We start from the raw sequence: 72,089 nt of genomic DNA on the forward strand, positions 1-72,089 counted from the left end.
GAGACACAGTTAAAGAATGTTCTGGTGAACATATTGCAGATTTTGCAGCCGCAGGGACACATGTTTCCCTCTGGAGTTTGTGGAGACCAAAAACAGAGCTAAACTGTTTTTTAAAGTTAACTGCGGCTTTTTAGGCACTAAACTGTTTGTTAGATTACAATGTTATCTTTAAAAAAGTATTGCAATTTTTACTTAATGCCAATTTTGTGGGAATGTTCCCTTCTAGCTGGGTATACCCTCGCATCTAGTGTTTACGAGTGCACAGTTCTTTGCACTCAGCTTAATATTTCTGTATGACAGTGTTGTGGAAAAGTTGTTAAGTTTGAGTATTTTAATGTGATCAAGTCAATGTAAATTTTCCACTCTTAATCATGGCTTTAAAGGGCCGTCCATGCGCTCATAACTCATAAATACTGTAAATACAATATCACAGAGGAGCATGTGAAGGCAACATTACACTCTTGTTTGACATGTAAAATACTCTATATGAGACTAAATCATTAATCTGACAATTGTGTCTTTATCGGATTGTATTTATGGTGTTTATTTTATATATTCATGTACAATGAGCTGTGGCTCATTGAGTTCATTTCATTATTCTTCAGAGTAAAGACTGACTAAGAGTACAAGATTTTTCCACATTAGACGATGTCAAGAGAAGTAGCGCTAACACCTGGAAATGTTCCAGAACCACCGTGAAGCTGGAGTCATCGTGTAAGAGTGAGGTCAGAGTCGTGGGGCGGATTGAGAGAGGGGAAGGACATGTGAATAATGTGGCAAAACACTTTGTCACAAGTGTATTTTGTCAGCATGGTTTTGTGACTTGTGCTCGTGTGCCAACTTTGACTTTGGTTCAGAGTGACACGGAAGTTTTAATGAGTGTGCGGAATGGGAGTTAACCCTTTGAAACCTGGAATGAAATCACTTTTCTTGTGTTGCGTTCTGACATCTGCAAAGGTTTAAATGTTTGAAACATAAGCCGATTGGTTTGCTTTCTTTTGAAAACTAACTAAATAGGCGAGGAGTGTCTTGGCAGGTCACAAGTTGCAGGAAATCAGTAAGTGTGGAAAAAAAATCTTTTTTAAAGCAAGTGGGAAAAAAATGTCCAAAAACTAAATTTAGAATTATTATAATGTTATGTTTCAAATTGTTTTACTGAATGATTCTTATTATTTTAAAGAACTTTTTAAGTCATCTCCTTGTTTGTTTGTTTGTTGTTTTCATTTATTTTTCTTTGTTTTTTTGTTTTATTTTCTAATTTTTAGGTAATTATCTCCTACTATATACTTTTTGGGGTCGTTTCTTATTGTATTTTCCACCTTTTTTGTTAATAGGCCAATTTCCTCAGGTTTCAAGGGGTTAAAGAAAATAATGTATAGGATTTCTTCCCAAAATTCAAGAGAAAGTCAACACTCACCTGGCTGTCAATGTCTCATTCCATATTTTGGATCTGACTCTTCCCCCCTCACGAGATCTCTTTTGTCACAGGCCTTGACACTGCCCTCTTCACCGCAGTGTTTGTGGGTTCGATTTCAGCCTCGGCTCTTTGATGCATGTCATCCCCTCTCTCGCCTTCATGCTTAAGCTGTCCTATCTTCAGGCAAAAAACAAAAAATAAAAAATCTTAAAAAAATAAAACAAAATAAACACAAAAGGCGAAGTGACAATATGTGACGACTTGGGAAGAGAACATGTAGTCTGTTTTGTACGTATAGCCTCCACTGCAGGAGTTCTCAAAGTTTAGATGGTAGAGGGCCAATTTGGGGAGCTAGCATATAGGGCCATCCATACTGGAAATTCAGCTCAGAACACGAGCATTCATGACAGAACGTAATTCCTTAGTATAGTGGCAGACTCGCAATATGCTATTGTCCTTCTACTGGTTTTTCATTCCTAACCTGACAGACTCTTGGTAGGGGCACGCAGTTTGACGTAGTCGCTGTGTGAAAGTGACATTAGTGACACTGACCATGATTAAAATATAATGTCTGCATTTCATGTTCATGTTCAGGCCATTGGCCTGTGGGCTGCGCTTTGAGCAATAAACATGTAGTAATAATAATAATAATATAATAATAATAATAATAATAATTATTTATAAAGTGTCTTTAAAAACAGTTGTTTACAAAGTGCTTTGACAGACAAAGCAAAGGCAGGAACTAAAAAAAATAAACATCAACAATCAAGCCAAAAAGAGAAAGGTGTATGTATTTTGTTCAGTCAAAAAGGCCAGAACAAAATACATATACAAAGGTCAACAAGAATAAAGCACATTTTTAGAAGTTTTTAGAAAATATAAAAATAAATGCAATAAAAGACAATAGAAATAAATAAAAGAGGTAATCTAACAAGATGACAAGTTGACACGACATCACATCAGTGGGGTTAAAATAAAGATAGGATGATAAAAACAGATGAATAAGAGATAGATGAACAAGTAGATGACAAGATGGTAAAAGCAGGCCATAAGAATGATGGGGTACAAATACTGTAAATAGAGTAAGAGCAGTTAAATGAATAGAGAAAGAGATTTCAAAATAGAATAAAATAAAATTAAATGAAATGAAAAGTAAATAAAGGTGACATCAAATAAAAGCAAGTCTGTAAAAGGTAGTTTTAAGAAGTGACCTAAAAGATGACGGATGCTGCACACCTAATCTCCTCAGGCAGTGTTGCTTGTCTTGTCTTGACATCGGAATGTGGCACTATACTTCCTGTTTACAGTCCCCAAAGCATCATGGCAACTGTAGTTCTTTGTTATCAAGTTCCTGAAAACCTTAATAATCATCGAGTGTGATTATCATCCAAATAGAGGTAAAACAGAAACAGTAAGAGTGACAAAACTTTCAATATAAACTTTTTTCATGTTGCACTATCAGTATGTCCCATCAATGTGTCTCTCACATGGAGCTCCAAAACTCTCCTCCATCCATTCAGACATTTACATCAAAAGCTTTCACCTCTGCCAACAACTTTGTTTCCAAAAATTCATTTGAACTGATACAAGATTGCACTTGCATGGAAAAATACAGTTTGTGTTTTTCTCACGGATGAGATACTGCTGTGGTGCACAGTGAAAAGTTGTGGCTCTCGTATCTCCATGCCACCAGCTTGGTGTGTGTGTGTCATGTGTCAAATAATGAAGTGATCGATAAGCTCCATGCTCCTTTCACCAAATATGGTGAACATCATTCAGTCTTTCAACAGCACAACTGTGGGAAAAAAAGACACATCCTGCTCCACTCTCCGAAGCACTGCACTACTGCTAATAATACTTTCTGTATATTTTGAATGCAGGACTTTTACATGTAATGGTATATTTTTAGACTGTGGTACACTGCGGAATGTCTCATCTAGTCACCGGATTGAACATACTTCCACTTCAACTTCTGCACTGCTGTTTTAAAGGTAAACTTCAGTATTTTCCAACCTGGACCACGTTTTTGGTTAGACCCACATCACCCTCTCCAAGCAGAGTTTGGATTTCTGCCATGAGGGAGGAGATATAACTTTATACTTACATTTTCTTAAACAAATATCTCAGAACATTCGTGCCATCAGCTATTGGGTTTTTAAATAAGCTTTAGGCCCTGATATCCCGTATAATCATTGATGAACCTTCAGTGTTTTATATTCATTATAATCAACTATGATGACATCTACTGCACATGTTATGTTAGATGTATTTATGCCTTTATTTATTTGTTGTATGTATTTATTATGGTGTGAATTGGTTGTGTTGGCTACTGTTGCAAAACAAGTTGCCCCTCGGGGACAATAAAGACTTTCTAATCTAATCTAAGTGACTAATCGAAACATCATTTTTGATATTGGTGCTGTATTGAGCGAACCCGCTGCAGCAAGCAGCAGCAAAAACCTGTAACCTGGACAGCGTGGCCACTGGAATCAAACACCTGCAGCTCATCTCCTCCTCATCAGCCTCAGTATAAGATGCTTCACCTTCACTTTCGGCAAAATTATTCCAGTGGTGGTTACCGTCGGCCACTCTAAACTATTTATAGTTGGAATATTTGTTAAGTGTTATCACGTATATTTTCTAAGATGGCTTTGTCCTTGAGATCAGATTTTGCCAGTGTCTACTCCTCATGTCTGCGCTCATCTACAAGCAGTTCAGAGAGGATGCAGAAAGCAGAAACTACTCTGCCTGCCCACAGTCTCCATTAACCATTTTGTCTTATGCCAGCTGCCAGATCTAGAATTAAACTCACTGAACTTTTATCACGTCTTTTGAGCCTGCTTTTGGCCTCCAAATATTACCACAAACCAGCTGGATCAGCGAAAGATAAAGAAAAACATTTAACTTCTCTGTAAGGTCCAGTGATATCAGACTATTAGAATAACAATCTGAGCCTGTCAGAGGCAAAAACAAACTTTTTGTGTGGACCTAAGCTGACAGTGCACAATTGCCCTTAGGGATTACGCCTCAGCATGTTTTGCAGTCCCTCACAGTACTGTCTCACTTACACTGCACCATTTTCAGAAATTGTTGTCCCTCAGGCCACATTTAGACTAGAAAAAGGGAAAAGTCTTTCCTTTGTGTGTTTTTATGACGTTGTGAAAAAGTATACACAGATCTGCAAAAACAACTGAAAACTCTGTAGTACATACTGTAGTATGCATGCCAGGTCAGTAGTCGACTGTGTAACTTTTTAGAAGAACACCACACGCCTGCACATGAAGTAGTTCAAGTAGTTCAAGTAGTTCATATAAACAAGAAGACGATGGTGAATGTACGCACAAGATCACAATAGTGGTGCAATAAATCTACACTTTGCTGGTGGAGTTTTAATCTCAGTAAAATCAGAGGCTTAAACACACTTCATATTCCACAATTGTTGTTAATGTTGCACATGGATGTTTGACTGAAATGTAATGCGCATGTGCTAAGTGCAGCTATGATGTCATTGTTATCACAGGATCTGCAAATCACCAGTTAACACAGCGACAGAAAGGTCTACGTTTTCAAAAGATTACACTCTGGAACCCAGTTTGCATTTTAAGGCTCCTGAAACACTGTTGTCGTTTGAAGGAAAGGCCAAACTACAGCAAAAGTTTAACGTTTCATGCAAAAACCATAACTGTGTAACAGCTCCTTCAACATAAAATATGGGAATATAGAGTTCAGGTTAAAAAATCCTAAAGTTTCCCTTTAACCTCTCTAAAGAACCCAGAATTTAAATTCTGAAGGTCCCTTAAATTTTAATCTGTGCATGCTGAGACATGCTGTTAAAGAAGTGGCTTTAAAGAATGTTGCTTTCTTTAATAGATTATTTAACATCAGACACTTTCCTCTCTCTGATGGAAGAAAAACCCTCCTTCAGAAGATTTTTCTTCCACACACACACACACACACACACACGCACGCACGCACGCACGCACACACACACACACACACACACATGCACACTGATGCATCCTATACCTACTGCTGACTGTGGTTTTCATATTTTCACACATATAATATTTTCATATTAGAGGTGAGGTATTTTGAATTCGCACCACAAACATAACTGTTTCTTTATTACTGCAGGGAGGAAACTGCTGTATCACGTACATATCATCAAACAGTGCTGAGCAAACTCTGCCGTCATTAATTAGTTTTAACCCATTGAATCTAGAGCAAATCAGTTTGATTTCTTTCAAAAACATGGGGAAAAGATAACAATAAATTTAACGAGACACAGTCCAAAAATGAGTGAGAAATTAGTCAAAAAGCTGAAAAAACAACAACAAACAAAACAAACAAGAACATGACCTAAAAACTGTGTGTGTGTGTGTGTGTATATATATATTATTTTAACATGACTATAATCATATGGTTTTCTGAACTTTTTTTCTTAAATAATTTTGCCTTTCCTCCCCCTTTTTGAAAAACTAATTCTTAGGTAATTTTCTTGTCACATTTTCCACTGAGCTGTAGATTTGCTGGTTTACTGTTGTTGATCCAGGACCATTACTGCCATGTTGATCCTGGATCATTCGTTAATGTTGATCAAAGTCCATCAGTGCCATGTTGATCTTGGATCCTACACTGTAAAAAATAAAAAAAAACTTGTGATGATTCAGCTTGTTTTAGATAAATTTAAGGCAGCCCAGATACTGACTTTTTAAAGTTAAAACAAATACTTTCATATTGTAGTGTAAAGCACACTGCAAGTGTTTAGAATTTTCACATCTTCAGTGCATACATGAAAGTAAGACTGCCACAAAATCAGATATTCACTTCGTGTTTATCATGGCCGGCAGAGTTCATGATACTATAATAATATCTATAAAACGTTTAAAAATAAATACATTAAAATGGGATATTGCCGCTGTAGTGAGATGGTCTGGTTCATATTTGCTCTCAGCATTATCAATTGTAATTTTCTTGTTTGCAGTCTCACCGGTTTTCAGCAGAATCACAATAATAAAACAGAACTTTGTTTTCCCAATTACCTGTTCCTGTTATGGTGCATTTAGAGCTCAAAACATTAAAGTTTTGCTTGAATTTTGCTGCTGTGTGACGGGAAAAGTGACATCAGAGCGCAGGAATGTCTCCGCGTGCAGGCTGCAGTGGATTAGTGGACGGGGGCGTTCCGGACCCTCCGGACTGTGGGCGGAAACTCAACTCTATGATACACTCACCGGACGGTGACCAGCAACAGAAACAAGCGGAGGAGGCACGAGACGCACGGAGAGCCTCAACGCGGATTATCCAAAGATATTTTCGGCGGCAACATGTTTTCGGTGTGTGTCAAAATTTTGCTGTTGGTTTTGGTGTGTGCGCGTGCTGCCTCGGCTGCAACGAGGAGCAACGGTAAGAAGATTTCAAGTTTCTGTGTAAAACAACGTTTTAAACAAGATTTTTACAAGTTTCTTAAGAAAGATGTGTAACTTTGTACAGTAAAATATTATAGAACAATTCTAATGCTGTAGCCTATTGGCTACAGTATGATAACCCTGAAAATAGAAAATTATTAAGCAAATCAATTTGATGATAGATATAAAATCGTTTAAAGTATTTGTAAAATAGATTATAATGTAAAGTAAAATATAAAGTTAACATAAAGCGCAACATTGTCAAGTAAACAGTCAGGTCCAAACCTCTCAAATATGATGATTTTGTGTGTGTGTGTGTGTGTGTGTGTGTGTGTGTGTTGCTGTTGTTGTAATAATAATAATAGTAGTAAATTGAACATCTTTAGTTTATTTGACATTTTGTTCAAACAAAAAACGCAGTAGATGACGTCACCTTTTACAGTAAATCTTTTTTAAAAACCGTTAATTGTAGCTCTATTATAAAGAATTATAGACTGAAAACAGATTAATAAAAGAGAGATCTAAAAAAAGTTACTTTTATTATGGACTGAAGTTCATTGTTTGATTAATGTTGTGTAAAAAAAATGCCTATCATTACCTCCCATAGCCCAAGGTGACATCATCAAACGTCTTGTTTTGTCCAACCAAAACTTCACATTAAAAATGTATTCAGTTAGCAAAAACACAAAGCTTCGAATAACATATATTTTTTTTAAGAAGCTATGATAGGTGAATACTGTACTTTTCCCCCACGATTTTTGCTGACAAAATGACTGAAAAACTTGATTTGATTATTATTATTAAACTAGTCCATCGTTTTTTGTTTACATGTAAGTCCACTCATTAATTTAAGGATGTAATGTTTTCAATGTGTGTTCAAACCATTTTTATTATTAATTAGGCTGCTACTATTCTGATATATTATTATTATGATTATTTTAATTTTTTTATTGTTAATTTATGTATTTATTTTCCAACCCAGCATAGTTTTATATGGCTCAAGTTGACACGTGCAAATTATTTTTTTTTGTCTTATACTGAGATAAGAAATTAAATTTAATAAAATGTTTTTGTTTTTTTTAAGCAAATATTCATATTTGAGAATCTGGCAACGCTAAGTTATTGGCATGTTTGTTTAAAAAAAACAAAAATCTTATAAGATTAATCGATTATCAAAAACAATCATTTTATTTTCTGTCGATTTATCAACAGGTTTTTTTCTGCTCTATAATAAAAATCTCTACATAGATAATAAATCTATCTTGGAATACCCCGATTAAACATTCTTTCACCCTGACACATTTCTTTTCTCTCTCCAGACAGTGCAATAGGGAGGACCTTTGCCGCTTCAGACCGCTCAGTCACGGTTGAACCGATACCAGACCCTGATGACCCTGATTATGATTACACACTGAACAAAACTGGTCGGGTGCGGAATGAAACAACAGTCATCAGGACGCACATCTCTGAGGAGGCGCTGCTGTTTCTAACGGGCCCCGTGTCCACTGTCCTCATCCCTTCCTTCTACACGCTGGTCTGCCTCATTAGCGTTCCCATCAACATCTGTGCCGTGCTGGCCTTCGCTCGGAGGATCCGTCCAAAGAAGCCGGCCGCCATCTACATGCTGAACCTGGCCTGCGCTGACCTCCTCTTTGCCACGCTGCTCCCCTTCAAGATCTCCTACCACTTTGCTGGCAACAACTGGATGTTCGGCCCTGTCATGTGCCGCGTGGTCACTGCAGCTTTTTACTGGAACATGTACTGTTCTGTTCTTCTCATAGCGTGCATCAGCGTGGACCGGCTTCTAGCTGTCGTCTATCCCATCGACTCTCTGGCTTGGAGAAGGCCGAGGAATGCAACCATTGCCTGCATAGCAATGTGGGTTCTCTCCTGTGCTAGTTCAGTGCCCCTTGTCCTCTCTGACCAAACATTTCACCTGGAAGAACTGGGCATCACCACCTGCCATGACATCCAGCGCACGCACGATCTAATTGGGCACTACAAGATCTACTTCATCACCCTGTGCTGCGCCCTCTTCTTCCTGCCTCTGATCGTCATTGTGGTGTCCTACACTCGGGTGATCTGGTCGCTGAGCAGGGTCCCACGCGGGGTTCCAGGTCGCTCACGCAGAAGAACAAGAGCTGTGGTGATGGCTCTGACTGTGCTGGTGATGTTCTTGCTGTGTTTTACACCCACAAACTGTCTGCTCCTGGCACACTACCTGCAGTTCAACAAGGGCGTCGAGATGAGCCAGGACAACCCCGACGGCTCCTACGCAGTCTATCTGGTCTTTATGTGTTTGGGAAGTCTTAACTGCCTCCTGGACCCTCTGGTGTACTACTTTGGATCATCACAGTGCCAGAGACAGCTGTCCAGTGCACTTAGGTGTAAGAAGATTGTAAGGGGGAGCAGCAGCAGCCATTCGTCCTCTAATTCATGCCGATCCAGCAGCAGAACAATTCTGAAATCTGGCCGTACAGAGAACTCCACAATAAACTCTTCAGTCACCAAAACAGACTCTTTTCAAGCAAACCTCAACAGCCAGTACAAGAAGCTTCTGGTCTGATAGACTCACATGAAGCAGACATTAAGGCTTGTCCATTTTGGTTAATTTAGCTTTTGATAGGCCGACACCCATTAACTAGTAACTAAGTGGTTATTTTTTAAGAAACAAAGGAAGTCTATTACAAGTGGCATTTTGTTTGCGGTGCTCCATTGCCTCAGTGAGCTTTAGCACCACATTCCAAAGCGCTATCCATTTAAAGGTGGTGATATTTGAATGTTTGTGACATAAATGTCTTAACTTTTATGTTCTGTTTGCTTTGTTGACACGTTAACATGTGAAAACATGCCCATTAGGCTTGGGCAGTATCTAATTTTCCATATCCTCATACCAATCTTGAAAATTATACGGTATATAAATATATGTCATATATATATATATAAGTCTTATACCATAAATGGCCCAAAAATAAACTACTACTACCGTAGTCTATTCTGGTATACCCTCACTCATATACTCTGGTATATCCTGGTATACCTCAACACTGTGATAGCAACTAAGTGTAATACCCATCGCCCAATCTTTGAGGTGAAGCTCATTAGGCAATCAGCTGGTAAAGCTGCCGAGGTGCCGGAGCACATTGCTACAGGAAATAATGCCCATTCCAGCTTGACCCAATCAGTATACACCTTCATTTTGACCACAAAATCCCTATAGCATTGTTGACTATGTTAGCATCACAAGACATGCTGACAGTGCTAACAGTGGCGACCATGGTAACAGTGAGAGCACAGTAAACAAATGGGCTTTGCAGCTCAAAACTGAACTGCTTGCTCAATGTGGTGAGCTTGGGGATAACTGGAGGATGGGCACAATATTTCCAAAGCAACGTTGTTGGGTGAGAATGGCATTATTAGCTGTAAATTGCAGAATTTGCAACACTAGTTAACTAACTTTAGCTCCTACTTAGCCCGGTTCAGATTTACTGCAGTTAACCAAGGAGTAAAAATGAACCTGTAGACTGACGTGTAAATGGTTAGAAATCTTCCGGCAGTTAATTGACATTTAAAAGTTAACCGTTCAAAGTGACTTAACTGACTCCTACCTGTGATTTTAAGAAATATTTTATTATGAAGGCCAAGTAAAAGGAGCTAAAGAACACAGAGTTAATCTGCAGAGTTTATCTATCTGTATATTATTTCCTGATTAAAATAAGGGGAGGATAATTCAACCTATCATGCCAAAAGAAATACTTAAAACTCTTGGTTTCATAACAATGTGCCATGGCAGACGCACATGCCTTTGGACTTATAAATAAAGTAAAAAACGGACAGAAGGAAGGAAGAAAGTGAGATTAGATAAGAATGTGTTTTCTAGAACAATGTCGCTGAACATTTGATACTATGAAATGCTTTTATTTTTGCACTGTATATATGTAAGAGCTTATAAACTGCAAGATAACATGTTGGTATTACATTTAATGGAAGCAAATTGCTTTCTATTTTGTCTTTTTGTGTATTTTTCAATATGTATTTTTTGCTAAAAAGCGTATTTCAAAGCACTTATGTTTCACCTTTGCAAAGCTGTCATTCGTGTTTTACTTTGTACTCAGAAATATATTTTTACTACCTTTTTTGTTACCACTTTTGGTCTCTGAATATAATATTGTAATAGTGTTTTAAAGGTAACCAATGCATATTTGTTTCATGCTGCTCTCTGCTGGTCGGAATTGTGAAGTACTTAAAGTGTATCATATATGAGGCTGTTGCACCATTGTTCAGGTTCTTTTCTCCTCCAGCAGATAGCGCCACTGTTCTGTTAATTAAAGGTAACCTGAAGGATAGAATCTGACCTCAACTACCGCTTTCTCACTGTGTACTATTCACATAATCAGAAATCTTGTCATAGTGTAAAGGAACTACTGACTGAATAAATAGCATTGAATATCAATCCCAGCCAACACAGCTGGCTATTCTGTAGTTTATTTCACTTCTTTGAAGCAGTCTTATTTTTCTTTCAATATTCTTATGATACTGTCAAATCACAAAATTAAAAAATAAAAAATTGCCAATCACAATTTTTCAGGGGTCATTATCAAATTCTGATCAAGAACATAAAACAGAGGGTCACACTGGGACAGTCTGCATGATGGATGACAACGCACGTTTTTCATCATTAGGAAACAGTGAACAAAGACGCGTCTATTTGGGCAACCACACAGTAACCAAACTCTAACACTGCACTTAATAATAGCACGCCGCATCACACAGGCTGCACACACTCACCCTTGTGCATATTTTCACATATAAAGGCATGAAGTAGCTTCTGTTCTGCATTCTTCATAAGGTCACAGGTAATGAAGGAGAAAACAGAAGTGGGCCCAGCCGTGATCTTAATTATATCATATTTAAGGAAATGCTCCTGTTGGTCCTATTATGCTTGTTATTTTATAAATGACATGTATTCTGAAGTCAGTGTGGAAGATGTATCTTTTTAGTAACAGCAGCAGTACTGTGTAAAAAATACTTTGTTGCAAGTAAAAGTTCCAAATTCATACTGTACTGACGTAAAAGTACAAAAGAAAAAGCAAATACAGAAAGAAAAATGTAGAATGGCCAATTTCAGAGCAGCATATATACAGTATATATTGCTAGATTATTATTATTGATGCATTATATTTGTTAATCACTTAAATGGGCTAATTTAAACTACTGTGTATTAGCCTGAGTAATTCAATCCGTCATAATATATCATAAATCATTAACTGATATATATTTTGAATAAATAATCTCTGTAAAGTAATAAAATGTGTCAAATTATTGTTGCAGAGTAAAAAGTACAATATTAGCCTTTGAAATGTAGTGTGATGTAGCATGAAATGAAAACAGGTAAAGTACTAATACCTCAAGTCAATCATTGCAGAGGGCACTTGTCTCATTTGAAACCTGCTGCAACTTGTTCCTGCTGCAGCCCGTCCAACAAAAACATTCGCTTCATTTGCATGTGGGAAATGTTTTTTCAATTTTGTCAGAAAAATATCAACCCCTTAGGGCCTGCTTTAATATTACACACACTCATATCACTCTGCACACAAAATGTGCTTTTCATAATCAAGCTTGGAAAAAATATTATACATTAATATGAATTTCTACTTTAATTGGGTTCTTTTTTTAACCAATATCAGTACTAATCATAAATATCAAATATTCATTAATTTTCAGAATTGTAACCGTTTAAATGCCAGGTTTAGTCATGATGCCACTATGTTTTTAGATTAAAAAAAAACCCCACAAAAAATGAGTTATTTTCAATATGCAGCAAACTAAGTAGATTTTTTTGTATTACAGCCAAGGGTATGTCAATGACCAGCAGCAACACTGATTTTTATACATTATTATTTTTTGTGTGGTGTCAAATACTCACATTCATACCCCTCTGCACACAAAATGCGAGCCTCAAAATCAGTTTTTTTTTAAACTAACATCAGTACTTTTTTTCATGATGCCACTGTGTTTCTTTCTTTTCACCAAGCCTGGGATATGTCAGTGATAAGCAGCAACACTGATTGTGACAGTGCACCTAGTGGAAAATAGCATGTATTTTCTCCATATGCCAAATACACTGAAAATCGTAAAAATGACAAATTGCTAAGCAAAAGCCCAGGATGACAACCAGAAATTAAAAAAAAAAAAAAAAAAAAAAAAAAAAAAAAAAAAAAGGATATTTTAATGCTTCGGTGGCTATGGGATCAAAATTTGCACTTTGAATGGGTTTAAGTGGAGCATCTTTTGCACTAGATGTAACAATTTAGTGTCCGCTGTGTATTTTAGATTTACTGTTGGAGCTGAGCTGGAAATTCTAAGATTAAACAAAAATACACAATCCTGCCAAAAATGTATGCCATATGCATGAACGTATCCAAAATTATACCCAAAAAATGAAAAAAGGGAAAGCGCGTAAAATGCACCAAATAGTCCCTTAGGGCTAATTTTACCCCCCAAAACCTCAACCTAGAATTGCCTTTGTGACAAAAAGGCATCTTTAATACCTCCCAACAGCACGTGAACCTGCCCTGCGTAGGCGCGGTCATGTGACTCGGACACGGTGACATCACGCAGGTGTGTAAAACGTCTGGGTGAAGAAGACATGCCAGTTTAAACACCGACATAGAGCGGAGCAGACACACCCGGCACATACTGCATATTACTCTCTGCGGTCATGGCCGTGAGGACGCCATGGCTTCACCTGTTCCTGTTTTTATGTTGCGTGCACAGCTGCCTGTCCACAGGTAACGTTTCAGTTCTTTTTTTTTCATATCTGTTGGTTGTAATTGTCTGAACATTCAGATAACATATGATAAGGATCCACAGAGCGCTTTATTGTAGAGCATATGTCGAATGTATGCCCTGCGTGTTTGGTTTTTGGGTTCCTATAGGTTGGATTAGTTTGTCAGAGGTAGTTTGATCACACTATAACAAAGTTTTTATGTAAAGCGGATAGTTATAATGCAGATGAGTCATGTTCACAAGACGAAATGGAAGTAGAGAGAAGGTCAAAGTGATCACAGCTGAAAGAGTCCAGTGGTACAATGAAGTATCACAAAGCAGAAAACACTGACTCTACTACTGCACCCTAATTTAGTACAAATTCAAGGTACTTGTACTTACATTTTATGCTGTTTTATACCTCTACTAGCCTACATTTCAGAGGGAAATTTATTTTTTACTCCATAAATAGTATTTTTTTTTTAGCTCCACTACATTGATCTGATAACTTTAGTTACTTTACACATGACTGTTTTTATTCTTTTTTTTTTTTTTTTTTATCCCCTTCCTGTAAGTGAAATTATTTACATCTAGGTGAGGGAACAACTGATTATCAGCCTGGCTGATTATTTGGGATGATATCTGGCATTTTTAAGATTATCTGTGTTGGCATTTTATTTTAATGATTGCTGATAAAACTAAATAATTAAAAAGTGCAAATAAAGTGTCAGCATGGAAGGAACTCTTACTAAAACCTCAGGGAGCTATTTTTATTTCTTTTTTTATTTACATTTTCACTTGACTTTATTACAAAATAAATGCTGGGAACATGCTGTGTATGATGTTGAAAGGTTCAGTTTTGATTAAATGTTTGCTAAAGGCATTTAAATAAAGTTTTGTGTTGGAGTTTGTTATATTCCAAATTCTTTTCATTTTTATTGTAAATGCATATTGGTTCCAAATATCAGTTATTGTTTAACTACTAATAATCTGTATTGTTATCAGCCCCCAAAAAACAATAGTGGTCGACCCCTATTCCAGATGTGTTGATTTTGAATGTAATGTATGAAACTGGAGGATTAAATGTTCCTTTATGTATGGAGAAAATTCTACACCTTCTTAATCTAAATAAACTCAGTAAGTCGGTCAAATCATCAGTCAGTAAAATATTCATATGTTTTATTCCTATGGTGCAAGACAGTCCAAAAATCTTAGTAAAAATGAACAAAACAATCAACAGAATAAATGCTGCACAAGTTTTTGCAAAACCACAAACATTTGCACATTATGTGGCGGATACATTGAAACGTTACATTTCAACAATGCTTTGGTTAACCCTTTGAAACTTTTGCAAATTAGCTCAATTTCTTTCAAAACATGAGAAGACAGCAGCGAGCAACTAAAGAAAGAAATTAGTAAGAAGTACAAGAAAATTACCTTAAAAAAAAAAAAAAAGTCAGTTTAAAAAAACAACAACAACAACAAGGTAATGACCTGGAAAACTACTTTAAAATCATAACAATTTGTAACATAATTTCAAACGTGCAATTTTGATCATTATAAATATATATAAAATATATATCCAGTTTCAAAGTGTTAAAGGGATAGTCCCTTATTTTTCCTTTTTTTTTTTATTGTAGGGTTGAAATTTGTCCATAGACAGTATATTATTAACAGTAAATGTCAGTTGGCACGCCCCCAGTTTGGAGAAAGAGGCCTGAGTGCAACATGAATGCAATGTACTGCTGTGAATGCAGTCCAGCAATAAAATGTATTTTAGCCACATAAAAAAAATCCCACCTAGAAATCTCAATGTCAGTTTTAGTGAGCACTATATTAATAGTATTTTCACTATCTCACTCTCTTCAAAGCGAGACTTCATTGAGAAAAACAGTGATTTGAGCTTGTTGAACACAGGGGCTGCTCGTCTACTGCTGCCTTTGAACAGTTCATGTGATTGTGTTCTTGTTTGACTTTGCTGTTTAAAAGGTTTAGTTCATATTTCGCCAAAATCACACAACAACACAAAAACTAACAAATTGTTTGAAGCAGCTTATGCAGCTTATATATTTAGCTAAAATTACTGTTGTTCTTAATGCAGTCTGGCAGCTTTGACGAGAGCATAGTTCGGGTTGTTAATGGTGCGTCATAAACACTTTAACAGAGAAAATACTGTTATTACACTGAAAGCTAGTATTTTGTTATAATTTATTTTTTTATTGGGATAGAAAACATTTATTTTATAAAATTTTGTTATAATATATATAGATAGATATATATATATATTATATATATATATTATATTTTTTTTTTTTTTTTTTTTTTTTTTTTTTTTGCTGTCCCCCACCCCTCACCAGCAGTACATTGCTTAGTTTCCATGTCAGACTCCAGCCTGCCTCTCCAAACTTGGGGTATGCTGACTGACCTCTGCAGTAATACATTAACTTTGGATAAGTACTTTATATAACCCCACTTTAAAAAAAATCCAAACTACCCCTTTAAAGGTCTGAAAACTTAATTCACCACTGATTGAGTATATCTGAGCTTCACTTGAGGGCAAATTTAGTCAGTCTGACCATGATCTCTCTTGTGAATTCTCTTTGATCCCCTCTGGATCTTGCCCCTCTAAGGAAAACTAACAGATATTCGAATTATTTTATTCCTTCCGCCATCAGACTTTTAAATGCTGCTGACAGCAGTAACTTATGGTCATAAGGGTCAGTGCAGTAAATCTTGGGAGCAGCATGTTTTATGTATTTATTTATTTTATTCTTGTCACGGTATGTGTTGGGTAGCTTTATGGCTGAGTCTTTTGCCCATGCAGTGATCTACAGTATGTGTTGTTGCTGCTATGCTCAGGTTCTCCATCTGTCAGTCTATCGCGCCGACATGGCTATGTTTGAATGCTGCTGTTGACTGTGTGTGTTTTATACTGTCTTTACTGTTTTATGCGACTGGTCGACTGTAAACAGAATTGCCCATTTGGGATAAATAAAGCTGTCTCTGTCTCTCTATCTAAATTTGTAAAATGTTCCTGTATTTATTTCAAACTTGTTGCACTTCTGCTTTTCATATGAAACAGATAATAGAGGCTTCCCCTCTACAGAGACCAGCGATGGCGTGTTGGTCAGCTCCCAGGCCAAACACTTCCTGAGCAGTCGCCTCACAAGCATCTTCCTCCCAATCATCTACATCATTGTATTTGTTGTGGGACTTCCCTCCAATGCCTTGGCCATCTGGGTATTCTTGTTCCGGACCAAGAAAAAGCACCCATCTTCTATCTACATGGCCAACCTGGCTCTGGCTGACCTGCTCTTCGTCATTTGGGTCCCCTTAAAGATAGCATACCACTTAAACGGCAACGACTGGATCTACGGACAGGGGTTGTGCAAAGTGCTGGTGGCGTTTTTCTACAGCAACATGTACTGCTCCATCGCTTTCATCGCCTGCATAAGCGTCCAGCGTTACTGGGCCGTGATCCAGCCGTTCTCTCAGCAGCACAGGAGCAACAAAGTGGCTGTCGCCCTCTCCGTAACAATCTGGGTGGTGGTTTGGCTTCTCACCATCCCGCTCTACCTGTACGACCAGGAGGTCCGTGTTAGAGAACTCAACATCCTCACCTGCCATGATGTCACCAAGCCCAGCCAGAAGAAAATAGCAGCGGGCTACTTCCTGACGATGGGGACATTTGGATTTGTGGCTCCCACCATTGTGTGCATCATATCCTACGTCCTCATGCTCAAGGCTCTCCGGAACAGCATGGCGGACCCCACCATCGCCAAGAGGCGACGAAAGGCCATCGTCTTAATCATCACTGTGCTGGTGATGTTTTTAGTGTGCTTCACTCCCAGTAACATCATGCTGCTGGTGCACTACATCCTCCTGTTAGGTGGATCCAGCAACACGCTGTACGGATTCTACATCACCACCCTGTGCTTAGCCAGTCTCAACAGCTGCATCGACCCTTTCATTTACTACTTCATCTCCGAGGACTTCAGAGAGCACGTCAAGAACACGTTTCTCTGCAGGAGCGAGCGCTCAGTGGAGAGGAAGAAGGTCTCCTTCAGCGCCCTCAAGTACTCCAAGAAGAGCAGCACGTATACGTCCAATTCAGGGAACACTCAGAGCACCGAGTGCTAGTGCTGCGTTCGTTTTTTTAAGCTAATTCTCAAATCAGAGATTTCTTTACAGCGACTTTTTCTGTCTCTGGAGGAAATTTGTACCTCACTGAAGCTTTGAGCTATCTAAGTTACTGTTGTTTTTTTTTGTAAATATTTTTGGTAATACAGCTGATATTTAATGCACTTTGCTCGATGCAGTCTTCTGCAGTTTTATTGGATTTCCTTGAGACATAAATGATTGAACTTTGGTCTTTTTTTTCATGTATCTGATTTTTTTTTAAAGTCCACGCTATGATTTTCTCTCGTCAGTGTTCTGATGTGCCATGAAGAGATTTAGACCCTGGTTTAGCATGATGTATGACACAAGCTTGGCATAATGTATGTGTATATCGAGTGCGTTTTTGTACTAATCATTTTTATTTGCATAAATATATTTTAAAGTTTGCCAATAAAAGTAAAGGTACAATGTACAGCCTGTCACACGGTCTTCATGTCTTGAAAAGTCTCAAAAAGCATTGTACTTCGTTTCCCTAAAGAAGGTCTTAAAAGGTATTAAAAAAGTCTTATATTTAATTTCTAAAAGTCTCAGATATATTCTCTTTCCTGCTATGGGAAGTAATATTATTTATGAAATGTTTTGAACCTGGTTGTGGGCTCTCAGGATATGTTATACATCTACAAGCTAAATTTTTGTGATGATGGTCTTTTTTTGCTGCAGTAGGCTGTTCTGTTTTATGCCTCTGCAGCGGTGATAGCTGAGGCCGCACGCATTATGTTTTATCTGTTCATCCGTCCCATTGTTGTGAACGCAGTACCTCAAGAGCACCTTGAGAGAATTTCTTCAAATTTGGCACTAATGTCCACTTGGACTCAACAATGAACTGATGACATTTTGGTGGTCATAGTTCAAAGGTCAAGGTCATTGTAATATAGTGAACACGATATCTCAAGAACACCATAAGGATTTGGCACAAATGTTAAGCAATGCCCTGGATTCACATTCAGTGGGCCAAAGGGAAATACACATATGATAGCAACAAATTCAACAAAACTAAACAACTATCAGCAATGACTATCAAAAGTCACAAATTCCAAAAAAGAAAAAAATATGTAAAATTAATATTGAAACAGACTAAATTAAAAACAAATCTGCAACCAGAAAACGTAATAATTGCCCAGGTAAAAAAAAAAAAAATCATCCTGTAATTATACTGCCTTTATCATTCAGAAATCATGACACAACAATGCTGAGGATGACTCATTTTCACTCCTGCCACCCAGAAAGAAGCACACATTATCTGATTCTATTTTTAATTTGAATAGCACAGACAGGGTAGGACTTCAGCGTAAACAGCATTACTAATCTGGAAACTTATCTGGTAAAACTGTGCTGGAACAGAGTTCCCAAAATGAGTGTTTATCTGACAAATATGTTACATTTGAATCCATCCATTGTACACTTTTATAATTCTGAATATAGTTTTGTGGACATTTTTTCTACATTTTGAATATTTTTTGAGAAATCCTCCCCTAAACTAAATTTCAGCTCATTTTCTTGTCACCTTTTACTATTTTCCTGGCATTTCTGTGACATTTCTTGTCAAGTTGGTCATTGCCTTTCCCCCCCATGTTTCATTATCCTTTTGAAACGTGAGTGAATGGGAAGAAGCCAATGAGCAGCTTAACAAAAATGGCCCAAAAATGGGCAAGAAATAAGTAAAATGTTATCAAAAAAATAATCTGAAAACAAGCAAACCGAAAAGGAAATTAAAAAACAAAAACAAGAAAAAAGAGAGTGCAAATATATATCTTTTTTTTCTGTAACATATTTTTAAGCATATAATTATAAAAATAAAAAGTGTAGTTTTCTCTACATTTTTTCTGTATTTTTTAATAATATTTGTATTATTAAAAAATACAGAAAAAAATACTGAAAAAATACTGTTGCTCCGGTGCTTTTTGGTACGTGCAGACGAACTGTGAAAACAAAGTTTGTTTTCTCGAGATAACGAGATAATATCTCGGGAAAACAAACTCCGTTTTCTCGAAATAACGAGATAATATCTTGTTCCCCAAAAATGGGCTCTCATTATATCATGTCGAGAAAACGGCTTGTGAAAAAAAAATAACACGTCCGCTTAGGGCTTCCGTAATTATTACTATTTTTTATTTATTTTTTTTGTGTGCTGGAAAACTTCCATAGGGCAAAAAGGGTGGGCGGGGCTCTGATGACGCAGGCAGCGTACAAACAGGTAGTCTCGGGGTGTGCCCTTGAAGAGTGTACTTGTTGGTGTAATTCGACATATAAGAAGTAGTTGGAGGCAGACTGTCACACATACTGGATCTGAGCGCTTGTGAACTGCTCAGACATGGATGTAACTCGGTTTTTGACGCTGCTGTTGATTTCCTTCTGCTTTTCTGCCACAGATGCCTCAGGTAAGACCGGAAGTTTATTGTTCGAGGAGCTCGCGAGCTCCAATATCGACCCAGATGAGACACTTGAGTCTGATACTAAGAGAGATTTAACACAGATCTACCCCATTAATGTTTGAGTATATTAAGATAAATGTATGGAAACATTGTCTTCATCATTACAGAGGATTTTTAACGAGATAGTTTTTTGACATAAGGTGGTGGTCAGCTGCCAGATACACGGGAGAGTTGGGAAATGAGGACGTGAGGAAATACTTTATATCAAGATTAATTATTAATACAAATATCGTGTTTCTAACGTCGTAACACAAGGGGAAAAAATGTTACTTGCCTTTGTGATATAGTTTCAGTGATATAGTTTTTAGTTTTATTGTCATTTGTGTGAGGGGCACAGTATATTTACACATTACTCTGTCATTAATTAATACAGTCTTTTAGCATAAAATGAAAATTATGGAAAAACTCCAGGGCAAATGGCAGTGGCGTTTCTAGGGCTTAGCCTGGGCCCCAGTAGGGGGGCCCAGAGGGATACTTCTTAGGTTTTTTTTTTTTGGTTTTTTTTTTAACACGCACAAAATAGATATATATAATATAATAATATAATATATAATAACTAGATGCTTTTTTTAAAAATGCACTCTGGCACCTTATTTGCCCTTAAGAACTTTTTATTTTTTTATTTTTTACTTTCCAGATCAACCTTTTAAAACCTGAGACAATTGGCTTATTTTTTTTGACATGGAAAGAAGGGAATTAGCAGCTTAAAGAAAAAAAATGTAAAAATAATTAGTGAATTATCTCAACTTAGGAAAATCAAAAAGGAAAGGAAAGTAACAAAAAAAAAACAGAAAATGACCTGAAAAAGTGCTAAAATGAAATATAAAATAATAAATATCAATAAATATCAATAACAAGTTTTTTTCTATTCTTTTTAGCTATGTCATTTTCCCATCATGTTTTATTTATATATATATACATATATATATATATATATATATATATATATATATATGTATATATTAGGACATTTAATGCCAATTTGCTCTTTTTTCCCTAGTTTTTGAAAAAAAAAAAAAGGTTTCCAATATTTAAATGCTTGTAAAAGATGTTGATCCAGGTTTTAAAGGGTTCACTATGAATTGTGATGAGAAAAATATTAGTAGTTGTTGGTAATCCGTATTGAGTGCAGAATACTTTACAAATAATATTATTAAAAATATTAAATATATATTATCTTTGGAAAAATAGCCAGTGTCAACAGTGGTGTAATGTAACTAAGTACATTTATTCAAGTGTAAGTATGAACAAAATGACAGATTGTTGCACAAATTTTTTACAGGTGGAAAAACTGGTTAAATAAAGGCATAGCATTTTCATTGCTGGAAGACTAGAGCCATGCACACGTCTCTACAGCAGACAAATATGTCTTTGTGTTTGTTATTTTAACTGGTGTGTCATGTTTGACGTTACAGGCCAGAAAACAGGTTAGTATACAATAGAAAGCAGCATGGAGGCTAGTGAAAATGTTTCAGTGGTTGCTTCTTTTTTCTATCTCTTATTCAGTCTCTCTTTCCAGCTAAATGAAGACTATTTTGAACTATGTTTTGCTGCTGTTTGGGCGGAGATGGGCGATATTTTGTGGTGGTGCCTCATTGCATCTCGCCGGTAAAGGGGCCTTAATCAGTGCTTTTACCGGGAATTGTATTTTCATCACTGCTGATCAGAGCCATAGGTTAAAATATACTTGTGAATACTGCAAAGTCATTTGACCCACATGTTAATGCTGATTTTAACTTTTCTTATAACCTACAAAAGCCAGGTGTAGTTTTTTTGTGAAGTGGAAAAGAGGATATATTGTGCATGTTCTAAAAAAATATATTCAACTTTTATATTTAGATCTGAGGCTAATAATAAAAGTACTGAAACCTCAGACAGCCTAACAGCACCACTGGCCAACAGTCATTTTCAAATTACTTGCACTGTCCTAAACCTAAACCAGTTTGTTAGATGGCAGATTTTATAATGAAATAAAGCTGAAAAAAAATGACGAACTCTCACTTTCAACCCTTTGAAACTTGAGCAAATTGTTTTGATTTCTTTCAAAAAATATGGGCAAAGGCATCCAGAAAATTACCAAAAAAGTGCTGAAAATTAAAGATGTGTGTTTGTTTCATATTATTTTATTATGTTTTAAATATAAAATTATTATATCATAAATATAGTCTTCTTGATTTTTTGTGGATAATTTCATAATAATCCTCCCCTCTTGTTAAAGTATTTCTAGGTATTTTCCTTGTCACCTTTTTTCATAATTTCCTGCAATGTTTTGGACATTTCATAATGTAACACAAGAAAACTGATGATGTTAGAAAGCAGGACCCAGGAAATTTCTAACATTTTTGTTTGATAGATGTCTAGTTACCAAAAATAGTTCCCAATTTGTATTTTTGTCTGGTGGAATAATTCATTTGTAAATGATCATGTCAGCCTTAATTCAATTTTGTCATATTATTGTAGGTAAAGGACGAGGTTTTATCGGGATTAAGGACCCTACAAACTCAAATCAAGTTGTTGTGGACCGGGGCAACTTCTGACACATTGAAGAGCAACCTGACCACGGTCTTCCTCCCGATTGTCTACATCATCGTGTTTGCAGTGGGACTTCCTGCCAATGGCATGGCCATCTGGGTGTTCCCTCTTCCGGACCAAGAAGAAGCACCCGTCCTCCATCTACATGGCTAACCTGGCTCTGGCGGACCTGCTCTTCGTCATCTGGATCCCCTTAAAGATAGCGTACCACTTCAACGGCAACGACTGGATCTACGGAGAGCCGCTGTGCAAAGTACTAGTGAGCTTCTTCTACGGGAACATGTACTGCTCGGTGCTCTTCATCGCCTGCCTCAGCGTGCAGAGGTACTGGGTGGTGGCTCACCCTCTGTCCCAGCAGAGGAAGAACAACAAAGTGGCTGTTGGCGTCTGCGTTGCCATTTGGGCTTTCATCTGGCTCACCAGCACGCCTTTGTACCTATACAACCACACCGCCAGACTAAAAGACCCCAACATCACCACCTGCCATGACGTTAACATCATACGTGATCCCCTGAATCCTTTCCCCGACGTGCAGCTGCCTTACTACTACTTCATCTTCATGGGTTTGGTTGTGTTCCTTGTTCCCTGTATCATAATCGTTGTGGCCTACATTCTTCTGCTCAGAGCTCTCGGGAACAGCATGGATGATAGCACTGCGGCAAAGAACCGCCAGAGAGCCATTGTGCTGATCGTGACTGTCCTGGTGACATTCCTGGTGTGTTTCATCCCCAGTAACATCATGCTGGTGGTGCACTACTCTTTGCTAAAAGATGGAGTGATAAAACAATGGGTACGGTTTCTACATCTCCCACGTTATGCCTGGCCAGCCTCAACAGCTGCCTAGACCCGTTTATCTACTACTTTGTGTCGGAGGACTTCAGGAACCACGTGAAGAACACTCTGCTGTGCAGGAGCAGCCGGACTGTGGAGAGGATGAGAGTGTCATTCAGCTCCATGAAATACTCCAGGAAGAGCAAGTCATATGTGTCAGATAGCGGAAACACGCAGAGCAGCAGCTGTTAGAGATAAGGTGGATAAATGCGAGCAAAGAAAGACTTTGATGGGATATCGTGCATCGTGCCCGTGCTTGCACACTGGTGTGATGAGAAAAAACAGGGTACTGCACAGACCTTGTGGCACTGACACAGTGGATAGGTCTGTAATTATGGACATAAGGCCCATCAGTCATAACCAGGTAGCCTCAGCAACCCAATCATCAAGAAAAATTGAAAAATTCTGGCATTCTATGTTTCCACAAACCACAGATATGTTACATTTGCACGTTATTATTATGTAGTGGTTTTGGTGAAACTTTTCAATAACCACTTGGTTGTGGTTAGGAAGAGGATACTTTTTGGTTTGAAATTCACAGTTTTGGGTGCAAAATCCCAGCATGTAAAACAGCGATATCCTAGTTAATAATAACTTTCTTTTAGTGACACTGTCCCCGCTGGACAAAACAGCAGTTGGTCACTTAAAAACACCCATGTTTAGGGGTTAAAAGCTGCTGGAAACTCACAGACAAGCTCCTAAAAATATAGCGCCACATTTGATCTGCAGAAAACATATCGAAAAAATACCCATGTTTTGGTGGTAAGCTGCTGGAAACACAGCATCTGGTCCCTAAAACACACCCACGTTTGGGGGCTAACATACTGCTGAAACACAGCGAGGGGTCCTTAAAATCGTAGTTTGCGGAAACATGCAATAGTAACTTTTCTTTTGCTGATTAGGCTAATTTCAGATAATCAAAGATGTGAAGGTGACGATAGTTGGAGGACATTTTAAGATGTATATGACTTCATTATGAACTGCTGTTTTGTGTGAAGCATGAATCCATATTTTTAAGTATATATATGATGGAAGGCCTATTAAAGACTGACATTTGGTCCTCTTGGCTGGACAAAATGTGGATTTTCATAAGACTTTTGACTGACCTGTTCACTGCACTGAACATGAGGAATAAAAAAAGCCAAATTATAATGTGTGCAGAGTAACAGCACAAAAGAGAATCATAACGTTAACTCAAACAACAACAGGACTTCCTTAATATTTATTCCTGTTTATTTTTATGGTCTGTTTCTGCAGCCAACATGTTTATCCTGCCATTTTTAACTTCATGTGTTTAAGTGTTTGTTTTCATGTGTGTAATGAGGAAATATGTGCCATTGTTACATAGTTTCTTAAATAAATGAAAAAGCTATAGATCCAGTTTTCTGTGAAACTCCTCTTAATGTTGCGTAATCAAGTTGAGTTCCTGTGCCAAGCGAGTCACTGGCTGTACTTTAATCTCACAGAGAGGGATATGGACTCATTGTTGTGGAATGTTCTCATGTAAATCTGAGGAATTTCTGGAATGTGTTGAGTCTGCTTTTAGTGTCAGAAAGTAAGCAAATGCATTTTTCAAACAAGTATTTTAATGTTTACAGAGTTGTTAACCATACTTTTATCTGAAGGAGCAGCCAGAGAAAAGAGAGTCAGAGTGGAGGGGGTTAAAGAATGTTCCAGAGCGTGATGAGACATGTTGGGAGGATGACAAAAAACAGGTCATCCTCCCAAAAGTTTCAGTGTCGCGCCACGTTTCACCCAAAACACGGAAATCATACAAGCCACACAGCTTGCTTTCTCATTTATTTTTATTTAAACACACAAAAACTTTACTTATTTATTTATTTTTTTTTTTTAGATGTTATGTTTTTATTATTTTCAGTGAGTGACATACAGTAAATACAATGTAGGCAGGGAACATTTTAAATCAAACCATTGCTTGCAACAGTGCTAAAGAACAACCCCTCCAACAGATAATGCATTGAATAATGTTTAATATTATATGTATATATATATATATATATATATATATATATATATATATATATATATATATATATATATATATATATTATAAAATGAGTGACACAATCACAGAAAACAAAACTAGACAAGAAAAACAGTTAAAATAAAAAAATAAAATAAAAAAAGAACTTAGAAGGATGCACAATAACTTTCCTTTTTATATATATAAATATATATAAAATAGCTGACTTTTCTCTCCTGTCTCTTGATTTGTAATCAACTTGAAGCTCTGTTTCAGTCACACATTTTTTTTTTGAATTACACAAAGACAATACAATGTAGATAAAGGGCTATTGTAAACCAAATGGTATGCTCCCAGTCTTTTATCTCATGATAAGGAGTAATTGCCCTGCTGTGTTTGGAGCAATAGCCCTATGAGTCCTCCCCCTCCCCCAGGTATGTGCACACATGCTGTAAACTGATTCAGCTTCCTGTTGGATGACCGGTTGGTTGAGGCTGAGCTGCAGGCCATTTCACGAGGTAAATGATTGTTGTGTGAGTGTCGTCTTACCCTTTGTCAGCACTCTGAGTGGAATACCTTCTTTTCACATGTTGGGGACTGAGCCACTCCCTGGCTGTGTTACATTTACACAGTTCCACAATGTGACCAGAGCAAACACCAACACCATTATCAAACTGAGCATATGTGTTTAACAATGCAGTGGATTGTATTTGTGATGGTTTGATAAAACATCATGGGAAAAGTTAGAATACTGTGAATAATATTTATACAGGCCGACAGTGGTTGTGATGTGTAGCAGTTCGGAAATCATATGTTGCTTAAGAAACCTGAGCACATTGGCTCAATTTTTATGAACCCATTGAAACCTGGAGCAAAATCACTTTTTTGTATTTGTATTTTAACCTTTGAATGTTTTGTGAATTGGTTTTACAGAAACACGAGGAAAAAGGCAACGAGTAACTTGGTAAGAAATGTTCCACAAATTTCAAGATAATAATAGATTTAGAAAATAATTTTTTAAAAAAAGACTAGCAAAAATGTCTTGTGGAAAAAAGAGAAAAGCCAGGGAAAAACTATATTCATAGTTGTCACAATGATGTTTAAAATTATTGTTTAAGATTATTACACATTTTAAGCACTTTTTCTAGGTCATCTCCTGTCGTTTTTAACTTTAACTTGATTTATACCTAATTAACATGATGACATATTTAAAATTATGTTCTTTCAAGGTCTTTTTTTAATAAAATATTTTGGCTGTTATTATGGTTAGAGAAAAAGAGTATCAGTGGTTTTACTTCTGCAGTTTCACATGCATATATGTGTGGTGGTTTGTGTTGCAGACGGTATTTCCCTGATGCAATATATGTGGTACACCTTTAAGTTTCTGGTAAATTGCAACAACGCTGTTCCCACATGACTAAGAGAGGAACATTTTTAGATTTGTATAAAAGCATATGAGATTGTTAATTTCTGATAATGCAGAATTACAGTTGTTCAAACTTAACCCCTATATTAAAGGTTAATGTTGGTATTTTTCAATTTCGATCTGATTTTAACATGATTTTTTGTCCAAGTAACTAATGGGAACAGCTTCTTTTTTTTTTTTTTAAATGGGTCGAGTATGGAGCAAGGTCACTGCAAAAGAGAAAAGAGAAGGCTGCATTGTAACGTTAATGAGAAATTGTGCACCTTCAATTTACATCTACTAAAAGTGCTTGGTTTAACCACTGACAGACTCAGATTGTTATTTTAAGTGTCTGACAACATTATGAAAAGGACCATACAGAGACAGACCTTTTGATCCTTTATATTTAGCAAGAAAAAGCCCTAAAAATTACTTTCACCAAACCCACCAGCTGTAATTTTAAATAAGCTGTAATTTTATCATCTTCCAGCACACTTAATTCAAAGTTGACAGAAACAAAATAAAACTAAAATAAATCCATCTTGGTTCATTTCTCCATTGTTCCAACAATCACCAATTCTAGTTTTGTTAAAATAAACCTCTTAATTCATCCAGTTGCATGCTAAAATGAGTGTTAATTGAAATGAGTCTGGTGTGTTTGGAGATGTCAATTTCTGTTAAAAAATGTGTGCTTCCTGCTATTGCACTCGGTATGTTAATACCTTTGTCCTGTTTTGTTTTCTTTTCTTCTTCTTTTGTTTTTCCTGGCTTTCTTCTATGAATTTATGCTGCTCAACTTCCAGGTCAAAGCCCAGTGCGCAGAACGCCTCGGCTAGCTCAGGTCCAACTGAGGCAAGCATATGAAAGAGTAAATTGATCCCCAACCGTATTATCTAGGTGTATTAGTCCAACTTCAAGAAATTCAACTCAGTAATAAAATGTTTGCATGTATTCTAAAAGTCCAGTTTTAGTCAGACTAACACAATCATTTGACTTTTTCTAACATCATGTAGATGCATGCTGACTTAGACACAAAAACAGGAAATAGGGCCAGGTGAAATAAAGTTACCCCCTTATGAAATTAGCCTTTTGATGGTGATGATTGACGATGATTACTTGAACTACCCAAATTATTTCCAGTGATTTGAGATGTATTGCTGATAATGAGAAAGACTCATGCCATTACCAAATATGTGGATAAAGTCTGTTTATTCAATTCTGTTTTAAGACCCACACACATAGGCAGTCGCTTCTAAAAGAAGAACAACCTGTTGCGACAGTCATTTCCCTTGTAAAGCAGAAACACACCAAACCAGTTATGACTGCTGCTGTTGATACTAGTTGAACGCAAACAAAGAGAGTCACACAGAGTGGGACTGGATCTCCACCGCAGTGCTGTGACACACTGTTACCTGTGTGATAGCATCAGATATGTGCCTAAACAAATAGAAAAATGTCCTTAGATTTATCAGTGTAAGTTAGCAATGTAGAAGCTACTGTTTTGGCATGATATGGAGTTTGTTGCCTTGCTGCTCTTATTTGTGAGCGAAAGGGACCTCTGTTGGTTTGTTAGCAGAAATGCAAGTTATATCTCATATAAGTAAGACAACACACTTTTCTACAAAGATGAAGTAGTCAGAACCCCATAAGAAATGTATTCAATTTACATTTTTTTAAAAATTTAAAACATCCACAAGACTTTGATTTATTCTAAAATGTGAAAGTCACAGGAAAAACATCAAAGAATCACACCTGACATAATTAAAACATTTTTATTTTCACAGTTGTATCACAAAGGTATTGTCTTTTTTGGGAGTCTCTTCCAGTGGGAGCATTTGGTTTAAAGAGGGGACGATAGATTAGTATTGCGCCCACGCATCATTGGGGTGCAGCTAAAAGACTGCTATTCATGCGTGTGAGTGAGAGGGTCAGTGCTGAGGAGGGAGAGAGGGACAATGTACGTGCTACCGTGTGTGTAATTCCTCCGACAGATCACACCATCGGCAAATACTCAAAAAGAGCTCAGAAATGTGTGGAAAGTGACCTGAGAATGCCATAAAGACATTACCACCAGCACATGAAATGGGAAATCTCTTTGACTAAGAGATGAATGCACAACAGTACAGGAGAATCTATATTATCATTGCACAAACATACGTAAGAGATTGTCCTTCTCAACAACTTACCAGATAGTCAAGTGTTAGACTTATAATCAGCTCTTAAAATCCATGCTCTGTTAGGGAAAAGACATCAAAATAGGGTATAATAGTATCAAAAAGACAGAAAAGACAGACGGAAAAGAGAGAAAGTGGTCTGTGTTGGACTGAGAGCAGGTACAAAAGAGGCACTTTGAGTAAGAGAGTGACAGAGTCAATGAGAGATTCATTCCAGTTCTTTAGTCTTTTTTCCCCTGCACCTCGTCTGGCTCTCCCGTGGCAGCGTGGCTCGAGGGACTTGGCACAGTGTGGGTGCCCCCCAGCCAGTCCCAGTGAGAGAAGAATGGGGCGAAGTTAGTGTTGGGCCGCTGGTGGTGAGCATCATGCTTGGGCGCGCCACCCCACAGGCCAAAGGGCACCAGGTTATGCATGGCCCATGGGAAATCGTATCCGCAGTGGTCCTCGGTGGAGACATAGACGTTGAAGACCATGAAGCCCCATGTTGTAAGGCAGTGGCATTGGAGCAGGATGGGGTCAATCGTCGCCCAGAATCCCACGCTGAACAACTCCCAGCCAGACAGGTACTGTGTGACAAGGCTGAAAGGTTGGTTGTACTGGTGATGCACGGCATGGAAGGTGCGGTACAACCATGGTACGCGGTGGTGCAGCAGGTGCCAAAGGTAATACTGGAAGTCAAAGACCACCATGCAGCCGAGGATGCCCAGAAGGAAGCTGCAGAGTGTGGGTGCCTCGTAGGGCAACGGTGTGGGTGGCCTCCACAACCATTGGGCGACTGCAGCGGGAAAGATGTAGAGCAGATGGTTATAGATGGTTACGGCAAGGGTGGTCCAGATATTGGGCCAGGTGATGGGTCTGTCAGGATGGAGCCTGTAGCGGTTGACGCAAGGCCAGGTGGGAGCAAGCAAGTCGAGCACAGTGTAAATACCAACCAGGAGGAAGTACGTGGAGACGGAGAGGACTACAGGGAACAGAGGGCTCCTCAGAAGGTCATGGTGGTTCCGATGAAGGTAGTCCCAGGCAGGCTGCAGGACCAAGCCCTGGGACTGGATCCCGGTCACGTTGTCCTCATCCGACATCAAGGATAAAGTTCTGAGTAACCTGCCTGTGCTCATCACTGACAGTCTTCCAAAAGAAGGGCCGATCCAAGGGGATTATTGTTTAACAAGCGTCAGGAGTGGAAAAAGAGGGTCTAAATGAACGTAAAGGTCCAATCACATTCCCTGTATATGTTAAGCGAACGGCAAATTGTCTGGTGATGCTGTGCCAAATTGGACTGGCGGACTGTCTTAGCCTCTTATGTATGTTCAAGCCCCACCTCCACCCCCTCCACCCCCCGCTTTTCACAGGAAGGCGCTCTGTAAAGGGCCTTTTTCATGGGCACAAGGACCGCAGCCAGGACTCAGGAGCGGGGCCACAACAGCTCTCATTTTTGACCCAAATCATGGAGAGAGAGCTTCCGTTTACTTGTGATTTTGACTTTGTCACAGAGAACTAGCTTCTTTGTCTGTCAGCTGTTGACAGAATTAAAACATTTCGTATAGTACCTTAAGCTATAATGTATATTCACTGCTGCATGTTAATAATCAGCCTTTTAATTTTTCTCCCACTCTCAGATCATCAAACACACACACAGAAATACACACAAGCACATGCATTCACACACAACACGAGCCCAAAAGAGTAATTAATCATAGAAAAGCTGTCAAATGGGACATGAATTCAAAAGCACTCTTTCGGATGCTGAATTGCAGTTGGCTCATTACTTAGTTTGAATTTGTTTACAGACTAAAAAGATTTCATTGTAGAAAAAGAAACGCAGCAGCGACCGTAAATCTTGATTCTATGCTGTGACAAAATTGTTTTGTAAAGGACATTTTAATGATACTATGTGCTTCACAGTCAGTTATTATATCATTTTTCACTTTTTATTTTGTATTTTCAATTATGTTTCATTGGATTATATCAAATAAAGAGGCGCAATGAAAGAGTTTTCCGTAAACTCATGACAGTGAATTTATCTGTCATGACAAGAGACGTGACTGAGTTGCAAATATTATAATTTTGCAAAGAATGTTACACAGGGACTCAGTACCTGTGGCGCAATAAGCACATTTACTAAAGTAGGCTTTACTTTACTACTATGTTAAGTTTTAGGTACTTACTTGAGAATTATGTAATGTTTGGAGGCAAATATTGTACCTTTTTTCCCACTGTATGTATTTGATTGCTTTTGTTACTTCCACAGGAGTTGTTGATATTATTTGAGGATGGGACTTTAAATTATTAGTTTAAATGATGCTTTTCAATAGTTACTTTAATAACTCAGGTTATTATTACAAATTGTGAATCAGCTAATAGATTGTGATGCATAATTGTGGATTAAGCAATGCAGTAGTATATAAAATTATTACAAGCTCCACCCTAACCAGCTGTAACAATAAAGTGATAGACACATAACTCAATAATTATAATAATTAGAATGCAGTAATATAAAATATATTATTCTGGAAAAACCCCTTTTGCATCATTAGTGTGACACAATACGATGCAATGTGATGCAGTATGGTACGCTACATTACAGTACGGTGCGGCGCGGCACAGTACAGTACAGTATTTCCATCAAACAATAATACAAAAGGCTGAAACATATAAAAGTTCCAAGATTTTACAAGCGACCAAAAATCTAAATAACAAAAAAACATAATAAAAATACAATATGAGGTTTAAAGTTACAATATAAGGTACAGAAGTTCAAAAAATATTTTTATTATTGCTTTATTTCCTGTTGATTTTTCTGAGCCATATATTCTAAAGTTCATTGAAAGTGATATAAGAGGGACAAACAAATCTCAATGTGGATGTTAGTGACATTTCAAAACTGAAACAGGAAGTGAGAAGTAGCCCACTGTGTGCAGTGTACACAGTGTAGGCAAACCCAAAATATAGAGCGTTAAAATACACACATCCTGTCTCTCATAGGACAACATGCTCAATGAATGGATTAAACTTACACTTTCTGATACCACTGATGAACCAATAGAGGGCAGTAACAAACAAGTCTTCACTGAGGACTCAGTTAAGATCATGCACAATGAAGAAAAATCCTCCCAACTGATTTTTAGTGTATCAATGACGTGTATCTGTACAGGTCACAGCTAATGACAACGTGAACAGCCCATTTATTAAAATATTTGAGGAGGCCATTATTCAAAATGCAAAAGGCCTGTGAGATTCCAAAGGTCAAAGATTCATTCACAACATACTCTTCTGACACTCTTATTGCATCAGCTTCAGGCTTAATGTCAAGCCAAACACTGAGAAGAAACTGTGAACGTCACAGAAGTCTTATTATTATTAAGTATTATTCTTCTTTAAATATGCCAATAAAAGACAAATGTTGCCATAAAAGAAATTATACAAATATGGAAATGGAAATAATCAAAATTGGCAACTAACATTTTGGGGTTGAAAGTTGAAAGTTGGATGTTCTTATATATTTTTATTGTAATTTTCTTTTTTTTTCTCCCCAAATAATTATTTTAAAAATATATATGCGCTTTTCTAAATGCTTTGCCTAGATATGATGCCTTCCTATGAATGACAATAAATGAATGAATAACTGAATCTGAATCTGAACAAGTAAATACAAAACAAAAAACACAAATATGTCCACATACTACCACAAGACTTTTGTACTTCCACAAGACATTCATATGAGTTTATCTCTTGGATTTTAACCTGCTATGTACAACATTTTTCATGGATCTCGTTCAGGTGTTCATATATTGTCACTACTGTGGTTGTCGGAGCTGTTTATGTTTATACTTACGGTAAAAAGCATAATAGAAGTATTGTTAAAAATGTAAAATAAAAAAAAACATTAGTTTATGTAGAAGGTCTGACTACCGACTCGCTGACTTGTCAGATCAAAAAGCACAGAACTTTTGGAGAAATTGATCATGGTTGTTTGCACTTTGCCAAATACAATGAATAATAAATTTGTATTTGTAAAAATACAATAAAGTTGCATCAGTGCCACAGTGATCAGCTGTGTGTGGAAACGAATGATCACAAACCATTTTTGCTCCTGTGTTACCACTCGTCTGACAGGTGTTGGTAAAATAAAAGAGAAGTGGAACTCCCCACATCACTAACAGGCACCACTTGGTGTCTGAGGAGACGATGACAGGGTGAGAGACTCCTTCATCCACATCCAGTGCGCTCAGCTGCTGTGGTCCAGCTCCACTCTTCACCTGCTTTTTGACGTTCATTGATTAGTATTGATGTACTTCTGTACACTAAAAATACAATAAAAATGGTTAAGTACTGCAGAGAAGACAGATCTGGTGTTCACTGCATATATGACCCAACAGAGACCTTTTGCAGACACTTACAGTGAAATGGATTGTTGCTCCATACATTAAAAAATGTCATTGCCATGCCATTAATATAATCATGAAAGCAAAATTTAAAAAAAACCCATAAAAATAGATAACACGACCAAATTAATAATAACAACAACAGCAATGCCATAACTGGGGTACAATCTGTTGTGTTGACTCTATTTAGAGAACACAGAGCGATGCTACTGTGGAGAGAAAGGCCCTCAGCACACATCTTTATTTCAGAAGCTAACTAAATTTGTCAAATTCAGTCACTGAAGTTCAGATAGTGAGAAATCCTCCGGTGGCTATTTTACACTGATGCTGACAGGGTGAGAGCCACAGCGATGGTGATGCTTTGGACTTGTCTACACTTTAAAGGGATGGCTTGTAGATGGGTCATATGAGGTTGTTATCTATAGTCAATGTATAATATACAGATGGCAGTTGGCGCGTCCCCTGTTTGGAGAAGCAGATAGGCGTGTCAACACAGACACTAAGCCTTTGATCGTGTGAATCATGCCAAATTGTTTTTTTAAAGTGGATCAAAAAGGAGTTTCTAAATATATTGTAAGAATTTTGGTGAACCGGTATGCCCACCAGACTATGCATGTAAAATGGGGCAGTTGTATTTCATCCATATTTAGGGCTGGTAATGGTGTGAGACAAGGAAGAGTTTTTTAACCCTACCCCCCCCTACTTTTTAATGTATGTATTGATGGTCTGTCTAGTCAACTAAAAGCATATAATGCTGGATGCATGATCGGTGATATTCACATGAATCACTTTATTTATGCAGATGATCTTGTCGTCCTTAGTCCATCTAGTGCTGGCCTCCAACAGCTCCTTACTGTTTGCTCTGTATATAGTGTGGAGCATGATATCTAATACAATGCTAATAAGAGTCTGTCAGGATCTGTAGAGCTAAAGAGGATGAAAGTCTAAAATTCCCTGTCTTTATACTGTCTGATAACAATCTTGATATATGTAATGGGGTGAAATATCTTGGACATCTCATAACAGAAGAAATGACAGATGATGATGATATTCAGAGGCAGTGATGTACGTTCAGGCAGACATTCTCTCACGTAAATATAGTATGTGTTCAAATGAAGTGAAGATATCTTTGCTCAGAGCATATTGTACACCACTTTTACTGCCCACTTGTGGTCTAAGTACAAAAAGGCAACTTTACAGATATTGCAGGTGGTTTATAATAACGCTATGAGAATATTACTCCAGAGACCTAGGTCATGTAGTGCTGGTGAAATGTTTGTGGCTGCAGAAGCTAATAACGTCCAAGCTGTTTTAAGGAACCTCATGTATAAATTTATCTGCTGGCTTGGTGGCTCTGAGAATGAAATAATAGTAGCTCTATCCAACAGAAGGTATAACACAACAAGTCACCAGTCTAAACTGTGGAGACACTGGTGTAGTTGTCTCTTTGTTGGCATTGATTGAACAATTTTTATGGCAAGATTTTATTTTATTTATTGTATGTGATGTTTTGTCTTTTATTTTTTTATTTATTTATTTTTTATATGAAATAAAGGATTGATTGACTGATGGATTGACAAAGCAATGTATTGCTGTGAATGAGGGGTGAGCAGGAAAACAGATTTTAGACACTTAAAAAAGGCCTACCTATAACAATATCACTTAAATGGACACTATACAGTGTGCAGCATTATGATGGAGGATTATGGCCATGTAAAAAGAAAAAAGAAATAAACAATCTTAGATTTTGAGAATTCATTCGCAATTCAGCGAAAAATTCATAATATTACAAGATTAATTTAGTAAATTTCAGAGAACAAAAGTCACAATATTATGAAAGATAAAGCCTAGCCTCCAAAAAAATTGGCAAAAAAGTTCAGTTACTTCTGATCACTTACTCATATTGTGGCTTTTTGTACCACATTACCCGACTTTCCAGTCTTAATCTGAATTTCTTACAGAATTAGTTTGATCCCACAATATTTTGACATTTTTTCTCTTAAATTTGCAAGTTTAATCTTGTAATATTACAACTCTTTTATAATATATAATATTTGCAACTTTAACATCGTAATATTCTGTCTTTTTTCCCCTAGTCGCACAAAATTGCTAGTTTAATCTCATAATATCATGCCTTTTTTTCTGGTAAATTTATGAGTTTAATCTCACAGTATTATATCTTTTTTTCTTGTACACTGACAAATAAGTCTTGTTATATTATGACCTCTTTTCCTGGTTGATTTATGGATTTAAAACTGTACTATTATGACTAGGCCTACGGTTTTTTTATCACAATGGTACGACTTTTTCCACAAAATTATGACTTTGGTCCAGTGATCATGACATTATTCTCAAATTTGATTTTTTTTTTTTTTTTTTTAAATTAACATCGCCGTAATCCTCCGTCGTACGGCATAGTTAAATTTATATATGAGAATACCGAAATTAGGCTAGACCGACAGTATTCGGTTAAGGAAAAAATGACGTGGTGAAAATATTCTGAGTATAGCTTACACTTAAAAGGATATTTGTTTGTTTTTTTTTATGTAGGCATTTTGTTTTAAATTGCTAAAATTAGGGCTGTATGCATATCGCGGCGGTTGTTTTTAAAATCGCACTAATTGCGTGTTACTGTTTTGTCTCTTTGCAGCACCCATACTTGTAGTCAATCTGCCGCCGCAGCTTCCTGCTGCTGCTGTGAAGGAAAATAACACACCACTGCGACTTTGAATGGCTCCGTTCACTTTAACAGTTACCAATAGGTTCATTTGGCAAGAATTAAAATATCACAGAAGTTGTCTGCTGTGAGTTTGAGCTGCCACCTGAGAGCCGAGCACACAGGTGCAGCTAATCAGACTGTCAGCGGACACCTCATCCCTAAGGTGAAGAGTGGCTGCCACGGACCTCTGGATAACACCAAACTGAAGAAGCTAACCATGGCACTGCTAAACAAGTGGTAGCTGACTGCAGACCTGCATTTTGAGTCCTGTGTGTGATTTTTCCTGGCTTCATGTGAGTACAGAAAAGCTCTGCTTGCTGCTAGGCTAATATCGACAATATAAAATGCCATAGGCGTGTGCTAATAACATTAGCATGTTGTATCTGTGGGGAAAATGTGTACATCAAAACACAAGTGTTTGGCCTGTGAGTCTTTTTGTAATGAAGCCAGTGTGTTTCCTCTTGTTTTAAATTGACACTATTAAGCCAGGCTATTTAGGTGTGTTTTGTATCAGTCAAACTTTGCAAAACTTCACAGAAACTCCACTGCCCAGTAGTGTTAAGGAGGTGTAAGTGCAGAGCAACACAGACACAATAACGCACAAGTATATTGTGCATTAAAGCAGGGGAGTCCAGACTGTTTTCAGTGGCGGTCAGTTCAGATAAATTAGACCAGGGGGGCAGCTGCTTCTCGCATCAAATGGCTTGTTCAAAAACAAAAACAAATCAAACGACAAACAACAACAACAAAAACAAAAAGAAACAAAGATGACACAAATGCAACTGTTAATTCTTTAAGTGAAAAAGTATTCAACTTCCCTCTGAAAGCATCAGCCCTTGCTTTTGACTTTATGCCTCTTTTCCATGGCTATGGCTGCTAAAATATCTGGTGTTAGTCGACTGTACGTCAGCATTTTTGCCTTTGGTCTGTGTGATTGTCCTGCCATTGTGAGGTTAATGAAAATAGATGCAAAGTGATCATGCTTGATTAACCAGTGTTGTGTTAGTCATATAGGCCAAGTATATATTAAAAGACAAGCAGATCAGTCTGAGTGCCACAATTGCCCCCTGGGCTGGACTTTTAATATGACTGTATTAAAGGAACGTCCTCAGGTTGGCATGTTATGGAACACCAAATCACTCTAAACGTCTATTTTGAAACTAAGTTAAATTCGTTCCCTTTTAACAGGTCAAAATATAATGTCTTAATGCATCAAATACGTATTAAAACAACATAAAATGCCATATTAACAGTACATTTCTGACGTAAAGACGTTTAATATTTGGTGCAACAGTTTTCCCTCTGAAAACTGTTGAAATAGTTTTCAGTATACATATACATATAGTATACATTGTATTCATGTGAGCGTCCACTAGATGGCAGAATTAAATTAGATTTGAGTACATTGGGTATAGAATAGAAGTGTCAAATTACTTTTTTTTGTGTTATGTGCTGCCCAATAAAAGGTCATATAGCCGTTAATAGCTGTGGTTGAGTGATTGTATGATGTTAAAGGCTGTTTCTAAATTCTAAAAGAAAGAGATAAGCTGCAATGAAGAAGCTGATATTGTAAGCACTCCTGAAATTAATTAAATTAATTAATTTAATTTCAAAAATTCGTCATGTGCCTATCAATTATCATATAAAGGTGATGTTTTTTTAATCAACAGTAGGGAATTTTTTCTTTCATCTTCTTTTCCTTGTAAAAGTCAACAGCACCATCTACTGACCAGAATCTGCTACAGTCAGCAAGACAGCTCAATTACTGATGACTAAATTCACAGGAATAAAAACAAAAAGAAAACCAAGCAGTGAAATTGTGCACACTTTCATGCATCTTTTTCAACACAAAAGCTTACATTCTGTGGTCCGAATTAGATGTTAGGATCTATGATGGATGTGATGTCTAAATAAGACAGATTCCGATTAGCTGTTAGTATTTCTGTCGTTCAGAAAATTGTTTAGAAGTGATCCAAACAATATTGTTTGCCACTTACATTGTCGTTATAGTTGATAGTGTGGACTCTGCCATCCACTTGAGTTGCAACCAATTTTAAAACGATCTTGTTTTAGTTATGGTTATAGTTATCGTTCTTGGTGAGGACAGCCCTTTGGCTCAATGTGATGATACAAGAATATTATTTTATAATCCCCCCTCCTTTGTAAAAACACATTTTCAGATAATTTTCTTGTCAGCTTTTACCAATTTCTCATAATTTGTGGAACACCTCTTGCCAAGTTGGTCATTGCCTTCTTGTCCCCATGTTGTATAAAGAAATCAAACCAATTTGCTCAGGATTCAAAGGGTTAATACGAACGTCAAAATAGACATGTAGAGTGATTCGGCGTTCCGTAGCATGTTGTGACTGTAGACCAGTTATATTCCATTTTAGGGAGCATTAATCTAACACACAGAGTACCTGTATTATTTAGAGAAAGCAAATAAAGTTGAACTCCTGAAAAGTACAAATACTGTCACATTAACTGTTGATCTTTGGATCAGTGAGTTATCAAAGTTATATCAGGGTACCTACACTTTCTCAACTAGAGTAATATAATCCTTTCAAAAAACAAAACAAAAAAGACACAATCTCACAGAATAAGCACTTTGAAGTTGTAGAAGGACAGTACTGATTTGAAATGAATAAATCTAGAAGTCATGATAAATTAAATAGTAAATGTCTTTGATAAATGAAGGTTAAATATGTTTCTTTTTTTTCTTTGCCTTCATTTTGTATAGGACAACTTAAGCATGAAAGGGGAGAGAGAGGGGACCACTTGCAGCAAAAGGCCACAGGTTGGAGTCGAACCCACGGACACTGCAGTTAGGACACAGCTTGTGTACATGAGGCGCCAGCTCTACCAGGTGAGTTACCAGCCAAAAAATAATGGACATTTAAAAAAAACCAAAAAAAAAACGGATTTATTGCGATCAACCTGGAAATTTAGCAGAAAATTATTATTTAAATTAATTAAATACATTTGACTGCCCAAGCTAAAATACCTATCGCTGCTGTTTAAACTCATGCAGAAATCATTCACAGGTGTCATTCAACTGTGTTCAAAACTCATGGAGATGTGTTGATCTTGAAGGTTTATTCTTGACAATGGAAACAGAATAGCAATAGAAATAGAAATTTTTGAAGGAATGCGTCACCCCCCAAACATCTGTTTTTATAACAGTTACTCACCCCATGTTACCTTTAAGTTATGAAGAAAACTTTGCTTTTCTCACATGCCTCCATGGTGAATGAGGAATCCAGAAACTGAAAGAGTTCTTGATAAACTGAGGTAACAGGGGATCATGTTTCACAACAGCAAAACTATATTCAGATATGCATTTAGAAATATGTACAGGATAATCCAAGTCTCGGTTATCCAGTTGTATGCTCAGTACTTCAACAACAGGCCGCTCTTTCCAACAAGGAACTGGATGGGAAATGAAACTTATCTGTGCTCTCTTCATAGCCAGACTATTGACAAAAAGTCATTTTACCTTGCTGAACACAGGAGCTTCTGGTTGTTTGCTGCCTTAGTCAGCTGCTTGTCTGTGTTATTGTGTGACTTTGGTGTCTAAAAGGGTTAGTTCAGATTTGCCAAAGTTACACAATAATGCGATCAAACTAACTGATTGAGGCAGTGGTAGAGCAGCACCTCCTTTGTTTAGTGACATGAAATGATTGATTTTGTTAATGGAGTCTGGCTTTGAGTAGTGCATAGATAACTTCCTGTTCAGTTCCTGGTAGGAGCAGACTTGTATGGAATTATTTGATGAGTAGGAGATCAATGCTGTAGGTTTTCCATTTCCTGCATTTATGGTCATCAGTTTTGTATATACCAGAAATGGAGATGGAGATGTGGGCAGACATACAGAAAATCGGCTCTGCTTTCATTGTTTCACCCTGAGTACATTTCTTTTTGTGTAATGGCGGCTTGAGGCTGTGTGACAGCATGTGTGAACAGCACTGAAGGTATGAAAGGAACAGAATCATGTCAGAGCTCATCAACAGGTGCAGGTCTACACTGGCTCAAACACAGCCCCCAGTCAGTCTGGTGCACAATGAAAACCTGAGAGTCAGTGTGATACATCCAATTTGATCTCACATGCCAGTGAGACAAAAGTGTCTGCAGTGTCTCACCTGTCCAACTCAGGGTCAGTAACCTTGTGTGGTGGCACCTGTTGGCCTCCTCCAAGCTTAGAACTGCCTTCTCATTGTGTCTTTCTCTCTTCTGGCCTCCACAGTTTCAGGTATTGCTTTGTTGCTGCCTTTAACGCACATAGTCCTCACTCATCCACACTCCACATTTATCTTTTATTAATAATTATTTGTTTGTTTCTAATACTTCTTGACCTGTCCTCCCTCCTTATCACATGCATGAAGCTGGACAGGCTTCCAGCGAGCTTTGAGCAATGCTAAATGCTAACATTAGCGTGCTGAATTGCTGATGTTTAGTAAGTGTAATGTTTACCATGTTCACCATTTTAGTTTTGCGTGTTAGCATGCATACATTTGCTAATTAGCAGTAGCATACACAGAGAATAGCTGAGGTTGATGGGAAAATCAGTCCATTTCATGGCAAACCATCCAACTGCATGGTTGTTGAGGTAATTCATGCCAAATAACCAGTGTTAACATCACAGCACTGAAGAAAAAGTCAGAGGTTCATAAAGTCAGTAGAATTCATTGTTTTAGTACTACGAACATCTACAAAATTTAATGGCAAACAGAGAGAGATATTGGAGATTTCATTCAAAGTGCTGGACTGGCCATCCAACTGACATTGGTATCCATAGAGCCATGGCGCCAGCATGCAGTAAAAAGAAATTAAAATGAATAGATTCATGATTGAGATTTAACAGTTACTGCAAATTCAGAAAAAGAAGTATCCATGCTGCCATCCATAATGTAAAGATAAGATGAGTACATTGATCCCATGCCGGGAGATGAAAATGTCAGAGGTCACAACAACCGATGAATAGTAGGTAATCATGTAAAACAACTAGAATATTGTGTACATTATTAGGGCCATTCCCACAAATCCGTGTGTGTTCCATCCCCAGGACATTACAATAGTGTTTTAAATTACACTATCAAAGAAAGAGCAATTTGAATATAAACCACATAAATATTGACCCTAAGACTACCTAGAACACTGAAAAAAAAGTTTAAGTTATACACACCATATACAGTATATAAATGGCAACTGTTAAGTGCATCGGGTGCATTGTGTCTTACAAGGCAAAGGCAGGAGTGCAGAAGGTTAACAGCTGAGTAATGTAATGTATTCAGTCCTCATCATTCCTGACTCCAGTAGAGGTCATTATAAATATCTCTTCTGTCTTATTGCTGCAAGACATTCAAAAGCACAAACGGTATGGAAGCATCATCTCCTATTGTCTTTACAGTGACCTTGAAGATACTGCAGAGGACCTGAGGGAACACGCGGGGACGTAAAATGATGTATCATCTGTCATGAAGGTAGGAGGCAAGCTTTTTTATTCCCTTATAAAAGCCCTGCTAAAAAAACACAGGCACCCTGGTAAAACTGGTGTTGTGTTCTCAGTTTTGTCTCAGAATGTTTAATTGATCTCTCAGAAATTATTGTGAAGGTTGAAATGTTGTATATTTAAAAAAATATATACTGTTATGGGATATACATGTAAAACAAAGATAAATTCAATGAACATGTTCAACAGTAGCCTTTTACATGAATCAGAAACTGACCCGTGTTAAGTGGTAAGCGGTGCCAACCCCCCACCCCCCCCCGAAAAAATAATTTGCACATTATGTATTCTCTTATTCTTAATTTTTTTTTGTGTTGATTTATCATCAGCTCTTGTTATTATTAGTGATAAATATAAATAAATGCAACCCCAATTGCAAAAAAGTTGGGACAATGTGTAAAATGTAAGTAAAAACAGAATGTAGTGATTTCCAAATCCCTTTTTGACCTATATTCAATGGGATACAGTACGAGGACAAGATATGTGATACTAAAACTTTCTTTTTTTGCAAATATATACTGATTCTGATGTTGATGCCCGCAGCATGTTTCAAAAATGTTCCTTTGTCAACACTCAGTTAGCATTTGGGAACTGAGTGCACTAATTGTTTAAGTTTTGAAAGTGAAATTCTTTCTCATTCTTGCTTGAAATATGACTTCCGTTGCTTAACAGTTCACAGCCTTTGTTGCTGTATTTTGCGCTTTATAAATGTTCTATATATTTTCAAAGGGAGTCTGGTCTGGACTGCAGGCCAGTCTAGTAGCTGCACTCTCTTACTGTGAAGCCACACTGTTGGAACATGTGCAGAATATGGCTCAGTGTCTTGCTGGAATAAGCAGGGATGTCCTTGAAAAAGACGTTATCTGCAGCGTATGCTGCTCCAAAACCTGTATGCACCTTTCAGCATTCATGGTGCCTTCACAGATGTGAAATTACCCATGATGCCACGGGCACTAACAAAATCCCCATACCATCACAGTTGCTATCTTTTGAACTTTACACTGGTCACAGTCTGGATGACCCTTCTTCTCTTTAGCCCAGACAACACAACATCCATGACTTCAATGCTGCTCACTGGAAATATGGACTCGTCAGACCAAAGCACACTTTTCCACTTTGTGTCAGTCAATCTCAGATGAGCTCCGGTCCAGAGGAGTCGGCGGTGTCTCTGGATGTTGTTGATATCTGGCTTTCACTGTGCATGGTAGAGTCTGAACTTTCATTTGTAGATTTCATTTGAACTGTGCTTACTGACATTGGTTTTTCCAAAGTGTTCCTGAGCCCATGTGGTAATATAATATAAATTGATATTATGAATTGTTGTTGAAGTTATCCATAAATTCTTTACAGTTTTACGTTGAAAAACATCCTGAAACTGTTAGACTTTTTGCCCACATCTAGTGCACCAAATGTGCAACAAAAATCAAATTACTCTGTTGTTTAATACTTGATTAGACTTATTTATTGTAATATTAGAAGAATTAATATATTTTTTACCACTGTATATGATGCACACTGGAATCAAACCCCATGCTCTAAAATAACTGTGTCTTGTTTATTGTGTTGAGACCATTTGAGTGTTTGATATGATGTCACTTTACGTTAAGGTTTCGAGGGTTATCCTCCTGCACATTTACTATCAGCAGCTGAGAGGGGAAAAAGGTTTCATCAGCTTTAATAAATGGAAACTTATTTTCTTTGTGGCCGGTGGATGCGAGTGGAGGAAAAAGTTGCAGGCACTGCTGACAGCTGACCTCCCTCAGGTGTTGTCTTTGGGGGCGGAGGCCTGAATGGAGTGTTATTCTCCACTGTTAGTTCTGACACAGTGACAAAGGAGGGACGGTCATGTGTGAGAGCGACCCTCGGACACAAAATGACGAAGGGCGAAAGCTACCGTTGCTAAAAATAGATCCCTTGATGATAGCATGGCGATTTTGAATCACAAGGTGAGACTGAGAGAAAGAAAAGTGACCTGCTGGCGAGCAGCGCAAGTCACGACAGGTCTGATTGTTTTCACTGATATGAAGTGAAACCAGAGGTTACTTTGTACACACAACTTAAAGTACGTGTTGGTGTGGTGTGTTTGAGCAACTCTGTCTGCTAGATATAAGGTAGACGGTAGATTTATTAGTACATTTATTAATAAATTACATTTGTCCTGTACAAGTATGAGATGATTAAAAACAGCAGCTATCAAGATTTCATCTGGTTGTTTTGGCATGTTGCTGCTGGTGGCATCATTCAATTCCTGCAGTGCATTTTCTGAATTTGCATCAGAGTCTTGTGTCCAAATGGCTCTCAACAAGGTCCGCCCATCCAGTGCAACGCCTTGATCTAGGATGTTAGGGGTTAACCATGTCTCTGTAAAGATGTGAGCAAGGTAGTCTCTGATCTCCCATTGCTGAGTGAGTCTCAGTCACTTCCCATCCACTCCACTCTTCTGTGACCAGACTTTAGCCAGAGGAAGGCTTGGTAGAGGAGAAGCTCTTTGTCCAAGCTGGGTCAGCCTCGGTCTGATGCCGGTGTTGTGCCAAAAAGTGATCGTCTGCCAGAAACTGATTGCCGTCCGCAGGAACGCACGTAGCCTGTTAAAGCTGTATCACCCAGTATTCACATCTTCCACTGCTCTCACATGGATCAAACAGTCTTAGCATGTAAATACACATAACTTTATGACTGTGGCAAGAGCATAAGTATGTCTTAGTGAAACTTTAATGTTTGTTGAAACCCAATTTTCACGTGTTTGCGATTTATACTTTGATCAGGCATGACATTTATTCTCTTTGTTTGTATGTGTTAAATATGCATTTCAGTAACCTTTTGTTACTGAAAACCTTTTCACTAACCTTTTGTTACTGAAAAGGTTGTTTCTGCCTCAGAATCACTTGATATCATTTATAATGATTATATTTGACAGACTGTAGTTCACCAGTCCTTTTTACCTGTGTAAATACCTTCAAAAGATTGATGCAACAAATAAAATGCCATTTTCAACTTACCAAAAAGCGATTGCAGGTGTTATCTTGCCACAGAAAGGTTGTTTCTGCCTCAACATGACTATATTTCATTCAGAGTGAATATATTTGACAGATTATAGCCCACTCAGTCCCTTTTTATATCTGTAAATACCTTTAAAAGACCAGTGCAACAAATACAATGGAATTTTCAATTTGCCAAAAAGTGATTGCGGCTGCTATCTTGGTACTAAAGGTTGTGTCTGCCTAGAAAATGAATAGATTTAATTCTTGGGGGTTGTATTTGACTAGTTGTAATAACTCCAGTCATTTTGACCTGTGTAAATACCTTTAAAGGGCCAATGCAATGCATAAAATGCAATTTCTAACTCACTAAAAAGTGATTGCAGGGATTGTTTCTGCCTCAAAATGACCAGATGGATTCTCTTTAATCCACTGACTATGATTGGGTCTGTGACTGTCTTATTGAAGGCCATAAGAGAAATTAACATCCTACAAACAACCTATTAACTCTACATGTTTGGCTTGTAACACACAAAAATGGATTTGTTTGCATTTCTTAACTTTTACTTGAAGATCTGCAGAATATATATGTAATGAACACACTTTGGCTGAGACAGGAACAATACTTTCTGTCAATTTAGAAATTAGCTCAAGAACATCTGGAGTTTCGGACATTACTGCATGCAATGAAACACAGTACCAATTTGTTTACTGCATTTGAAGAAATTGTGCAAAATATTTGGATTGAAATGGTGTTATTCAAACTTGAGTACTTTTGGATATCTTGTTATATGTCTCGTATATATTCTGCAAACATCAAGCTTTATCACTGGTACTGCTTTACTGCTGTGTCTCAGCAAGTAGGATATTTATGAGGAGAAGAACATACAGAGATCAGTGATGCATTCAGGCTGTCTGAGGGGCAGGGGGAGAAAAAGAAAGGGCACAGGCTGCATGTGGCGGGGAACCGGTGCACAGAAAGGTTTCTTGCATGTAGGGCAGCTTATAAGGCATTTCATCTAATTTTCTTTAGTGGAAGGCCACCCCAGAGCAGTGTCTTTCATACTTTATTCAACAATGTACACTCTTTGAAAAATTTCAGTCAGTTACACCCTGAGCAGCAAAAAAAACATTTTGATAGAAAAAAAGCCTACAGTATATAGAGGTGTACAGCAATACACCACCAGTGCCTGATTTACTAAACATTATTTTGGATAATAAACACAGAATTGCTACATTTTCAAACGTTTAGAATCTGTCGAGTTTGGCATTTTGGCTTTCGGCATTTTGGGTTTTTGGAGCCTGAAGTGACCGTGTTTGGTGTGAGAGGCTGGAGCTGTGGATGAGTGAGGGGTGGATCTGAATAAGAATCTGAGGACAGACAGCCTGTCTCAAACCCCGCCCGACCTTTAATAATGTGAAACTTTACGCCTTTGTAAAATTCAAACAGGTGTTATATAAAAATTCACCTCCTTAAAGGTGTCATGGGGGGAAAATTAGCCATAGAAACCAGAACTGGTTTTTTTTTTGTTTTTTTTGTACCAGGCAGTAAACATGTTTATATCTGTTGTAAAGTTCACCATTCTAACATGGGGTTTTCCATGGGGATTGACTCGGTCTTGGCGCCAGCCTCCAGTAGCTATTAGAGGAACTGCTAGAACTTTTTGGCACTTATGCATTGGCTTTATTTTTTTTAGCCCTGGAAGTGAACGCTTGGCAGTAACACAAAAACAGTAATGTGGTTGCATTGTTGCTTTTTAGTTTCAGTTAGAATTTAGTTATCTGATTATTTCCGTAATTAAGCATTATTGATGTCTTTTGAATTATCATTTAAAAAAAATCTCATATAGCACCAGCAGTACTCCAAAATACCCCTTGAGTTACACATATCCCCATTTGAGGGAAACTACCCTTTAGGGCACTTCATCACATTTTCTCCACTGGGCTCCCTGAAGCTCTGGGCACTGGCAGCACACACTACACACACTGCGATAACACAAAGGTGATGCAAAATAAGAAAAGTATACTATAAGGTGCAGTGAGTCATTGTGCTTTCTAATACTGTAGATAAGGACAGCATTTCAATGCATGTTTTTGTAAATGGACTGCATTCATATGGTGCTGTTCCATTCTTAGTTATCACTCAGAGCTTTACAGACACCATTCACACACACATTCATACACTGGTGGCCGAGACGACCACAGAAGGTGCCACCTGCTCACTCTTATGCACTCACACGCTGATGCCATTCGGATCGATTTGGGGTTTAGTTTAGGATGCTAAGACATGTAGACTGTAGCAGCTAAAGGTCGAACCACTGACCTTCCAGTTAGCAAATGACTGCTCTGCCTCCTGAGTCAGAGCCATCTCTGTCTCACCTGTGTTAAAAGACAACAAAAATGCAAACTGTGTCCCTGACATGACATTTATTTCACTTCATATTTCCCATGTGCTCGTTCCCATTAACCCTTGCTGTGGGCAGACATCAGGGCTGAAATAAAACAGGGCACTGAATCACTCAAAGACGCAAATGAATGACACAAATGTACTGTTATTGTAAGAAGTACTTTAAACTATTACATTTAAAACGAAAACAAGTAGATTTTACTGACAAATCATCCTTTTGAACTTAGAGTGACATCACTTTTCTTGTGCTGCTTTCAGACGCCTTTCACAAGTATTTAATCCTCTGAACCCTGTACTTTTTAAAATGATGTTGATTGTTCTTCATGAATTTATTGCTCCCCAAGCCTGAAGATTTTCTCTAAAGTGAAATAAAATAGCAGTCAGTCAGACTATCAGGCTAGGATTAGCTTCTTATTTATAATTTAATATAATCTAATTTATGGCTTTGTTTAACCCTTTGAAACTTGGATCGATATCACTTCTTCTTGTGCTGCTTTCAGATGTCTTTCACAATTATTTAAATCTTTGAACTCTTTCAAAAATATGGGGAAAACGCAATGAGCAACTTGGTAGGTTATGTTCCACAAAAAAATGTATAAGATTTAGAAAATTATTTTTAAAAAGCTAGGGAAAACCAGAAAACTATATGCAGAATTATAATAATTACATATGTAAAAATTTGTAAAATTATGTAGCTGGAGATCTCTGTAAATCATGTTACAGAGTTATTACAACTTTCAAAGCACATTTTAAACTTTTTTTTGTGTGCTGATTTTCAGGCAATTTTCAGGCAAAAGTATTAACTCTTTGAACTCAAATTGGTTTAATTTCTTTCAAAAACACGATGAAGAAAGCAATGAGCAACTTGGTAAGAAATGTTCCAAAAATTGTAAGAAATTAATAGATTTTACAAAATAATTTTTAAAAAGCGAGGTGAAAATGTAAAAAAAGAACAAAGCTAAAGGAGAAATTATTTACAGCTTATAGCTATCATATTACATGCTTAATACTTTTTCCATGTCAGTACCTTTTTTAAATTTGTATTTAAAAAAAGTATTTCTTTATTTTTACTTATCTTTAAGTAATCTTCTTGTATGTTTGACTAATTTCTTGCAAATTTTTGGGCTCATTTCTTCTTTCGATGCTCTTTGCTTCCTCCCCTTGTTTTTTAAAGAAATCACTTTGCTCAGGTTTTAAAGGTAACCCGTCCTCCTTCGGTGAAGTATTGCAGAGTGCTGGAGTCACTCCAGGGATGTTGCGTGATGCAGACACATGTGTGAAGGCCCATTCTTGGCCCAGGATCTGATGAACTCCACTGGGGGCTCCAGGGTTACACTGGTACATGTTTTGTTTTCCAGCCTTGATTAAAACCTGGAAAGAAAGACCGTTACCATGGGCGTCTCACCTGTGGAATTAATTATCGGCACAAAGATAGAGGAAGGCTTACTTAGCGTCTCCTCATTTCCTAATAAACAAGCTGTGCTGCAGTGTCTCGCGGCACATTTGGGATTCTAACTTGAACCAGGTAAGAGCACCTCTCTCATCGACAAGATTCTCTTTCTTACACCTAGTGTTATTAGATAATATGTGTTATAAATTATGAACCATTTTCATTGCCAGGAAGCTGTGAGAGTTGTCATCCTTCCAGCAGAATGCCGAGCCAGCTCGAAGGTGCGATGGATGCGCTGATAACGGTTTTCTACAACTACTCTGGAAACGACGGAGACAAGTACAAGCTCAACAAGGGCGAGTTAAAGGAACTCCTCAACAGCGAGCTCACTGACTTCCTCACGGTAAAGAAGGCATTGCCTCATTATGATTGTGTTGTTTTTTGCTTAAATAAATCAAATAGAAGATGTTGCGTCATGGAGAAAAAATTTACAAATCAGTTAGTCAGTTACTCATGCCTTCTAATGTTTTTGAAAGAAACCAAGCCAATTTGCTTACTTTTTAAGGGTTAATGCAAGGCAACTTTATTTATGAAACACATTTCATTACAAAAAAATGTCTCAATGTCCTTCATATTTAGAAACAAAATTTACATAAAAAAACAATCATGCATACACTATGTAATGCTGAAATGATGAAAATAAGTTAAACACCATTAAGCTGTTGTAATGAATGTGTAAGTAGGCAAGAGCTAAAGAGTTAGGAATCGCCCCTGATTGGGAATGTGTTGGTGCACCAAAGTGTGACCTTTACATCTCCCTTATTTCCTCAGTGAATCTATTATGACCAAGAGTAATTATGGGAATTCACTAATTATGGATCTTTGCTACTGCTGGGGCCTGACTTGCTGAACAGTAAAATTAGATTAGCATGTTTTCAGATGGTTTACAGAAGAGCATTCTGACCTTGTTTGAGGAAATGCTTTTCTCATTGATCGCTCTCCTGCTGTCAGAGTGTAACTGCTGGTGCCTCTCACATCACACCACATCACAGCACCCTGTGAAATAAAGGATGTGGAGAGGGAGATAAATGAGGTCGTTTCAGATAAGCCCCGGCCCCTGAGTCCATGCGATAGCACCGTGTACGAGCCTGCGATTTCAAATGATTGAGACCAACGCGTTAACGGGCCGAGGCCTGAGAGTCAAACCACCGACACCTTCAGATATCTTTCTTTCCTTTCACTTGTCGTCCTCCCTCATCCGGACGGGAAGCCTCAGGTGCTCACACATCATCATCAGTGGCCCATATCGCCTCCAAATATAGACACTCCCATGATGTCATCACATCCCCCCGGGCTGTAGTCACCTCTGAGTATAGACGCAGCCCCAGCCAAACATTCACCCTCACTCTCGTCTGACAGGAAAGACTGACACTTTCACTCTGAGGCTTGATAAATGACTGTATACATAGAGGATGATATTAAAAAAAAGCTCCACAATCTGAAACATCAGACATCAGTGGAAACGAAGGCTGTAAGGGACAGGACATGTCCGAAGCCCCTTCTTTTTGATTTTCCTTTGCTTTTAACCCAGTAGGGCCCACTTAAATATTACACACACTCGTATTGCTCTGTGCACAAAATGCACATTTAAAAATCAAGCTTTACAAAATATTATACATTAATATTATTTATTTATTTATGTTTAACCAACATCAGTCCTAATCATCCTAATTTTTTCTTCAGTCATATACTCATATCACACTGCACACAAAATGCGCTTTTCAAATCAGGCTACAAAAAACATTATACATGAATATGATTTTCTACTTTAATTGAGTTTATATTTAACCAACATCAATCCTAATCATAAATATCAAATATTCATTAATTTTCAGAATTATAACCCTTTTAAATGCAATTTTTTTTGTCATGATGCCACTATGTTTTCAGATGAAAAACAAAACAAAACACAAAAATGAAACAGTCTGGGGTATGTCAGTGATTTGCAGCAACACTGATTGTGACAGTGCACCTGGTGGAAATAGCATGTGTTTTCTCCATATGCCAGATATGGTTTAAAAAAAAAAAAAAAAGCGTTATCGGGTGGAAAATAGTAAAAATAACAAATTCCAAGCCAAAAGCCCTGAATGGCACAGTGAAGTAACACAATGCATGTTTTTATGCTTTGATGGCTGTGGGATCAAAAATTGTAGTTTGAACTTAACAGTAAGAATGTAACAGTTTAGTTTCCACAGTGTATTTTAGACCTATTGTAGGAGCTGAGCTGGAAATTCCAAGATTAAACAAAATATGACATCGATTTAGCTGAATAGATACAAACTTTGTGATAAGTAATATTGACTCATGGATCATGTTATTGGGAATATATGTAGGAATATACAGTAAAAAGTAAAGGCAAGAAAGCCTCATAATAATACATTTTTAAAAAAGATATTACTTTATTTTGAAGTTCTCCAAGTTTCCAATGTCTGATCATTGTCTTACATTGATGGCAGGTCCCTAAATTGAATCGGATACAAGATAAAACAAAAACAAAAAACAAACTTATTGTGTCATTACTGTGGTGTTGTGGTAGACTTTGTTGTAGTGGGAAGGAGGAAGCGTTAAAGTCAAATTTTAAAGTAAATCTAACCAATATATTTATAAATAGTTTGTGTTAGGAATTCTTAATAGGAATGTGTTTACTGATAAGAAATGCATGATTTTTTTTAGCTGTTGTCATTAATTTTTAACACGAGCTTTAGGTCTGCAAATAATAGCAAAACTTTGATCTGAAGCTAGACACAATCTTAGATTTAGGTTATTGTAATATCAGAAGTGTTGTCTTTTTCTGGTTTTAAGGTTGCACTAAAGTAAAGTGATACAATTTTCCGATCCCACGGCCAAAATACATTAAACAACGGGCACATTCATTATAATCTACTGTAGCTGCTAAACTGACCACAGAAACTGCGCTTGCATGTGCAGGCATTGCACTGCTTGTCGTTAATTTTGTGTAGCTGGTCTATTTATCTTTTCTGTGTTTGGCTCCACGGCCCTCCAACAAGTAAAAACTTTAAAATTCTAAATATGAATTGTACCATGGTATCAGAGGCAGTGCAAAGCTGCAGGCCAACCTTGCATTCAGACAACTTCACAAGCATTTAAACTTTTGGAATTTGACCAAATTGGTTTGCTTTCTTATGGAAACATGGTAAAAAGGCACTGAGCAACTTGACAAGAACTGAAAATAGTAGCTTTTGAAAAATGATTTTCATAAAAGATGTGTCAAAAACCACACTATATTTATATTATTATTATAGGACTCTTTTCAGGCCTTTTCCATATTTTTTTTGTTAATTCTTTTTTTTCCCATCAAATGTTTAGGTATTTTTTTAACCTTTTTTTAGATTTTTGTTTGATTTTAGTACCAATTTAATAGTAATTTCTTCATAATTTGATTACTGCCGTTTTCCCATGTTTTGAAAGAAATTAAGCCAATTTACAAAGGTTTCAAATGGTTAAAATAGATCAATCAAATAAATGCATTCTGTTGTTAAAACAATCCAGTAAATTAATTTAGTACTAGTTAATATAGCTTAGGATATCAAACCCTACATAACCAACTGCATTATAACTGGGCAAAACTAAATACATAGTGAAGCTGGCAGCTATCACACAAAAAGTCTGTGCAGCAGGTAAAAAGTCCTGCTTCACTACGCCTTAAGTCTCTGCACCAATCCTCCTTGTATTTCAGCTGGTAACAAACAGTTCAAGCTGTTGTATTATTTGCTTTAACCCACTTACTCATTATATCCTCATTACTTATGGTTATCAGATGTATCATTAATCTCATTGTATGAATATCAATATATAAATAATCTAGTTTGTGAAAGCACCAATAGCCAGTCCCACAATATATTTACAATATCAAGGTATTTGGTCAAAAATATCATGATTTCGTCAAGCTTTAATGCACTATGCTCAAATGTAGCTCTGAGTCTGAGTCCATATTAAAAAAAATCGCGGCAGAGCTGAGGTGATATTTTTCTAATAGCAAAAATATCATGAGTTGTTGCCCTTATTCAAAGTGGATTTTTAATTTCAACCTTTTCTGGAAATGTAGACTTTAATGAGTTGCACAGGGTAAAGATCAGCGGTGCCTCAGAGGTTTGAGGGTGTAAAAGGAAAGCCTTGTTGTCAATCTTGTTTCTTCATCCTTGAGGAAATGAGCAAAAGCAATAAATGTTGGGTGTGATCAACTGCTCATGGCTCATTTAGCAGCGACATCACTCTGCTCTCCACCAGACATGCATGGCAGCTTTTGCCTTGAGTCAATACGAAGCTCCAATAACAATCAAATGACTGTTACTCATCCTACACTACACGGACAGAATGATATTTTCTATCATCACTAAATCTAATATGTGGTAAAGGTACTTTTAATTGCTCAAACAGGGACCTGAAGCGTCGATACTCTCGGCTTACACGTCCAATTTATACAGGAGAATAACTGTGAAACTGAAAACTATAAAAAAAAAATTAATTAAATTAATTGTATGTTGGAATAATATTCTTTTTTTCCTGATTTATAGTCACAGAAGGATCCGATGCTGGTGGAGAAAATCATGAACGACCTGGACTCTAACAAAGACAACGAGGTGGATTTTAATGAGTTTGTCGTGTTGGTGGCAGCCCTGACTGTTGCCTGCAATGACTTCTTCCAAGAGCAAAAGAAAAAAAACAAGTAGACGTCTGTGGGAAACCAGCTGTAAATCTTTAAGATCATTAAAAACATCCAAAAATGTCCCATCAGTGTAATTTAATATAATTTGTACTGGGGGTCGACCAATATTGCGGTAGATGTTGTTTTTTCAGGACCGATACTGATCATCGGTATTTAATGAGACTGATAATTGATATTTGGAACCGATGTGCATTTAGAGATTTCTTACCAAGTTACTCATTGCCTTTTTTGCCAAATTTAGAATGTGGAATATATCAAACTCCAACACAAAACTTTGTTTGAATGCCTTTAGCAAATGTTTAATCAAAACTGAAACTTTCGACATCATGTACAAGTTCCCAGCAACTTTTTTTTTATAAAGCTCAGTAGAAGTTTAAATAAAAATGAAAAAAATAAAAATAGCTCTCTGAGGTTTTACAAAGTAAAAGTTCCTCCCATGCTGACACTTTCTTTGCATGTGTTTCAGACTGCCTTCCCTGGAGTTGGCTGAGTGTAATTCATACACTTTTTTGAATAATTAATTTTAACAGCGATCATTAAAATAAAACGCCAACACAGATAATCTGCAAAATGCCAATATCAGCTCAGATAATCGGCCAGGCCAATAATCTGTCGACCCCTAATTTGTACTAGCATTTGGCACTGTATAGGATTGTGAATGTAATATAATGTAGACACTGTCCTATTGTCACATATATATATAAAAAAAGACAAATTTTCAGCCTGGAGCTGTTAAACAATGACTTTGTGATCTCACATTGAATGTCAAAATATGAGTTTTATATTAGAATGATGTTTGAAACAAGAAATATCAAAAAAAGCTATGTTGTTGTCGTCTTTTTTTGTCGTATTTTGAGCTGTATGTATTCCAAATTTGGTGCATGACAGTAAGAACTCTTCTCTAGTTTTGTGCATATAGTGAAAGACGCAACAGTATGTTCAGGTCATTCCTGAGTTAGTCAGTTAATTGAATAGCATTAACCTTTAAAAAGACACCTTTGTCAACAAAAAAAATGTATTTAAATCCTTTGTCATCTTTTCTTTTGTCCCAGCTGAGACGTTCCCTGCGCTAATATAAATGTCAAAATAGGAAACATTTTGTCCCTTGTCCCTCTGGCTGTCAGTCAATGCTCCCCAAGGAGGAACACTTTTTCCTTCATGTTGGTGCAAAGCTCAAGTCATGGAAAAATGCACAGGCTCACAGTAATAACAGATTTATTTTTGCTGTGTCTGTAACGTGTTGCTTTTCAATATATTGTTTTGCATGAGAAAATCTTGTCATATATTTTTTTCTTTCCTGAGATACTGAAAATATATTTAAAAAAAACATTTTAAAATACACACCCATCTCCTCTTTAATATGACCACTTACATGGTAAAATAAATCACAACTACAAGTAAAAACAAACCATGAAGTTACCATGAATAAACAGCACTATATTGCCTGCATAATGGAATAAGTGGCTCTTTCTCGATTGGTTATTTGATGCAAGTGCTGATGCAATATGTGAATTGGTGGAAAACAACAATGTAAAAAAAAATACTCCACTATTATTTAACTGGAGTAACAGTAAAAAGGTCAATATCTCACCATGTTTAGATCTCCTAACACGGCAGATATCACTGGAAAAACCATACAAAAAAACCCAACTTGAACAGTTCGATGGAATATATTCAACAATTCTCAGCTCCATCACGTTGCCGGTGAGCTGATGCCACAATACAGATAAAAATGTAAACATAACTCTGTAGCTAATATCAAAGTTGAGTGTCTCATGACGTGTCTACAATATGAGTGAAAATAAATGTTCCCAACTATTAGTGAAGCGAGTTGAAAGCAGCTCATTTTAAGGGTAACATCATTTCTCCAGACTGTGTGGGCGTGGCAGGTCAGGTTTTGATTGACACCTCCTTGGATCCCACCTTTGTCAGCAGTCTCTCGTCTCCATGACTGTCGTCATGGAGCAAAGCAGAGTCGGCGTGGTACAGCTCTATCTGTTCCAGCGCACTGACTCTGGCAGCATTTGTAAATCCAATCTGATGCTCTGCACTGACATGAGAGAGCTGTTGTTTGAAGCCTCGGAGGATTCTGTTTCTCCATGAATTAACAAACGGTTAAGTTTATTACACATTCTCTCGGTGCTTTGCCGCTTTTTCTCCCCAGACAGAGTGCATTCCAACAGCACTCTGAATTTACGGTCCAGTTTGTGCCAGAGTGCGCTCCGGCACTCAGAGTGAGTGTTTTCGAAGAAGAGCGGTCCTGCTCCAAGCGTCCGAACGTACTCCATTGAAACATACCCGCCAACACTCCTGATTTATGTGGTAGTCTCCTTTTATTTAACCCTTTCTCCTGCTTCAGATTGGTAGTCTCTCTTGCTAATCTCCTGATTACATAGTGCTATGACTCACATGGGTATTTCACAGTTTCTGTGATATGTCCAGACTGTGAATATGTGTCGTGGATGTATGATAGGGACCCAAACCGAACAACCATGCCTGACGTGCCATGCGGCACTGGTCACTGTGCATGTTCACGCTCCAGGCGGCGCCAATACTAGGCTCTGATAGCTTTGCAACTGAAAATGGATGAAACAGCTCCCAAAAAGAGGACACATGGTTTGAAATTTCTGTCCACTAGGTGCGAGGTCTTCCCGTTTCTAGCCACTTGCCTTGTCAGCAAATACCAGGCGTTTTGCATGCTGTGTCAGGCTGACTGTAGCATAGAACACGGTGGCAAAAACGACATTAGCAAACATGCTAACTATAGCAAACACTCACGGCAAACTCTCTTTCTCACAGCAAAATGTTGGCAGGTATAATTGACAGGAGCATTGAGGGATTTCAATATGGTATGTTAAATTAGTATCAACTGAGATTTTTGATTGGCTTTCTCCATATTGCATGATATGGGTCAGGGATAACCACGCCCAAATCAACCTTCAGGAAACTGTGAAAAAACTACAATGACAGTATTTCAAATTTGGATTTAGGCATATGTCTGATCATTTTTTATGCTTTTATTATCCATGTAAGTACAGTCCTAAAATAAAGTACAATACAGTAGTAAGAAAGTTTTTGGTGATTTGGATTTAAACACTGATGAAAAAAATGAAAAAAAAATAAAATGTTAAATTTGTCTCCATGTGCATAAGAGATTTTAACCAATGCAGCAAGCAGCCACAACTACTTTTTTGTAAAGGGTTACAAGCCAAAAACAAGAAAATCTAGTGTATTTTTTTAATATAATCTAAAAGTAACGAGTAACTACAGCTGTCACAAATGTCACAGAGTAAAAAAAATATTCTCTAAAATGTGGTGGAGTAGACGCAGATAGCAGCATAAAATGGAAATAAAGTGCGTGCTTGAGTGTGTAAGAGTATGTGTACTGTCATTCAGCTTTTACACTGTGGACATCTCAAAAGGTGAGAAAGAGAGAAGAGAGAGAGAGGACTGTGCTTTTGGGAAACGACTGCGAACCATGTCTCAATGACACGTGGCAATCCCAGTACGCACGGACCACCTGGGTCCAGCAGCATCAGCCGGTCACACGGATGCGTCTTCCCCTCAAGCAGAAACGCTGATCTTGTCACCTTGGGGAGGACGAAAGTGTGCACTCAAGCTGCTTTTTCTGAGGGTTTTCCTCCCTGCGTCCCTTTTCCCAGAATCCACAAACAGTTAATTTGCGATGACATTCTCAGCTATGACGTGGAGGAAAATTACAGAAACCAAAATAAAATGTGGTGCTTTTATGCGCACAGATGGTGCTCGCACAAACTCTCGCCGTTACAATGCAATCTGTCTGTGATTGGCTGTAATGGAGCAGGATAATAACCCTGTCTCCCATGGGAAGATGCCATGCAGTAATTATGCTTTTTTATTCCGTTTTTAAAAAGGTTGCAATCAATCATAAGTGTCATTTGATTATTTTGAATGTGGATGTGGTGTTTTCTCGCCCTCCACTTTCACTCCTCAAAATAACTGTCCCTTTGTTTCCTGTGAGTACGCGTCATGTTCAGGAAGTGTCTCTCAGCAGAGGAGACTTTTCCTGCCGATGGCAGAGTTTGACTCATGTCATGAGCATCTCTGATAGTGATCTCAATCACCAGGACGTCCTGTTAGTGTGAGGGGAAATAACTGGCAATCGAGAAATGCTTAACCCTTTAACATCCAGGTGCTGCGTCCAAATGCCTTTCATGGGTATATAGACATCTGAAACCTGAGAATTTTTTCCCCAAAAGTTTGGGGAAAATCTTAAATAGGCAACACGGCAAAAACAAAAAAAAAAAAAAAATGTAAAAGCCGATAAAGACTTTTAGGTGGTGTGTATGTGTGGGGGGATTATAAGATATTATAATGTATATATATATTTTATTTTTTTAGCATATTCTTGTTTTTTCATGCTTATTTTCAAGTATTTTTTAATACTATTTGTTTTTTTTAGGTTATTTTACTCTCATTATTCATGTTCCAAAGAGTTAGGACAAAATACTTGCACATGAGTTTTCATGTGCACACATGATGATGGAGACTGAAAAGAAAAAGGAAAAGAAATATCCAGCAAAAAAAAAAGAGTAAAAGGTGTCATAAAATGATTAGCCTGGAAGCGGGGGGATTATGAGATATAATGTATATATGTCTTCTTGTCTTGTCTTTTAGCACTCTCTTGAGGTCATTTTCTTGTTTTTTCATGCTTTTTGGGTAATTCTTTACTAATATCTGGCTTATTGTTGGGTTATTCTATGCTAAGATTCTCACTGTTCAGGTTCCAAAGGGTTAAGACAAAATACTTGCACATGAGTTTTCAGTGTCTCCCATCACATGCACACATGATGGGAGACACTGAAAAGAGAAAAGGAAAGAAATATCCAGCATATTGCAAAAAAAATGAGTAAAGAAATGGCAAAAAATGACAAAATGAAAAAATGAAAAATTAGCCTGGAAGTGGGGGTGATTATGAAATATTATAATGTGTATATGTTTTATTTTTTATTGCAATTCTTTGACTGACCCTTGCTGTCCACGGTGCATTAATACCTTCCGCCCCCCTCCTGCACAGCATCCATGTCACCCTTTTCACCCCTGTTGAGTTTACACCCCTTATCATTATAATTGGCCTGTAAATTAGTAGAAGCCTCCCTCACAAGAAAGGTGATAAATTTGCAAAAGCGAAGTGGTTGAGATATTTTTGATGGAGAAAAGGGTGATGGGATATTGAGAGGGAAGTCTGGTGTAGGGAATGACTGGTTAAGTAAATCAGGGGTTTCTTACTAAACACATTCTACATGTTAGAAAATACTTGCTAAACATGTGAAAACTCTCAGATTTAATTCACACATCTGCAATTGAAATTCCAAAACATATTTATTCTCACAGTGAGAGGGCTTCAAGGACAGCTGTTGTCATGGTCTTCAGAAGTTTATGATGAGCATCTTACAGTGTGACTGCTATTACAACCCTTAGTCTGACTTATATTTCGACACACATGAATGCCACCATAGTTACTGTAGACTGCATATAAAGATGACCGACATTACAGCTCCTAAAAAGTGAAGCCAAAACCTTTTTAAAAAATCTTTATCGCCCCCTGGTGTCTGTCTGCAGTATAGGCCATAAAGCCCGCCCCTTCATGTTAGTGAATGGGAAAAACTAAAAACTCAGAGTACAGGCCAAATATATTTTTCCCAAAAATGGTTTTATCAGCTAAGGTAGTTCTCATCACCCTGATGTTTGCTCAAGTGATAATTTTTTTCATAAAGTTTCATAAAGTTTTAATGAGTTATTTTATTGTATAAAAAGGGGATTCTGCCATGGGTTGACAGCTGTGAAAGTCAATCTGTGTGTTTGCATTCAGTAACGCTGCTTTTGATTGGTCTGACAGGTGTTTTGGCGGGAGATGGCTACTGTGCAGAATCTGGCTCTGAATTACATCACCAGTGCAAGATGGCAGCGGCCGTATCCTGGATATTTTGGCTTCACTAAAGAACAGCAGGGGTAAGTGGGGACATGTTGTCCATCTTTATATACAGTCTGTGCCTGTGGGCCATTCGTGAAGCTGTGGTGTGCTGATGGTTGGCTGCTGTCGCTTTGCATTGGCTTGTTCTTTGGTTCAGAGTGTGTATGTAACTGTTCTCCTGGGTTAGCTGTATACAGTAGTTTGCTGCTGCACAGTTGCTACCTGGTTCTTCAGCTTGTGGTGTGTTTGCTGTGCTGCTGGGTTAGCTGCTAGTCTGTAGCTTTGCTGTGGCTTCTTCTTCAGCTCAGCTATTTTTGCTGCTGCTTATTTTTCACAATTGTTGCTGCTGCTTATTTTTCACAATTGTTGCTGCTGCTTATTTTTCACAATTGTTTTATATACTTAGTGATTTTTTTAATCATACTAATTTGCCTGGATTCAGACAAACTCATAGCATTTATTTTTTTGCTTCATCTGCACTTTCAAGTCTAAATCAGAAATGATGATTTTATGTCTAAAACATGGCACAGGACAGTGTCTCATAAGACAGTGCGTCATAGGAGAGTGTTACTATAGGACAGTGTCTGATAAGACAGTGTGTCAAAGGAGAGTGTCATACCACAGGACAGTGTCTCATCATAGTGCAATGTCCCCTCCTAGGACAGTGTCTTATCATAGAACAGTGGCTCATCATAGTATAGCTTCTCATCATAGGACTGTGTCTCCTCGTAGGACAGTAACTCATCATAGGGCAGTGTCTCATCATAAGACAGTGTCTTCTCACAAGACAGTGTCTCATCGTAGGTGTCTCCTCCTAGGAAAGTGTCTCTTCACAGGACAGTGTCTTCTGACTTCACTCATGTCACTCATCCAAATGTAGCTGCTACCTGTGACGAATGTCTTTCAAACCTGCCCCCAGGCTCTTAACTCCCACATGCTGTCCGGTGCCCCGTTTCGTCACTTTGTGCGTCACTGTTTGTGTCATAACCCCTCATTAGGACTGGCCTGTTTGTGTGTGTGTGTGTGTGTGTGTGTGTGTGCGTGTGCGTGTGTAGACAGCCTCAGCCGATGATGAGGAAATTGAATGTGATATGGTCCTCGTGGATTAAAGCATTTTACAGAAAAGGGGTTACACAGCTGCAAGTGTTAACAAGGCTCTGTAATTATGGTGTGTGTGTTTGTGTGTGTGCGTCAGTTTAAAATGGCCTTAACACACAGTGGCACCTCCAGAAATATTTCAGTTGTTTTTTTTTAAACTGAATTACATGAACTTGACTATTCCATAACAGGCTTGTTTAAAACTGGCAGTGAGAGTTAAGGAATTGTGTCTTATTTTACAATTAATATCACAAATTGATGTGCATAGACTTAAAACATTAACAATACAGTAAATATTGTGAGTTCGACAACAATCCTGATTTAAAGTTTAATTTATCAGTACATGTCAGGTAATTTATTGTTTTTTAAATACGCTGGTTGTGTATTTTCATACCTCCTTAGGGCCCGCTTTAATATCACATGCACTCATACCACTCTGCACACAAAATGCACTTTTAAAATCAAGCTTTGAAATATACTATTTATTATTATGATTTGGTCCTTTAAATGCGTAATTTTTTTAAAACAATCATCAGCCCTAATCATAAATATCAAATATTCATACATTTTCTGAATTTTTACCCTTTATATGCCAGGTTTTTGTCATGATGCCACTATATTTTTGATGAAAAACAATAACAAAAATGTAATATTTTCAATATACTACATGCAAAGTAGATTGGATACGTCAATGATTTGCAGCAACATTAATTGTGACAATGCACCTAATAGAAATAGCATGTGTTTTCTCCATATGCCAAATATGGTAAAAAAAAAAAAAATGATGTCATCAGGCAGAAAATAGTAAACATTTCAAGGCAAAAGCCCAGAATGACAACCAGAAATAATACAATGCGTGTTTTTATGCTTTGATGGCTGTAGGATCAAAAATTTTAGTTTGAATGGGTTTCAATGGAGCATTTTTGCACTTAACAGTCTGAATGTGACAATTTAGTTTCCACAGTGTATTTTAGACTTGTTATAGGAGCTGAGCTGGAAATTTGTGTGCCATATGCATGAACACAGCTAAAATTCTAAAAAATATTAAGAATGAAAAATGTGTTAAATGTGTGAAAGAGGCCCTGTTGTCTGGCAGTCACTTCACGTTCTTTTCGTCAATGAATGAGGTTGATTGTGATGATGGCGGTTTGATTGCGCTCCTCTGTTATTCCACAGATTGAGAAAATCAAGCGTGACATTTGAATGTGGCCTTTCTGAGAGTTCATACTATCAATACTTTGTCAGTCACTCTGCAGGGGCTTTACGTGGATAAAGACAATCCATATTTCTGTGCTTTGCCTCTAAAAACATCAACACTTCATACTCATGACAGTTCAGTAGCAATACCATTAGCTATTTTAAATATAATATATGTTTTAGAACATTTATTTTTAATCAGTCTTATTTAAGTCAAGATAATTATATGGAAATAACTTTAATTTTCCTATTTTCCTTTTCCTTCCCAAGTACTTTTGTGAAATAAGTTGAATTTTACTCAATTGTAGTTGGATTTTATTGCAGACTTAGTCATAGATCCTCATTTTTTTTGCCTTGCATGGTTCTGGAGATGGCAGGTTGTTGCAGTCATGTTGTTTCATTTAAGGAACAGTTGAAATGTTGTTCAGAGGAAGTGTGTTTTGGACTGACTGGTTGATTGTGATGATGGCGCTTGTATTGAATTCCTCTGTTACTCTACAAATCGAGAAAAAATGAGCATGATATTTGAATCTGGACTTTCTGATAGGCAAAATTATCCATACTTTGTCTACCTTGTTCCATAGTTTTTTTCCCTTCCTACCCTCTTCGTGGTGTGGTAGAAAAAACAAAACAAAAACACCACCTTATCCTAACACCCCACCCACACACCCCAAACCCTAGTAAGATATTTAAATGAAAATAACATAAATAAATAAATAATAAAAATAAAGAGTATAAAAAAAACAACAAAAACTGGGTAAAGAATACCATAGTAAAGATAGTCAAGATGCTTACTCAAAAGTCAAGAGGAGTGAGGTTGAAACAAACTTGTTATATAAGGAGGGTGTTTTTCTTTAGCCACTAAGCTCTGAAGCAGTTCCAGTATGTTCACTGTATGTTCACTGGCATACAGTAAATGTGCTTTGTTCTTTCAACATTGGATTATGGTGTTAATGTGCTTACTTACGTCATTGCCATCTTCGGGTTTCCCCTTTTGAATGACGATAACAGACGATCACCATCTGCTGGCATGGAGAGTTACTTCCTATCACACAGACGCAGAACATAGATGCTGGTTGGCCATCAGTTGTGTTTGTGATGTGCAACTTTTTGGCAGAGAAACAGGCAACATGAGGCGATGCATCAGTCAGTTGTCACAAGTTTTTCACACTGCTGCACCTCTTTAAAATGTTGTATTTTCCTTAATTTTCTGCATTTTGTACACTATTTTTAGCTTTATTTTTATTAATATTATCTAATTGGGTTTTGTTTTTCCATCTTATGTATGCATTCGGTACATTCTATTTTTAAATACATTGGAAGAAGGCTGAACTGAACAAGGCATGGTCAAAAATTTGTAAGAAATTAGTAAAGAAAAAAAAAGTTACAATAAAATTACCTGAAAATACGTAAAAAAAAAAGAAAGAAGTAAAAGTAAAGTAATAAAACAAAATGACCCCAAAAAATTGCTTACATTTATTTTTTAACAATGAATTTTTTCTTTAATATAATTTAAAAATCAAAATATAGTAATTATAAATATTGTTTTCTTGACATTTTTCTTTCTTTTTTTAAAATAATTGTATTTTTTCCAACCCAACTCCCTTTTTTTCCAACTTACTTTGAGGACATTTTCTTGTCACCTCTTACTACCTTCCTGAAATTTGTGGGAGAATTCTTGACAAGTTGTGCATCACCTTTTTTCCCCATGTTTTTTTTAAACAAATCATACCAATTCACATATGTCTTAAATGATTAAATAGCTTGTGAATGTTCTGAACGCAGCAAAAGAAAAGTGGTGTTAATCCAGGCGTCAGAGGATTAATCACATTTTTTAAATTCCATTATTTAGCATTTTAAAACAGTTTTGAAGCGCATATTAACGAGGTAAAGCAAGCCTTACCAGAGTGTCCTAAATGGGAGTCAAATGACAGCATATTCACTTTTCAGGAGCTCCAGTTTAGTTCATACAGGTCCTGTGTGTGTGTAAATATTGTTCCCCGTGACAGTCAGTCTTATGACTGTCCATAGGGGCGTACTAGGTCCGCAACCATGTTTGCATCATATGGCATCCACATGAATGCTTGAGCCCAAATTTTCCAAGCAGAACACTACACTGTTACAAGATGATCAATGTTATTCATTCCATCTGTCAGTGGCTTTAATTGGCTAATCAGTGTACACATGCACTAACATGTACATGCACCTGGACCAAAAATAAAAACTAAGATTATAGCACATACAGATGTGGCATTACTTGGCTCTCTGCCATTACTTCACTATGTCATAAATAGCTGTTTGCTGTTATATTAATGCTCTGGATGTCACACACAGGACCTTTAAAGTGTCGTCCCTCTACTTTAACACCCTCCTGAACAAACAGAAGCAGTTCTGTCTGGAAAGGTGGAGCAAACAGAATACCTCCCATATGTGTTTCTCCACTGAAACTAATGAATTCAAAGTAATTTAATGGAGCAGTGAACAGAGCAGACAGAAGTAGTTTTAAGGGGATTCCTTTGAACACAACAAGCCAGAGAAGGTGTGAATATCCTGCATGTAGAAAGTTTTATGACTTTTGAGGAAACAATGCTTTACATCTTAATAAAAGATAATATTGCTGGCTTCAAATTGAGCTAGGTTACAGAATCATAAAGTGCTTGTGGGATGCAGAATTATAAATTTGTACTTTTTTATCTGTACATTTTGTTAACCTTTTCAAAAATTGATCGACATCACTTTTCTCGCGCTGCAATCAGACGCCTTTCATTACTCACTTTGACCCTTTGAAACCTGAGCGAGACCTTTCGAAAACACAGGTCAACAAAGGGGATTTGACCGATTTGGCAATTAGAGTCCCAAAACTTGCAAAAAAAAAAAAGGGAAAGTTGACAAGAAAAATGCAGAAAAATCCCTTTTAGGAAAGAGATGAGGATTATTAGAAAATTATCCAAAAAAAGGAAAAATGTTCGGAAAACTATAAAAAATTATAATTATTTTATATTTTAATGTTACAGAAAAAAATATAACAAATATTTTATACAGCGGTTATTCAGCAGTTTTAAAGGTAATTTTCTTGTTTGTTTTTTACTTTCTTTTTTTTTGTTTTTTATTTACAGGTACATTTATTGCATCTTTTTTAAACTATTTTTTGTTAATTTTTGTACCATGTCTTGGTAAGTTGATATTGCCTTCCCTATGTTTTTGATAGAAATCAAATTTGCGTCGGTTTCGAAAAGTTAATATTCAGATTAACTGTGTCCCAATACTTGAGGACTGTGTTTGTCATAGTGTGCCCGCGCACCGTTTCATTTCTCACTGTGATACAAATGAAAACAGGAAACACTAGTTGCGTGCTTTGTCATGCGGTATAATTTTATTACAAAAAGTTTTTATACAAATTTAATTGCATTATGGCAATGAACACTTTGTATTTATTATATCCAACATTTGACCTATTGCCCTCTGTGGCAGGATATGACTCGGCACGTCATGTATCATTCAGCAAAATAAACACAAGTAACATTCATTTCAGCACCATTCCTTTTCAAGAATGTTGACCGTGAACTCATTGGTAACATAATAACAATATCTTAATAAATACACATACTGTACACAAAGTTTTATTTAGCAACAATCAGAATGAGTGAAAAAGAGTTGAAAAATAAAAACAAATTAAAAGGAGTCTGTAATATGATATCGCTGTGACTGTATATAACTTATTTTTCCTATACTTGTATATTGTTGTCTTTAGATTTAAGACATTTTGTCCAATCAGAGGGATTGACCAGATGGATATCTTGTTTTTCTTAAATAAAATAATAATAATAATAATAAAAACCTTTCAAATTTCCCTTTATGATCCTGCTTGGATCAGTTATTGAAACAGAAATCCTCCACATTGTTGAGTTTAAGTGTCTGCAGCTCCTGGCTGTCCAATAGCCTGTAGCTGAAAGACACTCGGCTGACAAACTTCCCACTGGACACCATCCTCACCACGGTGTTATCACAGCCGATCTTCATGTGGGCTGCAGGGGAGAGCGGGAAAAGTATTATTAATATTAAGTCTCAGTTCAGCCAGTGTGATCATGTGGAGGGGAGGGGGTCGGTGTGTACTCACTGGGTCCAGTAAAGGTGATGCAGAGGTCCGTGATAGGCAGCAGCTTTGATGTGTCGATGCCGTTTCCTCCCAGCAGCTGCACGAAATCTCCTGATTCTGCACAGCCGGGCAGTGACCTCTGTAGACATCAGTACATGTTTTTATAACGTGGCGAACACTACTGAAATTCAGTAATCACAGTGTATTGACTTGGAAACATCAATTATTGTAATGGTGAGGGTATTGAAAATTATAGATCATAATGAAATCATGAAGAAATGGATACAGATACTGATAAAAATATGTTTAAGACATAGAAAAGATTGCGTTTGGTTTTATTAAGTCTGAGTTCCCAAAGCTGCTCAGTCACCTGAATGGAATGTTGGCATTGTGCTTTTCTTAAAACCATGGATATATCACATTTGTGCATTTCATTTGACTCATATTAATCTTTCTAACACTTGGAACACACTGCATGCGTGAGCAGCACATGACGACGACATTGCTGAACTGCTGTGTCTTGGATGCTCGCAGGGTTCAGACTGGCAGCGTTGTTGCTGCGGCGCTGCTGCAGAGCTGCCTGCTGCTATGAAAACTGTATTTCCACATTTATAAAACTTGTTCCACTCATTTATGAAGCGAAGCTCCTGCATTGTCAACAACACGGTCCCACAAATATTTCACAATAAAATGCCTCGTGTCAACAGCTGAGGGGATTCTTTTGACAGAATCATTGTTAGAAGGCTTTTAATTTGAAACGGAAACAGGAAACAAGATTGAGTAAAACATATTTTTGTATGTTCTTATTTCTGTGACAGGTAAAGGCAGTGAAACTGTGGTAAAAGGTGGTGTAGAGTTGATGTAATAATCAAGCCACCATTTTCACAGTCCGTTAAAGCATGCGTCACATGGAAAAAAAACGGTAAGCTGAGACATTCCTGAGCAGCTTTGCTCACGCAGGCAGTGTGGCTGCTCTAGCCTGTTAACATGGGCACAAAAAAAAAGCATGTTCCGCTATGCTCATGCTTTGCTCATGCATTGTTTATGTATGCAGTGTGTTCTGGGTGGAAAGTGACAGTATATAAGCTGACTTTGTCATGTGGAGGGGATGATGGTTGGCGTGACACCTAAGCGAAATGGTTGCAAAGTTGCAGACCACTATTCAACAAACAATAAAACCAGTTGTGAGTTAAGGTGTCATTGCTATTTCTCCAGCAGCTTTTTGCTGCCAAACGTACTTTTTTTTAAATGACCCACAGTTGTTTCTCCAGCGGAAGTAGTGGCAGTAAGAGCTGCTGTTTCTTTACACAGAATCACTGCATTTCCCTCCAGATAGTGGTTTGAAAGATGTTTTTTACCGAGACATCGATTCTTTTCCGGCCAGGATTTGGTCTGAAAAGCCTGGTCTGATTGTGCCTCCAAAACCAGGCATTTTAAGCCAAAAAATGATGAAAAATGATCTTTTCCTCACCATAACCTAGTGACAATATTTGGTATTTTGCAGTTTATCTGTATCGGCATTTTATTTTAATCCATGCTGATAAAATAATATTAAAGAGTAAGATTTTTACTTTGTAGAACCTCAGGGAGCTATTTTTATTTATTCATTTTGTATATACATTTTCACCGGACTTTATTAACAAAAAAAGTTGCAGGGAACTTGTTGTATATGTATGTATAAGTTTTGTGTTGGAGACTGAACCAAAACAGTTAACTTGTGGACCACAAATCCAAAACAATGAGCTGAAAGAAACTAAAATGCTGCAGAAAGCTGTGAGTGAAACTGCAGAGTTGGGTGATACCTCGAGGTTCTGAATAACATGTCACCACTTTTACATCCAATTGGATCAGTTGTTGATGAAAAATTGATTATAGAAATGTTTGGTGGTACAGGTAATAAGTTTTGTTTTGTTTACTTGTGTACTTCTAAAGCAACGCAGCAATGTCTTGCTAAAAAACAGTAGGTGTTGTAGTTTGTTGGTCTGCAGCTTTGCAGTCGTCTTGTCTGGTTCTCACCCCATATATCATCCCCTCAACCTCCCACAGACAAAGTCATCACTTGCTCAGTGCATGTAATCTTCAGAAATGTAAGCGAGTTATGGTATTTAACAGAGGGGACATTTATGGAAGAACAAACATATTGCTGTTGCATTTTCTGAGGGTAATTTTTAGGAGCAGTATTGGCAAAACCTTAGGTAAAAATAAGGTGAGGTGAAGGACAGAGAGATGTTGTGTGCTGTAAACCCCTCTGAGGCAATTTTTTTTAGGATTCGTTTACCTTAGGAAAGTTGTTGTAATGTCCGAGGCTGAATTCAGAGATGTCGATCTCCACTGGATATATGATGGAGAAGCTGCAGTTCCTGTGCTGCTGAGGGATCACCATTGTGTAACTGCCCTCTGGTGACTGGGAGATGACATTGCAGGCTGTGGGTTGAGAGGAGAGACTTTACATACAATGATTTTCTGGGTGGATTTTCAGGGTGAAGCAAGTGAAATATGCACAGAAAGAACAAGGACAAACAATTTATTGCAAGACTAAGTTGGTTGGTGAAACCAAATGCAACGGTACTATAGCTTCAAACTGAAACAAATGTCGCTGTCGACAGCATTCGAGTTCCATATCATGAAGTTAATGAAACGCTGATTTTGGTTTAATCAAGAAATTTGGCCCTTAAATTTAATTTTTCTGTCTACAGCATTTTTAATGTGTTCATGGTGCTGATCCTCAAACATAGCGATGGCAAACTGACCCCCCCATGCAGTAATTATCACCACACTCATGTTTTATATGCCTGTGTACACTTTACTCTATGATTGTGATGTACTTACGGAAAGGATTGATGTGTTTCCTGACTGTCAGCGTGAAGCTGCTGCCGGCGTTGTGAATGCGGAAAAAGACCATGGCCACGTTCTGAGAGGAGCGCACGCTCCTCCTCAGTGAACCTGTGTCGCAGTAATCCACATAGCGCTCGTACAGAGGCAGCGGGTGATCCTGGGAGCTGGGAAACTTCTCACCTTTCATCACCCAGCCGTCAAACACCTTCACAGGACACAGTGGCAGGGAGAAGTGGGGGTTCAGATTCAGATCAGGATGATATTTGCACGGTTTTATCTTACTTATCTTACTCTGTTGGAAACATATTCAACTTAGTAGTTGAGGTTTAGACCATATAGCATGTAAAGAGCATCAGCGTAAAACCATGGAATGGTAAATGGACTACATTTATAATAGCACTTTTCTAGTCTTTACAACATAAGAACCATTCACACACATACATTCATACATCATCATCATACATCGTCAAGGCTACCACACAAAGTGCCGCCTGCTCATCACATAAACACTCACATGCACTCTCAAAAATATGAGCAAGTTGATGTGCATAATCTTGCCCCTGGGCACAAGGGTCAGGGATCGAACCCAAGACCTTCTGATTGAGCCAAAGCCGCCCCAGGGTGAATGTTTTTGCAAGTAAACAGCTTATGTACAGTTGCCTTATGTGAAAGCATCAACAAGCTTAGTGGAGCTAGTTGACTGACCCCAGTTTGGTAGCATGAACACAAGCAAGCTTTATAATACCTAAACAAAAACAATGTCCCATTTCATCACCGGAGATTCCTCAACATATACACAATTATGTAATAGAAATAACAGACCTAACAAGCTGCATTTATGCAACAGGAGTTACTGTGACAAATTTCCATGTGAAATTACAGTAAACTTCTGTAGTTGCTCGCAGCCAGTTATTTTTTTGTTATGTCACTACAACAGCATATTACTGTTTAAGTTATAATAGTATTCAAATGTAGAATGTGAAGTTAAATTGGGTTTGAAAAGCATCAAGATTTTATTTTTTTTTACAATTTAAAAAAAAAAAAAAAAGTACAGTACTGTTAAATTTGGCTGTATTTTTACAGCATTGATACTGGCTTCAACCGTCAAACCGTCAAGGTTTACAGTGCTTTTACAGTGCGTTTTTTGTATTTAAAAATTATTTTTACATAAATTTTAAATTTGGCTGTATTTTTACAGTGGTAATATTATGTCCAAAAATCATCATGATTCAGCATTTAACAGGATTTTGTAAAAAAAAAAAAAAAAAAAAAAAAAAGATGTATGTTGTTGGAGGTATTTCTACAGCTTACACATTGATTTAAAAAAATCATCAATATTTACAGTGTTTTACTGTATTATTTTTTTTTAAAGTACCTAAGTGCAAAGTTGGTCATATTTTGTCAGTAGTAATTGGCTCCAAAAAGCATCAAGAGTTAGTGTTTTACTGTATTTTGTAAAAAAAAAAAAAAAAAATGATGGACTTTGTTGTTAAATTTGGCAGCAGACAAATTGGCTCTGAAAAACATTGAGCTTTACAGTGTTTTACTGGGGTTTTTCTTAAAGTACATTAATGTAAAATTTGTATAGTGTTTTACTGTATTTTGAAAAACAGTTTACATTACTGTTAAAATTTGGCCGCATTTTTACAGCAGTAATTTGGGCTCCAAAAAGCAACAAAATTACAGTGTGTAACTGTACTTAGAAGAAAATGTACAATAGAGTTTTGCTGCCTTTTTACAGCAATTTATTGTGTATTTACAGTGTAGATTTCTGCTGAATGATGTGTAATTGCCAGCAACCTGCCATTACTCTATGGTGTCACTACCGTAAATTACTTTATTAGTATATTACTGTTAAATGTATCACAGTATTCTACACTACATGAGGTTATATTGGCTTTAGAAAGCATCAACATTTACAGTTTTACTGTAATTTTAGGGAAAAAGTACATTACTGTTAAATTTGTCTGCATTTTTACAACAGTAATTTTGATTCCAAACAGCGTCAAAATTTTACAGTGTTTTATTGTAATTTGGGGAAATATTGTGCATTACTGTTAGAATTTTGCTGTGTTGGTGCAGCAGTTTGTTACATCGTAGATGTTTGCTGAATGATGTTACCAGGGTCCTTATTTTACAGTGTCACTACTGTAAATTACTTCAACAGTACATTGCGTTAAATTTATCACAGCATTCTACAGTAGAATGTTAAGTCATACTGGCTCCAAACAACCTTAAGATTTAGTGTTTTACTGTAATTTTGTCAAAATTGCACGTTATTGTTAGAATTTGGCTGTATTTTGGCAGCAATCTGTTACAATACATGTTATAATTATAATTGATATTTTAGCTCCACTTTCAAGATACAATTTCACAGCTGGTTGGAGGTGCTTTTATATATAAGAGCAAGAAAATGATTATTTGTGGGCAAGTTTTACCGTGATGAAGTCCCCTCCCCTGCAGTCGATGTCTACATTGTCATAATCCACACTGATCACTTCGTTTGGCTCTGCCATGAAGAAAGCAGCACAGCTGAGCTGAGGACGCTCTGCTGTGAAGGTGAACTGACCCTCCACTGCAACCATGTCCAGACAACCTGGGAGACAGTTACACAGCAGAGTATTTCTACAGTCAGAATAGATCATTATTTAAAATAAAAATTAAACAATCTAGAAAAAAGCATATAGAAAAGGGATTTTGCTGTTTATTAATACTTTAAGCAGTACATGACTGTAATTACAATTTTTCATCTATTTTTTTAACAATATTCTGCCTTTCTACTCTAATTAGGCTATGTTGAATGCTACCATATAAATCAATTAAAACTTAAATAATTAAAAATAGGCAGTTTATATTTTTATAGTATTTTGGTTAAGACAGTATATATTAAAGATAAATAGCCTAAATGAAAACGTGTCTCCATCTCCCTCTCTTGCACACACTTTGCACACAGTTGTGTCTTTTTTGCAAGTTTTAAGCTACCATAGGGTCATTTCATAAAACTTACGTAAAGGTCGGCGGTACAGTAATTCTTCAGGTATTTCTCTCTTGAGTTCCGAGTTGAAAAATGAATATAATTCATCTTTTGAGATCTCGTTGTTCTGCAGAAAATAGAGGAAATGGGAATGTCCAAAGTTTTGACATAAACGGAATCTTTGCAAAAAGAGAATAATAACAAAGTGGACTCACCTCTATATATCTGGAGTCTCCCTTGAGGACAGACAGGCACAGCACCAGGAAGAAGAGCTGCTCTCGGAAAGTGCGCTCCATGACGCGCATCTCTGTGTCAGCAGGGCGCACCTGAGCGGACAAAGTCTGAGCGGCTCTGAGATCGGCGCTGCTTTTTATAGGACCAAGTTCTGGACTAACACGGTCGCTGCGACTGTCACCCATCATGGAGCCCCCCATCCCCCTCTTCCCCCCACCCCCCCCCCCTCCCCCACCACTTGCGAGGTCGTGACGAGAGCAGAGGATGGACAGGCGAGTTGAGACAGAGACAGATGAGAGGCAACTGATGCCAAATGAAGCGCAAACAGCATAAAGCAGGTACCTGTGGTCCTTCCACACTGCTGCTCAATGGACACATGATGTTAACTTATTTTAACAACATACACACTATTTTGTCCTCTAACAGCTGGTAAAACTGATAGATTA

General features: G+C 37.3%; 6 protein-coding genes across 6 annotated transcripts; 4 read left to right on the forward strand and 2 right to left on the reverse strand.

The window, feature by feature from the left end:
- The first annotated feature begins 6,671 nt into the window (after positions 1-6,671).
- On the forward strand, positions 6,672-11,275 carry LOC121960043 (proteinase-activated receptor 1-like). Its single transcript, XM_042509637.1, has 2 exons — positions 6,672-6,820; positions 8,142-11,275. The coding sequence occupies exons 1-2, from the start codon at positions 6,742-6,744 to the stop codon at positions 9,386-9,388; spliced, it is 1,326 nt and encodes a 441-aa protein (XP_042365571.1). The 5' UTR covers positions 6,672-6,741; the 3' UTR covers positions 9,389-11,275.
- Positions 11,276-13,460: 2,185 nt separating this feature from the next.
- On the forward strand, positions 13,461-18,181 carry f2rl1.1 (coagulation factor II (thrombin) receptor-like 1, tandem duplicate 1). Its single transcript, XM_042509307.1, has 2 exons — positions 13,461-13,613; positions 16,673-18,181. The coding sequence occupies exons 1-2, from the start codon at positions 13,544-13,546 to the stop codon at positions 17,728-17,730; spliced, it is 1,128 nt and encodes a 375-aa protein (XP_042365241.1). The 5' UTR covers positions 13,461-13,543; the 3' UTR covers positions 17,731-18,181.
- Positions 18,182-20,008: 1,827 nt separating this feature from the next.
- Positions 20,009-24,944, forward strand: LOC121959848 (proteinase-activated receptor 2-like). Its single transcript, XM_042509365.1, is given in 5 exon segments — positions 20,009-20,147; positions 22,662-22,838; positions 22,840-23,514; positions 23,516-23,542; positions 23,544-24,944. Coding segments are annotated over 5 exon segments (1,101 nt in total). The 5' UTR covers positions 20,009-20,138; the 3' UTR covers positions 23,757-24,944.
- A 4,404-nt stretch (positions 24,945-29,348) lies between these two features.
- Positions 29,349-30,242, reverse strand: ch25hl2 (cholesterol 25-hydroxylase like 2). Its single transcript, XM_042508696.1, has one exon. The coding sequence runs from the start codon at positions 30,240-30,242 to the stop codon at positions 29,349-29,351; it is 894 nt and encodes a 297-aa protein (XP_042364630.1).
- An 18,529-nt stretch (positions 30,243-48,771) lies between these two features.
- Positions 48,772-53,339, forward strand: s100z (S100 calcium binding protein Z). The gene is made up of 2 exons (XM_042509500.1): positions 48,772-48,912; positions 53,105-53,339. The coding sequence occupies exons 1-2, from the start codon at positions 48,772-48,774 to the stop codon at positions 53,258-53,260; spliced, it is 297 nt and encodes a 98-aa protein (XP_042365434.1). The 3' UTR covers positions 53,261-53,339.
- A 12,035-nt stretch (positions 53,340-65,374) lies between these two features.
- Positions 65,375-71,725, reverse strand: LOC121960161 (corticotropin releasing hormone binding protein). The gene is made up of 7 exons (XM_042509765.1): positions 71,625-71,725; positions 71,443-71,536; positions 70,874-71,031; positions 68,430-68,640; positions 67,879-68,024; positions 65,622-65,739; positions 65,375-65,529 (listed from the first exon to the last, which is right to left on the reverse strand). Exons 1-7 carry the CDS (start codon positions 71,712-71,714, stop codon positions 65,375-65,377), a joined length of 972 nt encoding a protein of 323 aa, XP_042365699.1. The 5' UTR covers positions 71,715-71,725.
- Positions 71,726-72,089: the final 364 nt, after the last annotated feature.

Source organism: Plectropomus leopardus, chromosome 20 (assembly GCF_008729295.1).
Source record: "Plectropomus leopardus isolate mb chromosome 20, YSFRI_Pleo_2.0, whole genome shotgun sequence".
Taxonomy (NCBI): Eukaryota; Metazoa; Chordata; class Actinopteri; order Perciformes; family Serranidae; genus Plectropomus; species Plectropomus leopardus.

Excerpts from the sequence above, each read along its gene's own strand:
- ch25hl2 (XM_042508696.1), bottom strand. The coding sequence starts at position 30,242 with ATGAGCACAGGCAGGTTACTCAGAACTTTATCCTTGATGTCGGATGAG.
- LOC121960043 (XM_042509637.1), top strand. The coding sequence starts at position 6,742 with ATGTTTTCGGTGTGTGTCAAAATTTTGCTGTTGGTTTTGGTGTGTGCG. Across the intron at positions 6,821-8,141 it reads GGCTGCAACGAGGAGCAACG|ACAGTGCAATAGGGAGGACC; the intron begins GTAAGAAGATTT and ends TTCTCTCTCCAG.
- LOC121960161 (XM_042509765.1), bottom strand. The coding sequence starts at position 71,714 with ATGCGCGTCATGGAGCGCACTTTCCGAGAGCAGCTCTTCTTCCTGGTG. Across the intron at positions 71,537-71,624 it reads GAGACTCCAGATATATAGAG|AACAACGAGATCTCAAAAGA; the intron begins GTGAGTCCACTT and ends TATTTTCTGCAG. Across the intron at positions 71,032-71,442 it reads ACTGTACCGCCGACCTTTAC|GTTGTCTGGACATGGTTGCA; the intron begins GTAAGTTTTATG and ends ACTGTCTCCCAG.
- s100z (XM_042509500.1), top strand. The coding sequence starts at position 48,772 with ATGCCGAGCCAGCTCGAAGGTGCGATGGATGCGCTGATAACGGTTTTC. Across the intron at positions 48,913-53,104 it reads AGCTCACTGACTTCCTCACG|TCACAGAAGGATCCGATGCT; the intron begins GTAAAGAAGGCA and ends CCTGATTTATAG.
- f2rl1.1 (XM_042509307.1), top strand. The coding sequence starts at position 13,544 with ATGGCCGTGAGGACGCCATGGCTTCACCTGTTCCTGTTTTTATGTTGC. Across the intron at positions 13,614-16,672 it reads GCACAGCTGCCTGTCCACAG|ATAATAGAGGCTTCCCCTCT; the intron begins GTAACGTTTCAG and ends CATATGAAACAG.